We start from the raw sequence: 72,089 nt of genomic DNA, 5'->3' as shown, positions 1-72,089 counted from the left end.
CAGCTGTAGCATTGCTGTTGTTTTGATAACAGAGCTTCTCTCCTTTTGTCCAAGCTCAAGCTGACACGTCGGCAAGTGCACTGCGACTGGTCAGGTGTGTGAGACTATGAATCACGGTGATTGATCTCGGCACCTGGTGGCCATAGTTGGAACTGTAAGGTGGCGCTGTGACGAATGGAAATCATGCACCCCATACTCTGGACATTAATGCTACCAAGTATGGTAATCGCACGGTAAGTTAAATAGGGAAAATTCAGCTATAACCACCTGGTGTAAAGGAATTATTTGTTGCTTGTGAACAGCCTGTTTCAGTAAAGGCGTGACTTATCGCGTGGCCGGCCGGTGTGGCCGTGCGGTTCTAGGCGCTTCAGTCTGGAACCGCGTGACCGCTACGGTCGCAGGTTCGAATCCTGCCTCGGACATGGATGTGCGTCATATCCTTAGGTTAGTTAGGTTTAAGTAGTTCTAAGTTCTAGGGGACTGATGACCACAGATGTTAAGTCCCATAGTGCTCAGAGCCATTTGAACCATTTGAACTTATCGCGTGCTGACCCCGATACTGGAGTCCAAGGATACACAGAGTAAACAGACAGAATTACAAGGCGCCTTTCCTGTAACACACGAAACACAGATGAACAGTTTTAAAAAGTACTAAACCATACATATACACAACAGAATAACATCATTAAAAGAACCACTCGTACTCACAAGGTTCGATGAACAACCTTAAAAAAAATTTAACTACCACGCCACAGTAGTGACTTAATTAACATTTTTGAATGGCGCACTCAAGCAACACGGCAGGACTTTGCCTAGCGGCTCCAAGATCAGTTATAGACAATCGCTGGACACCACCTAGTAAACAACCTGACGTAGCTAGTGCACTGATTCTACTGTGCTTTTGACTAAATAGCACAGCTTACCTACAAAGGAGGCCGCGTATAAAACACATGTCCGATTCATTTCCAAGTATTGCTCGAGTGTTTAAGATGCTCATCATGTTGGATTACAGGAAGACATCGAAGCGATCCACCGGCGTGCTATTAGGTTTCTTACCGATAGGTGAACTCAAATGAGAATCCTTCATGGAAGGCGACGATGTTTCGAGGAACGCTATTGAAGAAATTTAGAGAACAGGCGTTCGCAGCTGACTGCAGAACGACACTACTGCTGCCAGTGTACATTGCGGGTAAGTACCGCAAAGATAAGAAACGACAAATTAGTGATCGTACGGAGGCACACAGACAGTCGTTTTTGTCTCGCTCCATTTCAAAGTGGAATACGAAAGGGAGTGACTGATCCTCCTTGGTACAAAAAACGGGTCAGTACACTGTTGCAGAAACAACGAAACAAACATGCCAAATTTAAACAGACGCAAAATCCCCAAGATTGGTGATCTTTTACAGAAGCTCGAAATTTAGCGCGGACTTCATGCTTATAACAGTATCCACAACGAAACTTTGTCTCGAAACCTGGCAGAAGACCCAAGGATATTGTGGTCGTATGTGAAGTATGTTAGCGGCAAGACACAATCAGTGTCTTCTCTGTGCGATAGCAATGGAGATACCATCGAAGACAGTGCTGCCAAAGCAGAGTTGCTAAACACAGCCTTCCGAAATGCCTTCACAAAAGAAGACGAAGTAAATATTCCAGAATTCGAATCGAGAACAGCTGCCAACATGAGTAACGTAGAAGTAAATATCCTAGGAGTAGTGAAGCAACTCAAATCACTTAATAAAAACAAGTCTTCTGGTCCATACTGTATACCAATTACGTTCCTTTCGGAGTATGCTGATGCATTAACTCCATACTTAACAATCATATACAACCGTTCGGTCGACGAAAGATCCGTACCCAAAGACTGAAAAGTTGCACAGGTCACACCAATATTCAAGAAACGTAAAGGTAGTAGGAGTAATCCACTAAATTACACACCCATATCGTTACCGTCGATATGCAGCAGGATTTTGGAACATATATTGTGTTCGAACATTATCAGTTACTTCTAATAAAACGGTCTATTGACACACAGTCAACATGGCTTTAGAAAACATCGTTCCTGTGAAACACAACTCGCTCTTTATTCACTTGAAGTGTTGAATGCTATTGACAAGGGTTTTCAGATAGATTCCTTATTTCTGGATTTCCGCGGAAGGCTTTTGATACTGTACCACATAAGCGGCCCGTAGTGAAATTGCGTGCTTATGGAATATCGTCTCAGTTATGTGGCTGGATTTGTGATTTCCTGGTAGAGCGGTCACAGTTCTTAGTAATTGACTGAAAGTCATCGAGTAAGAGAGAAGTGACTTCTAGCGTTCCCCAAGGTAGTGTTATAGGTCCTTTGCTGTTCCTTATCTATATAAACGATTTAGGACACAATCTGAGCAGCCGTCTTCGGTTGTTTGCAGATGACGCTGCCGTTTATCAACTAATAAAGTCATCAGAAGATCAGAACAAATTACAAAACGATTTAGGAAAGATATCTGAAAGGTGCGCAAAGTGGCAGTTAACGCTAAATAACAAAATGTGTGAGATCATCCACATGAGGACTAAAAGGAACTCGTTAAACTTTGGTTACACGATAAATTCAACTAAATACCTAGGTGTTACAATAACGAACAACTTAAATTGGAAGGAACACATAGAAAATGTTGTGGGGAAGCCTACCTAGGTGTTACAATAACGAACAACTTAAATTGGAAGGAACACATAGAAAATGTTGTGGGGAAGCCTAACCAAAGACTGCGTTTTATTGGCAGGAAACTTAGAAAATGTAACAGACCTACTGAGGAGGCTGCCTACACTACGCTTGTCCGTCCTCTTTTAGAATACCGCTAGGCGGTGTGGGATCCATGCCAGATAGGACTGACGGAGTACATCGAAAAAGTTCAAAGAAAGGCAGCACGTTTTGTATTATTGGGAAATATGGGAGAGAGTGTAACAGAAATGATACAGGTTTTGGGCTGGACATCATTAAAAGAAAGGCGTTTTTCGTTGCGACGGAAACTTCTCACGTAATTCCAATCACCAACTTTCTCCTCCGAATGCGAAAATATTTTGTTGACTCCGACCTACGTAGGGAGGAACGATCACCACGATAAAATAAGGGAAATCAGATCTCGTACGGAAAGATATAGGTGTTCATTCTTTCCGCGCGCTATAGAGATTGGAATAATAGAGAATTGTGAAGGTGGTTCAATGAACCCTCTGCCGGGCACTTAAATGTGATTTGCAGAGTATCCATGTAGATGTAGATATAGATGTAGTGGTACAAGTACCTCACTGTGGCTTGTAGCGTTCATATCAGATGTACGTTGATGCAGATGTAGAGGAAAAAGAATCGAATTAATATGAGAGTTGTCCGCAGTCATAGAGTGCTCTTTCTTTGGCTCTTAGGTGTGGGTGGCAATACGGGAATACAACCACAAACGCCAGTTTTAGTCGGCCTACTGGATACGAAGAATAAAGAATAAGAGACATGGAAACTACCGAGACAGCATACCTGCTGCTGTGGTTTCAAATTTAATCGCGTACCGTTAGTGTAAATGTAAACGGAGTTCTGTACACCGGTTTTGAGGGATCAGAGACGTCATTTTCCGGGTACTGCTTTACCAGCACCTTTGCCGGGAAGGAAAAGCGTGTCCCAAAATAGTGACGCAAAATTATCACATTTTAATGCCTTCTCTCCCCCCCCCCCCCCGCCCCCGCCCCCTACAAGTGAACAAGTCATCACAGAAGACGACTTCTAAGCAAGTCTTGCTGATGTGAATATGTATGTTATCTCGTCTCAACTCGCCGCGGCTGAATTCGTTTTCGGAAACAAGTGAGGCAGATTATTTTTCCGATATTATGCATACATGAGCTCGTCCGAGCAGACCTACTGCGACCTCATTCTAATTTCTCTAAACGGTCTCACTTTTTCGCACTAGAGACGTAACGGGTCTTCACAAACACAACTATTTCAAATAACTTCACACGCTATACGATATATTTATATTCGTCCAAATTAATAGTAGACACATAATATTCAGCCGCGGGATCGACCATAAATGAAGGGTAAATTGTTGACAATGCCAGCCAGTTGCTCAGGCTAAACGTCAGAAAGAATCACATATAAAAGTCGTCCAAAGATCCCGAGAATATAGTCAACATGCGATACACAATGCGTCCCACGTCCTTTAGGACTGTGGTTATAAAAACGGATCATGAATTGAATTCTCAAAATCACTGTATTTATTCAAAAAAAACTCTCTCCTGAATCAGTACACAGCCGAAATCGTTTTAAAAGCGTATTTAAACAGTCACTGTAGCCTTTTTTGGGACTGCATTTAGTACCGCAGTACAATTTTCTTGGATGTCTTTAATTGCGTCGTAACGGTGTCCTTTCATTGGCAACTGCAATTTGCGAGACAACCAGATGTCGGCTATGGCAAAATCCGGCGAAAACGTTGGGTGAACCAGTACTATGATCTGTTTGCTATCCAAAATCTCGTGTGCAATCCTCACTGCATGAGCTAGAACGTCCAGGAAACTACCTCTCAGCACTGGGGTAGAATTCTACGAATTCTCGACCACAAACACAAAACATTACATAATATTTGATGTTGCCTCGCTGCTACCCCGTAATTTTCCGACGAGTGTCAGGTACACACTGTTACGAGAGTCGTTCAACAAGTAATGCAATACATTTTCTTTCTCGGCGGAATTTGTTGTGGGACATCGTGGAATATTCCCGCTTCAGACTCAGTTGCTTCATGAAGTTCCACTGGGTTGCAGCGCAATACGTAGTCATCAAATGGCGTCTGTAACAGAGGTGCGTTCCAAGCAGAGAGCTGTCAAAGAGTTTCGTTTGGCGGAAAACCAGAGCATCGCAGATATTCATAGGCGATTGTAGAATACATACGGAGACCTAACAGTGAACAAAAGCACGGTGAGTGGTTGGGCAACAAAGTCGCGTAAACCTGTCGTATCTCCCGCATGCCAGCCGGGCGGACATAGCTGCGACTCCTACAGTGTTAAAACGTGCGGACACTCTCATTCGATTTGATCATCGGGTTACAATCAAAAATGATTCAAATGGCTCTGAGCACTATGGGACTTCAGAGGTCATCAGTCCCCTAGAACTTAGAACTACTTAAACCTAACTAACCTAAGGACATCACACACATCCATGCCCGAGGCAGGATTCGAACCTGCGACCGTAGCGGTCGTGCGGTTCCAGACTGTAGCGCCTTTAACCGCTCGGCCACTTCGGCCGGCCGGGTTACAATCGAACACCTCGCTGCACTGTTGGATGGCTCTATTCAAAGTGCTGACACACTTGTCCACCATTCAGAGTATTCAAAGGTGTGCGTCCGCTGGGATCCACCCTACAGCGCAGATCTCGCACCTTTCGACTTCCATCTGTATGGCCCGATGAAGGATTCACTCCGCGGGAAGTGGTACATGGATGATGGGAAGGTTATTGATGCAGCAGGAAGTTGGCTCTGACGTCGATCAACAGAGTGCCACCATGCAGGCATGTAGGTCCTCCCAGTAAGGTGGGGCATTAAACGGGGATTATGTAGAAAAATAGGATTTTTTGTAGTCAAAAAAGTAGATAATAATAAGGAGTACTGGAACTCTGTCCGCAGCTCGTGGTCTCGCGGTAGCGTTCTCGCTTCCCGAGCACGGTGTCCTGGGTTCGATTCCCGGCGGGAATTTCACCTGCCCCTAGATGACTGGGTGTTGTTGTGTCGTCTTCATCATCATGCATCCCCATTACGGTCGGAGGAAGACAACGGCAAACGATTAGGACCTTGCCTAGTACGGCAGTGCGGGTCTCCCGCATTGTTCCCCTACCCTCTGTGAAGAAGCATGGGACTTCATTTCCATTTCCACTGGAATTCTGAATGAAACCAATCTGTTCTGAGAAAAAAAAGGTATTGCATTACTTATCGGAAGCCCCTCGTACACTGGCAGCCGGGACGCCTCGCTTTGACTTTCTACACGGTTCTTGTTGAAACTTCAAGGATCGTAACTTGCGGCGAGATAGCATTGCGGCTTTTAATTTCAGACAACCGGTGTTAACGGCCCTAGTTGGTGTCATGAGTGGCAGCTAGCTCTAGTTGCAGAAAAATGTAAGTCAATGCGGCTAAGAAAAACAAACCCTTCATGTTCGTATACAGCATTAGTAGTGGCCTGCTTGACACAGTCATGCCTTTTAATGATCTGGGCGCAGCGTTGCCAAGCGATATGAAATGCAACGGACAAATGAGGATTGTGGTAGGGAAGATGAATGGTCGACTTCGGTTTATTGGGAGAATTTTAGGAAAGCGTGATTCATCTGGGTACAGGAGACCGCAAAAGGACGCCAGAGCGACCTACTCTCGAGCACTGCTCGATGCGTGGCATCCGTACCAGGTTGAAATGGAAATGCCTTGTGGCTAGGGCCTCCCGTCGGGTAGACAGTTCACCTGGGGCAAGTCTTTCAAACTGACGTCACTTAGGCGACTTGCGTGTCGATCTGGGTGAAATGATGATGATAAGGACAACACAACACCCAGTCCCTGAGCGGAGAAAATCTCCGACCCAGCCGGGAATCGAACCCGGGCAGTTAGGTAGGGCATTCCGTCGCGCTGAGCACTCAGCTACCAGGGCGGACCGTACCAAGTTGAATCGAAGGAAAACATAGAAGTAATTTAGGGACGGGCTGCTATATTTGTTACCGGTAGTTTCGAAGAACACGCAAGTGTTACGGAGACGCTTCAGGAACTCAAATGGGAATCCCTGAAGTTAAGGAGACTATTTTTTTTTTCGAGGAACACTATTTTGAAAATTTAAAGAATCGGCATTTAAAGCTGACCGCAGAACGATCCTACTGCCACCAACGTACACTTCGCGTAAGAACCACGAAGACAAGATACGAAAAATTAGGTCTCACACAGAGGCATATAGACAGTCGTTTTTATCTCGCTCTACCTGTGAGTGAAACCTGGAAACGACTCCAGAATGATATTTTCACTCTGCAGCGGAGTATGCGCTGATATGAAACTTCCTGGCAGATTAAAACTGTGTGCCCGACCGAGACTCGAACTCGGGACCTTTGCCTTTCGCGGGCAAGTGCTCTACCATCTGAGCTACCGAAGCACGACTCACGCCCGGCCTCACAGCTTTACTTCTGCTAGTATCTCGTCTCCTATCTTCCAAACTTTACAGAAGCTCTCCTGCTAAGCCATGTCTATGCAATATCCTTTCTTTCAGGAGTGCTAGTTCTGCAGGGTTCGCAGGAGAGCTTCTGTAAAGTTTGGAAGGTAGGAGACGAGATACTGGCAGAAGTAAAGCTGTGAGGCCGGGCGTGAGTCGTGCTTCGGTAGCTCAGATGGTAGAGCACTTGCCTGCGTAAGGCAAAGGTCCCGAGTTCGAGTCTCGGTCGGGCGCACAGTTTTAATCTGCCAGGAAGTTTCATATCAGCGCACACTCCGCTGCAGAGTGAAAATCTCATTCTGGAAACATCCCCCAGGCTGTGGCTAAGCCATGTCTCCGCAATATCCTTTCTTTCAGGAGTGCTAGTTCTGCAAGGTTCGCAGGAGAGCTTCTGTAAAGTTTGGAAGGTAGGAGACGAGATACTGGCAGAAGTAAAGCTGTGAGGCCGGACGTGAGTCGTGCTTCGGTAGCTCAGATGGTAGAGCACTTGCCCGCGAAAGGCAAAGGTCCCGAGTTCGAGTCTCGGTCGGGCACACAGTTTTAATCTGCCAGGAAGTTTCTGGAAACGACTGTTCGTGGTACAAGGTACACGGTGTCTTGCGGAGTTTATATATAGATGTAGGTGTCGGGAATATACCACACACCCTGCTAATGTGGAAAAGTCTATCTTAGAATCACTGGACGATCACTCAACACGAGAATTAACGAATATAAATAGCACTACAGGTTGGGACAAATGGAGAAATCATCCGTGGCGGAGCACGTGCTCTGTGAGACCGACCACGTAACAAAATTCGCTGACAAAGAAGTCTTGGCTGTGGAGAACAGCTACCACACCTGCTTGTTCAGGAAAGTCTTAGAAATCCGCAAACGTCACAACAGCTTCAACAAGAAAGAGCAGAGGGTGAAGGGGAACGGATCGTGAATTGCCGTGCTGCAGCGAACGACCATTGCAAGTAACATAGGGAGAACCACCATGGTAATCGACCAGGGGAAAAGCCCTCGGACGGCGGAGCGACGGGTAGATACACTAATCAGTCACATTAATGTGATCACCTATCAAAGTACCGCTGCGATACGTGCGGGATATGACTTAGTGAGATTCTGGAAGGTACGGACAGGTACATGGAGCCATGCCTACTCAAGTGCAGCAGCCAGCTGCAGTAGGTTTCTCAGCTGAGGGTAAATTTGGGAACAGCCCGATCGAGATGGTCCCACAGGTTCTCCATTGGAGTTTGGTGGCCAAAGGACTAGGGTAAAGTCATCGTGGTGCTCTTCGAAGCACACACGTACACTACGAGCTGTGTGAGACATTGCTTTCTACTGTTGGTAGGTGCCATCATGCCGAGGAAAAGCAAACTGCCTGTAGGGTTGGACATGTTCCCCAAGGATAGATGGTGACCCGTTGTGCCTTCTAGAGTGACGAGATCACTCAGAGAGTGCTCACCGGCCTGGACACTTGGGTGGTTGGTTGGTTTGGGGGGAGGGGAGCAACCAGCGAGGCCATCGGTTCCATCGAATTAGAGAAGGATGGAGAAGGAAGCCGGTGTGCCCTTTCAAAGGAACAATCCCAGAATTTGTCTGAAGCGATTTAGGGAAATCACGGAAAACCTGGATCTAGATAGCCGGACGCGGGTTTGAACCGTCGTCCTCCCCAATGCGAGTCCAGTGTGCTAGCCACTGCGCCACCTCGCTCGGTCCTGGATCCTCCAGACGATTGTTGCAGAGTGTTTGCTTCCAGACGATCCAGGCCGTACATGTCAACGGGCATTTGTCTGATAATCCGTAAAACGCGCTTCACCTGAAAAGGCCACCTTTCGCCATGCAGTGGACCTCCAGTTGAGGTACTGGCGTGCAAATTCCACCCTCCGTCATTGAAGACCAGCAGTCAGCATGTGTGCATCAACCAGGCACCTTCTGTGGAGGACCTTAAGCAGCAACATTCGCTGAACAGTCGTTGACGAGACGCTGTTGGTATTCCCTTGATTCATCTGAGCAATCAGTCGCTCAGCAATGCACATCTATTCACCTGTACACATTTCCACAAACTGTCATTGACTCCTGTCATCTGCCGGCCGGTGTGGCCGAGCGGTTCTAGGCGCTACAGTCTGGAACCGCGTGAGCGCTACGGTCGCAGGTTCGAATCCTGTCCCAACCTGCAGTGCCATTTACATTCGCTAATTCTCGTGTTGACTGATCGTCCAGTGATTCCAAGATAGACTTTTCCACATTAGCAGGGTGTGTGGTATACTCTCAGCTGAGAAAGCTACTGTAGCTGGCTACTGCAATGGAGACGGCATGGCCCCATATCCCTGTCCGTATCTTCCAGAATCTCATTGAATCATATCCCGCACGTCTACTTTGATAGGCGATCACATTAATCTGACTGATAAGTATATCTACCTGATGACCTCAGCAGTTAAGTCCCATAGTGCTCAGAGCCACTCCTGTCATCTACTGGCCATAGTGCACCACTGTTGCCTTGGCACCAGTGTACGATAATGCCATTTTGCCACGCATGGTATACTTCTTATAGACCTTTCTCGACGTCTTTAGCTGTCTCCCTTTCCGTCTCCTGGACTTAAAGTGTAGTCGTTTTTAATTCCTCTCTTTGTTTTCGTGTTCTGCTGTTGTGACATGGGCGCGTATGACCCTAGTTGTTTTTGCGCCCTGGAACAAAACATACTCTGAGTCATCGACCAGCGACATTCGTCTTTCCTTGAACTGCCTGTGCCACGCCTTGACCCTTGCAACAAACCTGCAGTGCTGTCCGCACGCTTGGACAATTTGTCGATGAATTTCCGTTCCCCACACTCATTCCACTGTGAGGAAACGCGCTACTTCCCTTTGCACTTCTTTTGAAGCCTCAATTACGCCGTTCTGAGCACGACTGTGTGCAGTCGGCGGTCGACGCGTGCACGTGCTCTTCCTGTTGTCACGTGAATGTGCGCACGTGTCCCTTCAGCGGCGCGTCTGTGGCCTCAGACGCTCTTACAATACCTACACGTCCTTCTGTAAGCAATGACATTACGGTCCCTCAGCGTTTTACAACGCCCGATCCGTTTCTTTTTGAATCACTCTAATATATGAAATTTCCTACACACCGGATTTCAGCTCTGTTTTCATCCATCGTAACTCCAAGTCGATGGAGAGATGCCTAGGCAGTCGTTCAACATTTACCCCTGCACATAGCGGGAATTTACTAAGTGCTTTCCCTGTAACGATGCCTTCATTGACGGATATTAATGAACGGCGCAGAGTGGAGTTTCGCAAACGCTTCGCGTTGCTGATTCGAGTATCGATATTAGCATCCAGCTACTTTTACTGGAAGGCTCCATTACTTTAAGATATGTCAGAAATGTCAGCTGCTCTGGAACAGAGGCTATTAACGTAAGTTTTGAAATATGCAAGGTGTGTAATTTATTTCACAAGCATTTAATATGCTCTCTTCTTAAAGGCCACCTGAAACGGAAGTAATTTGCTTATAGGAGACTTTTCATGAGATGTTTTAAGTCTTTTCCTGTCGCGAAATACTTTGCTTTCATCTAAAAATTCTTCGCAAGATGCAGCGCAAGAAGCAGTGAGAGGCTGAAACTCATCTTCTGAGCAGATGCCAACTTAGCTTGTCATTCTCAGTTCCAGGACAGAAAATCAGTGCTCAATTTGAATATTTTCGAAGAATTATTAAATTCTTACATGTTTTATAAATATTAACGTGGTACCATTTATTATTAAATTTTTGTTAAAATAGTCTATAATGTAATGAAAAGAGTCCTTCGAAGAGTGAGTAAAGAGAGTATTTAATTTATTATTGCGTAATACAATGTGTAACTCTTTAAGCCATATGTAGCAGAATGTAAGAAGCAATATTACATGCACTTATTTGATTACAAATTTGTATTAATAATACCATTGCTTTTCGAGTTTCAAACCATGACTTTTAGTGTCAAATTAGAAATTCCTTTTCTACAGGCTATTGTGTGGGTTGACAAGAACGCAATTCATCGCCGTCCTTAAGCTGGCTGTAAAATTCCTTTGTCAGAATAATTTTTAGACTGCCTTGATCCGGTTCTGTTTCTCTTGCAATTTCATGCTTATCTTTTCTTATCTGCATGTCTAATACAGCCAGAATTCTCTTCTAATTTTTATTATCTTATTGTTTGTTCCTAAAAACTAGCTCACTTGTTTCGACCGTTTGCACAGTCACTCTCCACAGCTATATTACTGATTTTATTTCCATCATTCTTCATCACTTTTGTCTTATGTTAGCTTTTCCACACTTGTCTCACATTCTAAGTATGCTGACATTCCATTCAACAGTTCTCCTAGGACAAATTCTGCCCAGGGTGGCTATTTCGTCTGTGAACTATAACACTGACAGTAGTTCCCTATTCGCTGTTATTCCACTTCCAAATTTTACACACTCTACCTGCAATGCCGCTTCGATTCGCAAGTTAAAGAGCAGTGGTGGCAAACTACAGACCAACTAACTCCCTAACACAAACTTAACTCTTGATTTTTCTTTTGTGTGTGTGCGTATGTGTGTAGTGTGTGTGTGTGTGTGTGTGTGTGTGTGTGTGTGTGTGTGTGTGCGCGCGCGCGCGTTTGTATACGTGTGTAAAGCCTACTCGCCTCCTTCTGTATTTCAGTCCCACGCTTCTCAGGATTCCCAGGCTAGTATTCCACCTGACATTGTCCAATTATTTTTTTCTACCTCGACAAATGACACTAAAGTGCTACGGATTTTCTCTCCTCTTCATTCCAATTGTAAGCAGTAGGTGAGAAATGCATTGTACTCGTAGTACCACTACCTTAAACACGCCCACATTGGATGCTGCCTGGTGGCACTGGTTGCACTTGACATGGTAACAAAAGTATGTAAGCGGAGCAGCCACGGACGGATGGGTGATCACGCTAGCTGCAAATGGGGAAGTTCATTCAGATAAGCGACTTTGACAAAGGGCAGATTATTATTATGGAGAGCCTGTGAACGAGTATCTCGAAAACTGCGAAGCTGGTCGAATGTTCACGCGCTACTGTCGTCAGTATGTACGGAAAGAGGTAGTAGGACAGTGCAACTATCACTAGGCCCTAAATGGTTGGACGCCTACGGCTCTTCGAAGAACGTGGGGTTCTGAGGCTTGTCTGCTCTATAAATTAGGATAGATGGTGATCTGTGACAACTCTGCCGAAAGAGCACGATGCTGGTGCATGCAAAAGTGTTTTGGAGCACACCATCCATCGTACGAGGGTAAGTCAATTATTATACACATAGTAATTATAAAATGTTATTGGAATCAAATAGAATCTTACAAGAACATTATTTTTCGACACAATCTCCTTGTGTTTCAACGCACTTGGTCCACCGTTGTACAAGCTTCCTGATGCGCTCATGAAGGAAAGTTGAGCTGCGACCCAGGAATGCACCGCTTCTTTCACGGCTTCGTCCGAAGCAAATCGACAGCCTCTTAATGCCAGTTTGAGTGGACCAAACAAGTGATAGTCAGAAGGGGCTAGACCGGGACTATATGGAGGATGATCCAGTACTACGAATCTGAGTTTCTGGAGCGTTTTAGCAGTCTGGGCAGCAGTATGCGGACGGGCATTGTCGTGCAACAACACACCACCTTTTGACAGCAATCCTCGGCGTTTGCTTCGAATTGCAGGCTTTAGCCTGGCAGTATGCATCTCACTGTAACGTACACTGTTTATTGTTGTACACCTTTCCCCATAATGTTCCAGTACGGGACCTTGGGCGTCCCAAAAAGCCGTAAGCATCAGTTTTCCTGCGGACGGTTGGGTCTTGAACTTTTTCTTGCACGGCGAATTTGGATGTTTCCATTCCATACTCTGCCGTTTACAGTCCGGCTCGTAATGATGGATCCATGTTTCGTCAAAAATAATAATCCTGTCCATGAAGTTGTCTCCTTCGTTACCATAGCGATCAAAATGTTTTTTTGCATATGTTAAAGCGCGTTTGTTTATGCAACTGTGTGAGTTGTTTCGGGACGCATCTTGCACAAACTTTATGAAACCCAAGTCTGTTGTGGATGATTTCGTAGGCAGAACTGTGACTAATTTGCAGACGATGTGTCACTTCGTCAATTGTTAATCGTCTGTCTAAGAGAATAATTTCACGTGAATGCTCAATGGTTTCTTCATTTGTGGCGGTAAACGGTCGTCCGGCGCCTTCATCGTGCGTAACACTTGTGCGACCATTTTGCGATTTTTCAATCCATTCGTGGGCACTCGGTTGCGGCAAAACACTGTTCCGGTACTGTAGCGAAAGTCTTCGATGAATTTCGGCCCCTGATACGCCTTCCGACCACAAAAAAACGGATCACTGAACATTGCTCTTCTTTGGTGCAAATAGACAGCGGAGCAGCCATGATTAACAGCACGGCAGCGATAACGAAACTAACCTAGCAGCTTGAAAATTGCAAAGACATAACAACAAGTAAAGAAAGCATGCGTTTTCAACGTGAAACGACGGTACTACCAAAATAAAGAAATATATAACTAAATTGCGGATAGTAATGACTTACCCTCGTACATTGTTGCACATGGAGCTCCGCAGCAGACCATCCCTACGTGTTCACAAGTTGACCCAACGTCATTGTCAGTTACCATTGCAGTGGGCACGGGACATCTACATCTACATCTACTTCTACATCTATACTCCGCAAGCCACCCAACGGTGTGTGGCGGAGGGCACTTTACGTGCCACTGTCATTACCTCCCTTTCCTGTTCCAGTCGCGTATGGTTCGCGGGAAGAACGACTGTCTGAAAGCCTCCGTGCGCGCTCTAATCTCTCTAATTTTACATTCGTGATCTCCTCGGGAGGTATAAGTAGGGGGAAGCAATATATTCGATACCTCATCCAGAAACGCACCCTCTCGAAACCTGGCGAGCAAGCTACACCGCGATGCAGAGCGCCTCTCTTGCAGAGTCTGCCACTTGAGTGTATTAAACATCTCCGTAACGCTATCACCGTTACCAAATAACCCTGTGACGAAACGCGCCGCTCTTCTTTGGATCTTCTCTACCTCCTCCGTCAACCCGATCTGGTACGGATCCCACACTGATGAGCAATGCTCAAGTATAGGTCGAACGAGTGTTTTGTAAGCCACCTCCTTTGTTGATGGACTACATTTTCTAAGCACTCTCCCAATGAATCTCAACCTGGTACCCGCCTTACCAACAATTAATTTTATATGATCATTCCACTTCAAATCGTTCCGCACGCATACTCCCAGATATTTTACAGAAGTAACTGCTACCAGTGTTTGTTCCGCTATCATATAATCATACAATAAAGGATCCTTCTTTCTATGTATTCGCAATACATTACATTTGTCTATGTTAAGGGACAGTTGCCACTCCCCGTACCAAGTGCCTATCCGCTGCAGATCTTCCTGCATTTCGCTACAATTTTCTAACGCTGCAACTTCTCTGTATACTACAGCATCATCCGCGAAAAGCCGCATGGAACTTCCGACACTATCTACTAGGTCATTTATATATATTGTGAAAAGCAATGGTCCCATAACACTCCCCTGTGGCACGCCAGAGGTTACTTTAACGTCTGTAAACGTCTCTCCATTGATAACAACATGCTGTGTTCTGTTTGCTAAAAACTCTTCAATCCAGCCACACAGCTGGTCTGATATTCCGTAGGCTCTTACTTTGTTTATAAGGCGACAGTGCGGAACTGTATCGAACGCCTTCCGGAAGTCAAGAAAAATAGCATCTACCTGGGAGCCGGTATCTAATATTTTCTGGGTCTCGTGAACAAATAAAGCGAGTTGGGTCTCACACGATCGCATCAGAACTTCTCGAACGTTTCTTGTATCGTATACTTACCAGTCTAGTCAGAAATCTTCAGGTTCGAAAGTTGAGGCATATCTAGAGGCAGTTATCCCGTCGCGAACCCTGATACCGTAAGAGGTAAGGAAAAGATTTCAACCTTAGAAATTATTCCGAAACCGTAGTCAGTAGCTGGCAGCGAGAAGCAGCCGGAGCGCTGAGACATCGTTTGAACAACCATCGGGATTCTACTGTCGATCAATGGAAATGCGTCGGGTCTTCGGGAGAATCACGTTTATGCTGCACTAGATCGCTGTTGGTCTCCTCAAACGCCATCATCCAGACGAGCAGTGGCTCGGAACGTGCAGCGCAGCACGGCTGCAGGCTAGTGGGAGCAATATTCCCCTGCGCTTGCATGGGGGCTCTGGTAGTAATCGGAGATACCCTGTCAGCTGCGAATTACCTGCGTCACTTCATGCCTGATGTCTTCCGCGACGGCGATGTCATCTTTCAGTCTGATAACTGTCCGTGTCTTTGAGCCAAAACCGGGCTACGGTCGTTTGAGGAGCATTATAGTGAACTCAAGTTGATATCTTGGCCGACAAATTTGTCTGATGTAAATCCTAAAGGACCCATCTGGGTCGTTGTGGGCGCCATCACAGCATACGCAAATCAACGGCCCATTATTTACGCCAAGTGCTTTACTTGTGCTACACATCTAATGCCACATACCTCCACAAAACTACAATTAAACTGTCGGATCTCTGATACGCAGAATCAGTAATGTATTTCGTTCCAAAGACGGACAAACAACCTATTAAAAAATGGTTCAAATGGCTCTGAGCACTATGGGACTCAACATCTTAGGTCATAAGTCCCCTAGAACTTAGAACTACTTAAACCTAACTAACCTGAGGACATCACACACACCCATGCCCGAGGCAGGATTCGAACCTGCGACCGTAGCAGTCCCGCGGTTCCGGACTGCAGCGCCAGAAGCGCACGGCCACCGCGGCCGGCAACAACCTATTAAGCAGGTGGTCGTAACGTTTCGGCTCGTCAGTGTATGAAGCAATCTTCGCCCAGAACTTCTCGAACGTTTCTTGTATCGTATACTTATCAGTCTAGTCAGAAATCTTCAGGTTCGAAAGTTGGGGCATATCTAGAGGCAGTTATCCCGTCGCGAACCCTGATACCGTAAGAGGTAAAGAAAAGATTTCAACCTCAGAAATTATTCCGGAACCGTAGTTAGTAGCTGGCAGCGAGAAGCAGCCGGAGCGCTGAGACATCGTTTGAACAACAAGCATGTTCAAGCTGACAACACCTCGGCGCTGGAAGTGAAACCGGGACTCGTATTCACAAATGAATGGAGGCTTGGGTTGTGTACCTGACTCTAGCCACACCGCACACAGACAGACATCAGAAGAGACCTTGTAGAAGACTTCATAGTACAGGGTGATTCAAAAAGAATACCACAACTTTAAAAATGTGTATTTAATGAAAGAAACATAATATAACCTTCTGTTATACATCATTACAAAGAGTATTTAAAAAGGTATTTTTTCACTCAAAAACAAGTTCAGAGATGTTCAATATGGCCCCCTCCAGACACTCGAGCAATATCAACCCGATACTCCAACTCGTTCCACACTCTCTGTAGCATATCAGGCGTAACAGTTTGGATAGCTGCTGTTATTTCTCGTTTCAAATCATCAATGGTGGCTGGGAGAGGTGGCCGAAACACCATATCCTTGACATACCCCCATAAGAAAAAATCGCAGGGGGTAAGATCAGGGCTTCTTGGAGGCCAGTGATGAAGTGCTCTGTCACGGGCTGCCTGGCGGCCGATCCATCGCCTCGGATAGTTGACGTTCAGGTAGTTACGGACAGATAAGTGCCAATGTGGTGGCGCTCCATCCTGCTGAAATATGAATTGTTGTGCTTCTTGTTCTAGCTGAGGGAACAGCCAATTCTCTAACATCTCCAGATACTGTAGTCCAGTTACAGTAGCACCTTCGAAGAAAAAGGGACCAAAAACTTTATTGGCTGAAATGGCACAGAAAACGTTCACCCATTCTCTGTAAGCTGTTTATACCAACGTTTAATACACCACCTATCAGGAGGTTTAACACCATACTTCGTTCGAAATGCACGCTGAGCAACTGTCGTCGATTCACTTCTGCCGTACTCAATAACACAAAAAGCTTTCTGTTGAGCGGTCGCCATCTTAGCATCAACTGACGCTGACGCCTAGTCAACAGCGCCTCAAGCGAACAAATGTACAACTAAATGAAACTTTATAGCTCCCTTAATTCGCCGACAGATAGTGCTTAGCTCTGCCTTTTGTCGTTGCAGAGTTTTAAATTCCGAAAGTTGTGGTATTCTTTTTGAATCACCCTGTATAGTACGGTCCAGGACAGCGACCTGTGTGAAAAATACAAATACGGGTCCGTCTGCGATCCACAGGAGAACAGGTCTGCAGAGGTAAGGAGACAACACCGCTGTTTCGCTAATCGCCCAGTCTCGGACATAGAGCAGATGTTATCCGCGGCAGGCTGCCGCTGATAGCGACATAGATTCGGAGGAATAATTAGCCGACTTACACAGGCACGAGTTGAGACTTAGCTGAGGAGATCAAGCCTGGAGCAGAGTTCCATTGTCATGAATCCATTGTGACTTTGATTTCTATCTTGTTCCTTTGAGATTTACATCGAGTTGCGTACTTTGAAATTATTTCAGTTTGAAGCAGAGCTGCTGTCACAGTACTACAAGCAGCCCACGCAACTTTCTCTCGTCCATTGTGTCGAATGAGGTAAGATCGCCTGTCTTCTGTAAGGCGACCTATGTCCCTCTAGCGACACGACGCGATAATTCGCATGAGTTTGTAGCGTAAATGATTGTTTGATCACTTATCTTCGGCGTACTTTCCGACAAAAGATTCACCTACCTCAGTAGGGCGTCAGATCACCAGCCCGTTTCTCTGCATATGTAGATACAGTTCAGACGATGTTAAAAGCAACATTGAAGAAAAACACCGTCAATACTTGCGTTTGCAAAGTCTGCGTGAACTCTGGTAGCAAGCTATCTGTAATACACTCCTGGAAATGGAAAAAAGAACACATTGACACCGGTGTGTCAGACCCACCATACTTGCTCCGGACACTGCGAGAGGGCTGTACAAGCAATGATCACACGCACGGCACAGCGGACACACCAGGAACCGCGGTGTTGGCCGTCGAATGGCGCTAGCTGCGCAGCATTTGTGCACCGCCGCCGTCAGTGTCAGCCAGTTTGCCGTGGCATACGGAGCTCCATCGCAGTCTTTAACACTGGTAGCATGCCGCGACAGCGTGGACGTGAACCGTATGTGCAGTTGACGGACTTTGAGCGAGGGCGTATAGTGGGCATGCGGGAGGCCGGGTGGACGTACCGCTGAATTGCTCAACACGTGGGGCGTGAGGTCTCCACAGTACATCGATGTTGTCGCCAGTGGTCGGCGGAAGGTGCACGTGCCCGGCGACCTGGGACCGGACCGCAGCGACGCACGGATGCACGCCAAGACCGTAGGATCCTACGCAGTGCCGTAGGGGACCGCACCGCCACTTCCCAGCAAATTAGGGACACTGTTGCTCCTGGGGTATCGGCGAGGACCATTCGCAACCGTCTCCATGAAGCTGGGCTACGGTCCCGCACACCGTTAGGCTGTCTTCCGCTCACGCCCCAACATCGTGCAGCCCGCCTCCAGTGGTGTCGCGACAGGCGTGAATGGAGGGACGAATGGAGACGTGTCGTCTTCAGCGATGAGAGTCGCTTCTGCCTTGGTGCCAATGATGGTCGTATGCGTGTTTGGCGCCGTGCAGGTGAGCGCCACAATCAGGACTGCATACGACCGAGGCACACAGGGCCAACACCCGGCATCATGGTGTGGGGAGCGATCTCCTACACTGGCCGTACACCACTGGTGATCGTCGAGGGGACACTGAATAGTGCACGGTACATCCAAACCGTCATCGAACCCATCGTTCTACCATTCCTAGACCGGCAAGGGAACTTGCTGTTCCAACAGGACAATGCACGTCCGCATGTATCCCGTGCCACCCAACGTGCTCTAGAAGGTGTAAGTCAACTACCCTGGCCAGCAAGATCTCCGGATCTGTCCCCCATTGAGCATGTTTGGGACTGGATGAAGCGTCGTCTCACGCGGTCTGCACGTCCAGCACGAACGCTGGTCCAACTGAGGCGCCAGGTGGAAATGGCATGGCAAGCCGTTCCACAGGACTACATCCAGCATCTCTACGATCGTCTCCATGGGAGAATAGCAGCCTGCATTGCTGCGAAAGGTGAATATACACTGTACTAGTGCCGACATTGTGCATGCTCTGTTGCCTGTGTCTATGTGCCTGTGGTTCTGTCAGTGTGATCATGTGATGTATCTGACCCCAGGAATGTGTCAATAAAGTTTCCACTTCCTGGGACAATGAATTCACGGTGTTCTTATTTCAATTTCCAGGAGTGTATAACAAATTTCGGGTGGAGGGCGATTGCTTCATCTCTTTAGAAAAATGTCAAAATTCTGCAACGAGTTCTTTTATTTCTTTAGGTTCGAAATTAAACACTTGCCATCAGCCTGTATTTAATTAACGAATAACGTCAGTATACTCAGCTCACAGTTCATACAACCCAGTATACACACAAGACAGCCAGAAATGTACTTAAGTCCGATCCGAATTATAATGCGATTTACAGTCATTACTCTGCTACAGTATATGAGTTTCACATTCGGTCCTTTTCAGTGGATTTCTAATAAAGAAATTGCTCGCCAAATATTCCATAGACGAATATGAAACATGCCACGCGGAATTTTACAAAGGCCTAAACTTCACACGCGTCTATCTCTCTAACAAATCACTTCACCAAGCTCAGATTTTCACAATCTGTCCGTAAATGCAACTGGTTTCACGGCAATACAATCCGGACGCGAGGAACCAATAACTTCTTCATTTTACTCATAATTTAGACGTTCACGTCCAATATGATCTGCACGTCTGATAGCTAGCCAGCGACTGACTCACTGCCGTTCCTTCAGGGCCTATAACTACTTGCAATGTGCGGGAAATGCTTAACTCTGATTTGTTGTTCAAAATGACCAGCCAATCAAAACGATCCTTCGAGTGCATTTTCGCGTAAATTTGTCTTACGCCAAGCAACATTCACAGATGCATTTACGTCACTTCATCATGCAAATATTAATAAAATGTTTAACAAAACCAAACGAAAAGAAAACTAATCTTGAAATAACTTTAGAAAACTATTATTATTCTCGATGCCTTCTTACAAAAGCAAGTACCCTTGGACATACGTCGTTAGCAAGGTGGGGGAATTACATTTTTCATTGCAACTTGCTTGCTTTACACTTTCCCATGACATAGTTACATAATGTTTAACATGAGATAATATTGAATTTTTTCGTATGTACCACATACACACTTTCACTCAATCTCATTTACTCACATAACAACACATTAAAGAAATACTGATGTTTTCGGAATTTTACGAAAAATGCCAAATAGTTTACGTTTTTAATTATGAAACTCTAAACAAATTGACCTAACGTACTGTGAGCTTCAGTAATGAGTCCACATGATACTAAAAGACAAACTGTTATGAATCCTAACTGACTTCAATCTTACAAGTGGGGTTTTGGGGTGTTTTACGTCATTTTCTATAACTCTGAAAGTATGCCAGCTAGAAAGCTGAGAGTTTTATACAATCTTCTTTTTAATAACAAAGAGCAGTATATTGAGTAATATTTAATACAGTTTATTTAGATTCTTAGGGGCTTGAATATTCTGTCGCTCGAATTAACACAGATACCGCTTCGTATGGCTAGGCTAGCGACAGGTGCGAATGAGTCACGCTAAGATACAAGCGCCGGCCGGTGTCTCCGTGCGGTTCTAGGCGCGTCAGTCTGGAACCGCGTGACCGCTACGGTCGCAGGTTCGAATCCTGCCTCGGGCATGGATGTGTGTGATGGCCTTAGGTTAGTTAAGTTTAAGTAGTTCTAAGTTCTAGGGGACTGATGACTATAGATGTTAAGTCCCATAGTGCTCAGAGCCATTTGAACCAATTTTTAAGATACAAGCAGCTGTTTTTGTCACCGCCAACGGCTCCAAAGGTACGAACCATACTGCAAAGTAGTGCAATAAATGCTTTTGCGCATTAACTCGCGACATTACATTTTCTTCATTTGTATGACGGCAATGTTTATATCAAAATATAATGGTTCAAGTGGCTCTGAGCACTATGGGACTTAACATTTCAGGTCATCAGTCCCCTAGAACTTAGAACTACTTAAACCTAACTAACCTAAGGACATCACACACATCCATACCCGAGACAGGATTCGAACCTGCTACCGTAGCGGTCGCGCGGTTCCCGACTGGAGCGCCTAGAACTGCTCGGCCACCAGCGGCCGGCTCAAAATATAATGCCAAACCTCGTTACCGTAGGTTTCGGAGATAAGTCTGAAATCGGATAACTCCCAATTACTTTACTACAATGACAGGAAAAAATCGCAACATCGAGAAGGAGTTGTGCGACATAAACAAAAGTTGGTGGGCAAGCATCTGAAAGATGGTGGCTATTCATATTTCACGCTAGTCGAATTATACAGCCGCTAGTAGCGCCACGAGGATAAATTAGGTTTGCTTTAAACACAGATTGTAACTGTCATGAGCCTTAGTAAACTTTGAGATAGGACGTACGGAGTTGACGTTCGCTTAAGAATGCCTTTAAGGCGACAAAGGCTCGATTATGAACACCTCACTGAGTTTGAACGAGATCCTGCAACAGTGCTCTGAGAATGAGATTTTCACTCTGCAGCGGAGTGTACGCTCATATGAATCTTCCTGGCAGATTAAAACTGTGTGCCGGACTGAGGCTCGAACTCAGGACCTTTGCCTTTCGCGGGCAAGTGTTCTAACATCTAAGCTCACGCCCCGCCCCACAGCTTTACTTCCCCCAGTACCTCGTCTCCTACCTTCCAAACTTCACAGAAGCTCTCCTGCGAATCTTGCGAGACTAGCACTCCTGAAAGAAAGAATATTGATGAGACATGGCTTAGCCACAGCCTGGGGGATGTTTCCAGAATAAGATTTTCACTCTGCAGCGGAGTGTGCGTTGATATGAAACTTCCTGGCAGATTAAACTGTGTGCCAGACTGAGACTCGAACGCGGGACCTTTGCCTTTCGCGGGCAAGTGCTCTACCATCGCCGCGCAGGATTAGCCGAGCGGTCTGAGGCGCTGAAGTCATCGACTGTGCGGCTGGTTCCGGCGGAGGTTCGAGTCCCCTCACGGGCATGGGTGTGTGTGTTTGTCCTTAGGATAATTTAGGCTAAGTAGTGTGTAAGCTTAGGGGCTGATGACCTTATCAGTTAAGTCCCATAAGATGTCACACACATTTGAACATTTTTTTTTTTTTGCTCTACCATCTGAGCTACCCAAACACGACTCACGCCCCGTCACCACAGCTTTACTTCCGCCAGTACCTCGTCTCCCACCTTCCAGACTTTACAGAAGCTCTCCTGCGAACCTTGCAAGACTAGCACTCCTGAAAGAAAGGATGTTGCGGAGACATGGCTTAGCCACAGCCTGGGGGATGTTTCCAGAATGAGATTTTCACTCTGCAATGGACTGTACGCTGATATGAGCACTTACCGGCAAAAGGTAAAGGTCCAGAGTTCGAGTCTCAGTCCGGCACACAGTTTTAATCTGTCAGGAAGTTTCAGTACTACGAGAAGCTGGATGTTCCTTCTGCGATACTGCAGAAAGACTTGGCATTGCTGGCAGCGGTGGTCACGATAATGTACGGTCGCAAGAAGGCAGGGTTCCGTGCGGTCACATGGCACTCACCCAGAGGGATGACCGTCGTTTTCGGCAAGTGGCTCTGGTGCGTCGTACTGCATCTGCAGCTGCAATTTGAGCAGCATTTGGCACCACAGTGACACAACGAACTGATACAAATCAGTTACTTCAAGGACAGCTCCAAGTCAGACGCTCTGTAGTGTGCATTCTACTGACACCAAACCATCGCCGTTTGTGACTTGGGTGGTGTCAAGCGAGAGCTCATTGGAGGGCAGGGTGGAGGTCTGTTGTGTTCTCTGATGAAAGCTGGTGCTGCCTCAGTGCCTGTGATGGCCCCGTGTGTTGGTTAGAAGGAGGTCAGTTGAGGGCCTGCAACTAACCTGACTTGTTGCTAGATACACTGGACCTCCACCTGGAATTATGGTGCAATTTCGTATGACAGCAGGAGCACTCTCGTGGTTATCTTGACTGCAAAATTGTACGTCAGACTGGTGATTCGATCTGATGTGCTGCCATTCATGAACAGCATTTCAGGGGGTGTTTTCCAACAGGATAACGCTCGCTCATATATAACAGTTGTAACCCAACGTGCTATACAGAGTGTTGACACGATGCCTTGGGCTGCTCGATCACCAAATCTGTATCCAATTGAGCACATATGGGACATCATCTAACAGTGATTCAAGCGACATCCACAAGTAGCATTAACCTTCCCTGTACTAACTGACCAAGCGCACAGTCTTGGAACTCCATCCCCCAAACTGACATCGGTCACCTGTACACCACAATGCACGCACGTTTGCAGGCTTGCACTCGACAGTCTGGTGGATTATTAACGTATCAGCATTTCACATTTGTAATGGCTTTTCTAGTGCGTGACCTTGTAATGTTGATCACTTAAATATGTTACCTACACAAACGTATTTCAGAAATTTCGTTACTCTACATTACTTTTTTTTGTTTTTTCCGTCAGTGTTGCTACGGAAGGTATTTGGTACAGTTTCTTACTGTGGCCTAGTGACCAAAATACGAGATTAGAGAATGTGGAACCAGCTTCGTGACTGGAATCGAGACCTTCTGACTGTAGACCTCAATACGGTCTTAACAAAGGCGAAATCGTCAGATATAAAAATAAGCTAAGGCATACCACAGGGTTGTGTTATAGAACAGTTACTGATAGAGAAGCACATTGTATATAAATCACCTCGTATATAATGTCTGTGGTTCCATACGTCTGTACGCTGATGGTTCTTTCATATATCGGAAACTCACAACACCAGAAAATTGATCGCGAAGTCCAGGGAAGAGCTGTAGTGTGTCGATCCGTCGCGTCGTACTGAGACTGACAGTTGACAAAGTAATCAAAGGTACGTTCTGCGCATCGGTAGGCAGAATGAACGATTATTGTTCGATTACATGATAGGTTATCCATCACTGGGGACAGTAACAGCCGTAAAGTGTACAGCAGAGACAACAAAATTAATGGGAAACATAAAAAGTACTCCAAAATTTTTAGTAACGGAAGAAAGGGTTAAGAACCGAAACTGGAAAGTAGGCCCTAGAAAGCCTTAGTGGAACATAAAGAAGAAGAATAAGACAGCAGTGACCTCAAGTGGCGTACCAGTTAGAAAATTAGTTCTCCAGTGAAATTCAAATAATAGAGCAACAAGCTGTTTGTTGCTGATTGTTTGGTTCTTAGGAAGTGATAAAATTCTGAAATACGAATGGGCGTTCAATAAGTAATGCAGCACCTTTTTCTCAGCCAGTGTCGCTTGAAAAAATGTGGAATTTCTTGAGGGGCACCGTGGAATATACCCCTCTCATCCTCTACAATTTCATTAAGTTCCCGTTGGTGGAGGCGTTATACGTAGCCTTCGAAATGGCGTCTCTAACGCAGATGTGTTGCAAGCACTGAGTTTCTTTTGCCAGAAAACCAGAGCATGGGAAATATTCATAGCCGCTTGCAGAATGTCTACGAACACTTGGCAGGGAACAATTGGAAATTTGTGGTAAGGTCTTATGGGACCAATCTGCTGAGGTCATCGGTCCCTAAGCCTACACAATACTTAATCTAACTTTTACTTACACCATGGACAACACACACACCCATGTCCGAGGGAGGATTCGAGCCTCCGACAGGGAAAGCCGCGTGGACCGTAACAAGGCGCCTGAGACCACACGGCTACCCGGTGCGGCGGCAGGGAAACAAAAGCACGATGAGTCGTTGGGCGAGCCGTCTGTTATCAGTGCACAACAAGGTCTTGCGAACCTATCCTATTTCCCACATGCTGGCCGGGCGCCAAATCTGTGACTTCTGCAATGTTGGGACGTGCGGACACTCTCATTCAAAGTGATCTACGGATCACTGTCAAACACCTCGCTCCTCAACTGGTGGTCTCTGTTGGTATTGCTGACACATTCGTCCACCAGTTGCGGTAATCAGAGGTGTGTGTTCGCTGGTTTTCCTTGCTTTCTAACAAAAGACCATAAAGAGCAACGAAGGACCATCTGTGTGGAATTGCTTGCGCATTAGGACGCTAACCGAAACAATTTTTTGTCAACGATCGAAAAAGTGATGAAACGGGGGTTCATCAGTTCGAACCGAAAAAAGCCAATCCATGAAGCTTCGCCACACCACCTCTCCTCCGAAGAAAAAGTTCAAAGCCGCACCCTTAACCGGTTAAGTCGTGGCGACGGTCTTCAGTGATTCTGAAGCGTTACTCTCTTTGATGTCCTCCTCATGGTTCAAGGATCAACTCTGAAGTGTGTTGTGCTACCGCCAGGAAATTGAAGAAACGACTTCATTGTATGCGTCACAAAAATTGAAAAGGACGTCTCCTACTTAACATCGCAAAGCCTCACAAAGGTCTGCACACCCGACAGGAGCTCACAAAACTTTCTTGGGCCGTTCTTCCTCATCCACCCTTCAGCCTGCATCTCGCACCTTGCATCAGTTTTGCCCAATGAAGGATGAGCTCTGCGGAAAGCAATACGTCGAGGATGGCGATGTTGTTGATGCAGCAAGATGTTGGTTGCAGCGTCAACCAGTAGAGTCATACAATCCCTGCGAAAAAGGTGGCATTAAGCCGTAACATTGAACGGAGTTTATGTTTAAAAATAGGGTTTTGACGCTAAAAGATTGGTAAATAATATGGTTTATTATAATCCTGAATAAATCCAAATTCTTTTCAGAAATGAGAAATGTGTTGCATTACTTACATGACACCAGTCGTATAATACAGTGGTTCAATCACAAAATACAGCAAGTAAAGGTTGGAACGTAGAAACTGAAATTTCACAATAAATAAGATGTAGCCCACTATCACAACAACAACAACAACAACAACAACAGTGGACGTCACTTTCTCTCCTTTCCCCACTCCCCCTCCCCCCTTCCCCCAGCGCCACACGCGCACACAATTTTCTCAAAAGGAACGAATCTTTCATTTTCGATTATATCACTAACCTTTGCTCTCATGTTTCTGCAAATTTATTACATTAAAAAGTAAATAAATGATGCATCTGGTAACAGTCCACAACAGCGGCACCACTACTTAGCCACTATGGTAACATCCAAAGAAAACGCCCTACAGGAATTCAGTGGGAGAAGCCTAAGCAGATGGGATTCTTGTAGAAAGAAAAAGCTCGCAAAATGATCTTTCGGCCGGTTCTAGAGTACTGTTCGACACACTGAGACACGTGCCAGGTGAGAGGTGTTATGAATCACGGTTTTAGGACTGACTTCCACGTTTTTTGCTAAATATTCCTACTTTTTTTTCTGAAAACGAGACTGCTTTCAGTGCGTCACTAATTATAGACAGATTTAGTGTTAGATTACATACTTCTTCCTGCCAGTTATCGCGAAATGATCGAGAGGGAAAAACCAGAAAATTCGAGCTCACTCGTAGGCTTACGGATATCATTTAGCACGCCACTTTGAAATGAAGCAGAAATGGCGAAGTAGAACAATGGTGCTTTATCGATTGGTGCTGACTTTTTTTCATGGTATTTTCATTGTTTTGTAATGGGAAATAAAAGTATGAAGTGTAAATGCAGAACTGTTATTACTGCGTAATATCCTGCACATTTGTTTGGATTTAAATATTTCGGCACCTTGTTGTTGTTGTTGTTGTTGTTGTTGTGGGAAGAGACCAAACTGCGAGGACATCGGTCTCGTCGGATAAGGGAAGGACGGGGAAGGAAGTCGGCCGTGCCCTTTCAAAGGAACCATCCCGGCATTTGCCTGGAGAGATTTAGGGAAATCACGGAAAACCTAAATCAGGATGGCAGGACGCGGGATTGAACCGTCGTCCTCCCGAATGCGAGTCCAGTGTGCTAACCACTGCGCCACCTCGCTCGGTTTTCGGCACCTTAACAGAGTGCTATCTTGTTGCTGGACCCCATATTTCCTCGGTATCAACATAGTCATCACCATCTTCAGTCATGCTTAGCGACGTCACTTGTATAGTTCTACAGTCATCTTACTTTAAAATGTTGATTCACCACTTCCGCAAAATTACTTTTCATGTTTAATTTTTACCATTTTACTTCATTTTCCTTACAAGTTCCGTTAATGATCCGTATTTTCCCTTGAACATGCTCTATAATGTTAATATTGTTCCATCGCTATTAAATAATGTGTGGCAATAAGACTACATACAGTAATTCTCTAGCGAGGAAACATTGTAGCCCAATAACGTGTATCCTTTTTTTTTTCTACTTTAATATTTGAATTGTCAAAAACATTAGCCACTGTTAAGCACCAGCGGAAAAAGCTATAGAAACATGAGTGTTTTATGATTTCAGAGCATGAGAGCTACAACAATTAGGCTAACAACCAGTCACGATAATGAAAGAACAAATTCAGGAAACGGCAACAGATGAGTCGAGGAAAACACGGCTCTCTAGAGGAGACGCGGAACGGCGCTGTGCAAACTAACCTGCTCGTCTGCTCAGATTAGGAGGACGTTCTTGTGAAAGTTGTTGGACCGCTAGTTAAGCTGGAAGCTGCTTCCGCAACCCCAGGAAGTGCTCAGTAAATTTAAACTTCTCCTGGAACGCAACAGTTCCTCGTGGAGTCAAACATTACACAGTCTCTGTTCAGAACAAAACATTGCCGCGAGCTGCTACATTTGGAAATAGTAATTCGGAGGACACAATCGCACATCGTTTTGAGTGTCCGAATTGTCGATATATGGCACACTGGAAGGGATATGATTCTACTGATCAATACAACGGACATACGCAATATACAGGTTCCCAGTGCTGTGATAACCGAATGGATACCGGTTCCCAAAGCAAAGCGATACGCAACAACGTGGATCGTGGTGCACGCAATTCACATAATTTTTGGAGTTAAAAATTAACGGACAACTCACAATATCTGGCATACATATGGGATGAACATAAGGAAGTAACTCGTCATCCTAAACACAGGCTTACGTACCTGAATTCTCTCCGGAATCCGGTATTTAAAGCTGGTGATAGTATTTTGACATGAAAGCTCACAAAAAAGGAAAAAAAAATGAAAAGAAAAAATTACATGAAATGCGAATCTAAGAAATAACTCCGTAGATAGTATCTGAAATGTGAAAGTTTTGTACTGTATATTTTTATTTCTCATATGAGTTCGTTTTCTATTATTATTTGAAACTGTTCAATGCTTAATAAATACATTAAAAAGCGCTGTGACGCATGTAGTCTCGTGTAGTAGTTCGCGTCTCGGTCACCACTTCAGACTCGACCATCCACAGTTATTTGTTGGTCAGTATTCATCACTTCTGGCAGGTTCTTCAAAAACAACTGAAGCGCCAAAGAATCTGGTATAGGCATGCGTATTCAAATACAGGTATATGTAAACAGGCAGAATACGGCGCTGCAGTGGGCAACACCTATATAAGGCAACAACTGTCTGGCGCAGTTGTTATATCGGTTACTGCTGCTACAATGGCAGGTTATCAACATTTAAGTGAGTTTGAACGTGGTGTTATAGTCGGCCCACGAGCAAAGAATCTCAGAGGTAGCGATGAAGTGGGAATTTTCCCGTACGACCATTTCACGAGTGTACCGTGAATATCAGGAATCAGGTACAACATCAAATCTCTGACTTCGCTACGGCCGGAAAAGGATCCTGCAAAAGAGCGGGACCAACGACTACCGAAGAGAATCGTACAACCTGACAGAAGTACAACTCTTCCGCAAATTGCTGCAGATTTCAATGCTGGGCCATCAACATGTGTCATCGTGCGAAGAATTCAACGAAACATCATCGACATGGGCTTTCGAAGCCGAAGGTCCACTCGTGTACCCTTGATGACTGCACGACACAAAGCTTTCTGCCTCGCCTGAGTGCTTCAACACCGACGTTGGACTGTTGATGACTGGAAACATGTCGTCTGATCGGACGAGTCTCGTTTCAAATTGTATTGAGGAGATGGACGTGTACGAGTATGGAGACAACCTCATGAGTCCATGGACCTTGCATATCAGCAGAGGATTGTTCAAGCTGGTGGAGACTCTGTAATGATGCGGGGTGTGTGTAGTTGGAGTGATATGGGACCCCTGATACACCTAGACACTGCTCTGGCAGGTGACACGTACGCAAGTGTTCTGCCTGATCACCTGCATCCACTCACGTCCTTTGTGCATTCCGACGGATTTGGCCAATACAATAGCTCCACCCTTAACAGTCATTCGCTCAACGAAAGATCCGTACACAAAGACTGAAAGACTGGTGACTTGCACAGGTCACACCATTATTTAAGACAGGTAGTAGGAGAATATACTACATTACAGAGCCTATATCATTAACGTCGATATGCAGCACGATTTTGGAACTTATATTGTGTTAGAACATTATGAATTCAAATGTTCAAATGTGTGTGAATTTCTAAGGGACCAAACTGCGGTCATCGGTCCCTGGACTTACACACTATTTAAACTAACTTACGCTAAGAACAAAACACATGCCCATGCCCGAGGGAGGACTCGAACATCCTACGGGAGTGGCCACGCAGTGACATGGGGTCTCTAACTGCGCGGCCATTATGAATTACCTCGAAGAGAATGGTCTATTGACAGATAATCAGCACGAATTTAGGAAACATCGTTGCCGGCCGGTGTGGCCGAGCGGGTCTAGGCGCTTCAGTCTGCAACCGCGCGACCGCTACAGTCGCAGGTTCGAATTCTGCCTCGGGCATAGATGTGTGTTATGTCCTCAGGTTAGTTAGGTTTAAGTAGTTCTAAGTTCTAGGGGACTGATGACCTCAGATGTTAAGTCCCATAGTGCTCAGAGCCATTTGAACCATTTGAAACCATCGTTCTTGTGGAACACAACTAGCTCTTTACTCGCACGAAGTGTTGAATGCTATTAACAAGGGATTTCAAATTGAATCTCTATTTCTAGATTTCCGGAAGGTTTTCCAAACTGTACCACAGAAGCGGCTTGTAGTGAAATTGCGTGCTTGTGGAATATCGTCTCAGTTATGTGACTGGATTCGTGATTTCCTGTCAGAGAGGTCACAGTTCGTAGAAATTGACGGGAACTCATCTAGAAAAACAGAAATGATTTCTGGAGCTACCCAAGCTAGTGTTATAGACTCTGTGCTTTTGCCTATCTATATATACGATTTAGGAGACAATCTCAGCAGCCGTCTTAGGTTGTCTGCAGATGATTCTGTCTTTTATCATCTAGTAAATTCATCAGAAGATCGAAATAAATTACAAAACGATTTAGAAAAGATATGTGAACGGTCTATACGGTCTATACAAGGGCGATGTACTTGAGGACAATATTATGGAAATGGAAGAGGATGTAGATGAAGATGAAATGGGAGATACGATACTGCGTGAAGAGTTTGACAGAGCACTGAAAGACCTGAGTCTAAACAAGGCCCCCGGAGTAGACAACATTCCATTGGAACTACTGACGGCCTTGGGAGAGCCAGTCCTGACAAAATTCTACCATCTGGTGAGCAAGATGTATGAAACAGGCGAAATACCCTCAGACTTCAAGAAGAATATAATAATTCCAATCCCAAAGAAAGCAGGTGTTGACAGATGTGAGAATTACCGAACAATCAGTTTAATAAGCCACAGCTGCAAAATACTAACACGAATTATTTACAGACGAATGGAAAAACTAGTAGAAGCCGACCTCGGGGAAGATCAGTTTGGATTCCGTAGAAATACTGGAACACGTGAGGCAATACTGACCTTACGACTTATCTTAGAAGAAAGATTAAGGTAAGGCAAACCTACGTTTCTAGCATTTGTAGATTTAGAGATAGCTTTTGACAATGTGGACTGGAATACTCTCTTTCAAATTCTAAAGGTGGCAGGGGTAAAATACAGGGAGCGAAAGGCTATTTACAATTTGTACAGAAACCAGATGGCAGTTATAAGAGTCGAGGGACGTGAAAGGGAAGCAGTGGTTGGGAAGGGAGTAAGACAGGGTTGTAGCCTCTCCCCGATGTTATTCAATCTGTCTATTGAGCAAGCAGTAAAGGAAACAAAAGAAAAATTCGGAATAGGTATTAAAATCCATGGAGAAGAAGTAAAAACCTTGAGGTTCGCCGATGACATTGTAATTCTGTCAGAGACAGCAAAGGACTTGGAAGAGCAGTTGAACGGAATGGATGGTGTCTTGAAGGGAGGATATAAGATGAACATCAACAAAAGCAAAACGAGGATAATGGAATGTAGTCGGATTAAGTCGGGTGATGTTGAGGGTATTAGATTAGGAAATGAGACACTTAAAGTAGTAAAGGAGTTTTGCTATTTGGGGAGCAAAATAACTGATGATGGTAGAAGTAGAGAGGATATAAAATGTAGACTGGCAATGGCAAGGAAAGCGTTTCTGAAGAAGAGAAATTTGTTAACATCGAATATAGATTTAAGTGTCAGGAAGTCATTTCTGAAAGTATTTGTATGGAGTGTAGCCATGTATGGAAGTGAAACATGGACGGTAAATAGTTTGGACAAGAAGAGAATAGAAGCTTTCGAAATGTGGTGCTACAGAAGAATGCTGAAGATTAGATGGGTAGATCACATAACTAATGAGGAGGTACTGAATAGGATTGGGGAGAAGAGGAGTTTGTGGCACAACTTGACCAGAAGAAGGGATCGGTTGGTAGGACATGTTCTGAGGCATCAAGGGATCACCAATTTAGTATTGGAGGGCAGCGTGGAGGGTAAAAATCGTAGAGGGAGACCAAGAGATGAATACACTAAGCAGATTCAGAAGGATGTAGGTTGCAGTAGGTACTGGGAGATGAAGAAGCTTGCACAGGATAGAGTAGCATGGAGAGCTGCATCAAACCAGTCTCAGGTTTGAAGACCACAACAACAACAACATGTGAACGGTGCTATAGTTGGCAATTAATCCTCAATAATGAGAAGTGTGAGGTCATTCATACGAGTGCTAAGAGGAAATAGTTTAACATAGGTTACACGGTAAATGAATCAAATACAAAGTCCGTAAATTCAATTAAATTCCTAGGAATTACAATTACGAACAACTTAAATTAGAAGGAACACATAGAAAATGTTGTGGGGAAAGCTAACCGAAGACTGCGTTTTATTGGACACGTAGAAAATGTAACAGATCTACTAAATAGACTGCCTACACTACGCTTGCCTGTCCTCTTTTAGAATACGGCCGCACCGTGTGGAATCCTTACCACATAGGACTGACGGAGTACATCGAGCAAGTTCGAAGAAGGCCTGCACGTTTGGTGTTATCGCGAAATAGAGGAGAGAGTGTAACTGAAATGATACAGGATTTGGGATGGACATAATTAAAACAAAGGCGTTTTTCGTTGCTTCTCACGAAATTCAATCACCAACTTTCTTCTACAAATGCGAAAATGTTTTGTTGGTGCCGACCTACATCGGGGGAAACGACCATCATAATGAAATAAGGGAAATCAGAGTTCACACGGGGATATAGATGTTCGTTTTTTCAGTGCGCTGTACGAGATTGGAATAATAGAGAATTATTGTGAAGGTGGTTCGATGAACCCTTTGCGAGGCACTTAAATGTGATTTGCAGAGTATCGATGTAGATGTAGATGTAAGACGATGCAGTGTTTCCCAACCAAATCGTTGAAGCAGACCACTCGTCCCATTGGCAGTGTGGTAGCGGGCGTTATGGTGGAAAATGATGATTCTATCCGACAGCATTCTTGAGCGTTTTGACCTTTTGTCGCGTCTCAGCTTCTGCGAAGTTTCTTCGTAGTACTGTGGACTGGTTTCACGCTCGGGGAAACGGACTAGCAAAGAGACCCTGCAGTGGGAGAACAAGGTCGTCATGACCTTACGGGAAATTGTGTGAACAGCTTTGGATTTCTTACGTGGGGGAGATTTGGGATGTTTCCACTGTTGGCTTTTCCATTTGCCCTCGGGCTGTCGGAATGCTATCGGACGAATCATGTGGTTGCACGTTATACCCACGTCCATATTGCCCGTCGGTCAAAGGCTAGGCGTCAGTGATTTGGTTAGGAAACACTGCAACATCCCACGTGCAGTCCGGTTAAAAAAAAAAAAAAAATTCAAATGGCTCTGAGCACTATGGGACTTAGCATCTGAGGCCATCAGTCCCCTAGAACTTAGAACTACTTAAACCTAACTAACTTAAGGACATCACACACATCCATGCCCGAGGCAGGATTCGAACCTGCGACCGTAGCAGTCGCGCGGTTTCGAACTAAAGTGCCTAGAACCGCTCGGCCAAAGTCCGGTTCTTTCACCGTGAGATTTTCACATGTTTGGCGACCTGAAGAGAGACATGCGTAGACGTCGGTTTCGGTCAGACAAGGGTGTGCAAGAGGGGATGCGATCCTGGATCCATCAGCGGCCGATCTCGTTCTGCCGAACAGCAACTGATCGCCTCGTTTACTAGTGGGATAAATGTCTTAACGGGCATTGTAATTACTTTTGAATGGAACCATTCTGTGGCTTCAGCTTAGGAATACGTCCTTACTGCGCGCACGAGTTTGTGTGTGTGTGTGTGTGTGTGTGTGTGTGTGTGTGTGCGTGTGCGTGCGCGCCTGTGTATGTGTGTCAGTTCCTGCGAGTTGCTGACAATTTTTCATAACATACATCACATGTTTCCACAAAGCATGAAGCACACTCCACATCACATCCCTTTTTCCACGTTACTCACAATTTCCAAAACCAAAGTTTAGCCACATTGTTTCTCGACCCTTACGAATTATGAATTTGTTTTCCTGGCCGCTGTTACAGGTGAAATTCTTTGCGTCTTTTTATAGACACAAGCAACGGACACGATGCGGTGTGTATTGCTCCGCAAAGCGCATTTGTTAACTGGTTGGAGTGGCAGAAATTTGGTGTTCACACCCGGGAACCGGGGGCAAGAGGGAGGCATCACTTACAGGTCATAATGGAGTAAATTGGAGTTTGAGCTTCTGTACGTGTGGAGTGGTGTCACACGGTAGATGTCTGCGCTCGCCACTGAATAATCAAGTGCCCGTTTAGAATACGTACATGTGTACTACATTCAGTGCATTTCACCTTGTTTGTTCATGACGCTTCACTGGCAGAATCTGTAAACTACCTAGCCGGTGAGAAGAAGAGAAATGAAGATCTGTATAGAAACATAGAAACAATCGCAGACACAATAAGAGAAAGGAGATTAAAATTTTATGGTCATATATACAGAATGAATGACAATAGGCTAACGAAGAAAATTTTTAACTTCATTTCCAAATTAAGAAACACCACGGGATGGCTGGAAAAGACAAGGAAGGACTTGAGAAAACTTAACGTCGCAGAAAAGATCGTACAGAACGGAAAGTTTCGGACCACTCATCACTACACCAAAGTTCCATGTCCAAAAACGAAATTCACAACATAGGAGGGTGATGCCAAATGAATGGAGGCAGGCCATCAGCCAATGCATGAAAAAGTTGTGGCAACATAAAAAGAAAAAGATTGTACCTCTGTCTGCACTTCTAAGCGATCTACAATTGGCCAAATTCTGTAGTGAAATTATATATATAATCTTCTGGCCACATGCTGTGAATGTCCTGAATTTTCACGTTTTGCATTACAAATATTATTAAAATCGAAGTAACACTTCAGGCTTTCCCGGCGAGATCTTGACATGTGGAACAATCGGGTCTACTGCCGGATGTTTGTGTCGCTCTGGCACAATATTTCGGCCACGTAACTCGTTGCCTTCTTCAGGTGCTACTTGAGACTGCCGTGTTGTAGGATCTTGTCCAGTATTTATGCCCAGAGGACGCTGGGTGCTCCCTTTGCCGTCCGCCCCGCCTGGCGCTGCTTGCAATGTGGCGTTCCGTTCGCGGTCCGCGCCCGCCAGGTGCTGCTCCTGAGGTTTTTACCCCTCCCTGGTGCTCCCACGGACGTCCGCGCCCGGCTCGTCCACCATCTGTGGTCGTGGCAGTTGTCTGGGGCCGGACCCGCATGTGGCGTTCCGTTCGCGGTCCGCGCCCGCCAGGTGCTGCTCCTGAGGTTTAGTACCCCTCCCTGGTGCTCCCACAGACGTCCGCGACCAGCTCGTCCACCATCTGTGGTCGTGGCAGTTGTCTGGGGCCGGACCCGCATGTGGCGTTCCGTTCGCGGTCCGCGCCCGCCAGGTGCTGCTCCTGAGGTTTTTACCCCTCCCTGGTGCTCCCACGGACGTCCGCGCCCGGCTCGTCCACCATCTGTGGTCGTGGCAGTTGTCTGGGGCCGGACCCGCATGTGGCGTTCCGTTCGCGGTCCGCGCCCGCTTGGTGCTGCTTGTAAGGTGTTGTTTCTTCCCCGGTGCTCCCTCGGACGTCCGCGCCCGCCTTGGTTATGAAAATCCTTACCAGACGAAAGTACACTACTGGCCGTTAAAATTGCTACACCATGAAGATGACGTCCTACAGGCGCGAAATTTAACCGAGAGGAAGAAGATGCTGTGATATGCAAATGATTAGCTTTTCAGAGCATTCACACAAGGTTGGCGACACCTACAACATACTGACATGAGGACAGTTTCCAAACGATTTTTCGTACATAAACAGCCATTGACCAGCGTTGTCTGATGAAACGTTGTTGTGATGCCTCGTGTAAGGAGGAGAAATGCATACCATCACGTTTCCGACTTTGATAAAGGTATGATTGTAGCCTATCGAGATTGCGGTTTCTCGTATCGCGACATTGCTGCTCGCTTTGGTCTAGATCCAATGACTGTTAGCAGAATATGGAATCGGTGCATTCAGGAGGGTAATACGGAACGCCGTGCTGGATCCCAACGGTCTCGTATCACTAGCAGTCGAGATGACAGGCATCTTATCACCATGCCTGTAAAGGATCGTGCAGCCACGTCTCGATCCCTGAGTCAACAGATAGGGACGTTTGCAAAACAACAACCATCTGCATGAACAGTTGGACGAAGTTTGCAGCAGCATGGACTATCAGCTCGGAGACAATGGCTGCGGTTACCCTTACGCTGCATCACAGACAGGAGCACCTGCGATGGTTTACTCAGTGACGAACCTGGGTGCACGAATGGCAAAACGTCATTTTTTCGGATGAATCCAGGTTGTGTTTAGAGCATTGTGATGCTCGCATCCGTCTTTGGCGATATCTCGGTGAACGTAGATTGGAAGCGTGTATTCGTCATCGCCATACTGGCTTATCACCCATCGTAATGGTATGAGGTGCTACTGGTTACACGTTTCGGTCACCTCTTGTTCGCATTGACGGCACTTTGAACAGTGGACGTTACATTTCAGATGTGTTACGACCCGTGGCTCTACACTTCATTCGATCCCTGCGAAACTCTACATTTGAGCAGGATAATGCACAACCGCATGATGCAGGTCCTGTACGGGCCTTTCTGGATACAGAAAATGTTCGACTGCTACCCTGGCCAGCACATTCTCCAGATGTCTCACCAACTGATAACGTCTGGTCAATGGTGATCGAGCAACTGGCTCGTCACAATACACCAGTCACTACTCTTCATAAACTGTGGTATCGTGTTGAAGCTGCACGGGCAGCTGTACCCGTACGCGCCATCCAAGCTCTGTTTGACTCAATGCCCAGGCGTATGAAGGTCGTTATTACGACCAGAGGTGGTTGTTCTGGGTACTGATTTCCCCTGGGAAATTGCGTGAAAACGTAATTACATGTCAGTTCTAGTATAATATACTTGTCCAATGAATACCCGTTTATCATCTGCATTACTTCCTGGTGTAGAAATTTTAATGGCCAGTAGTGTATTTTCCACCGCTCTCGTCATCTGCTGTTTCAATAGTAAAGGAAAGAGGGATTGAAAGTAAAATGACTGAAGTTTCAAAATCTGCCAGTGACCCACTGTAGCATTTTTTCTTGCCGCTGTAGCAAGCAACGAAAAGCACGCCACCTACAGGTCAACAATTCATTAGAGGTAAAAATATTTGAAGTGATTTCGCAAACTGAGGAGTCTCTCCTAGGAATTCACAATCCTCCAGCTCAAGAATCCATTGCGTCTCGGAATTATAATGCAGCAAATGCTTCATTCATATTCATCGTAATCGTCGGAAGCCAACAATACGTGTTTAACATTTTTTCAGAACTCAGTGGATGTGCCTTCAAGAACAGCTGATGGATCTTACCCTTAACTTATGAATAGTAACAACAATTTCACTAACTAATTTTCCGAAGTAACTTGCATAACTCTTGCTTATCTTTATTTTCTAATAAATTTCCATAAAACTTACGTCAAGAACACGGCGAGTTTTTCTTCGCTTCCAACTGATTTTTGGGTATTATGTCCTTCAGAAATCATAGATTTCCGTACAAGATCGTGAGCCACGTGTAACGTAGCAAGTTATTACAAGATAACATTCATTGCAGTAAAGCATGCAGCCGTGTAGCCCGGTGGCTGTAGGATTATGTCTTCGCTATGATTCACAGCGCAGCTGATGCTACTAGCCGTGAGAACGGTCTCAAGTAACATCTAGTAGGACCGTAAATTCATACCCCCTACGAATCTAAATAAACTATAGTAATTATCATTCGATTTTGCTCGAACTTGGTATACCATCGTTTTTTTGTTAAGTAAAGGATCCTGTAAGATTATCTCTCATAGTTCCGGAGATTGAGAAAATTACTTAAATGCCCAAAAACCGACACTTATGTTTCAAAACTCAGTTAGGAACAATAGCAGTTTGTCTTTTATTATCATCTCAAGTCATAAACAGAGTTCTCCGTGTATAAAATCACTTAATTGGAATTGTATTTTCAAAACTTTAATTACTCTGCATTTCTTAGTGTAAAAGAATCATTCAAAATTATTATCTGCTTATTATTTTGTTGTGTGTATACATGGGAGTGAATGAGAGAATGTCTGTGGGACATATGAAAAAAAACTTAATACTATTTTATGTAAAAACCTATGAAAATGAAACGTGGGAAAATAGTGTTGTAACCACGAAGCTGATGACGTTTGTCGATGTGTGCTTGCTTTTTTAAGAGAGCAGCCAGAATTGAAGTTGGAAGTGGAATAAGTTTCTAAGTTAATTTAAAGATTATTTTATTAAATATTATATTAGAAATTGACATTGGAATGACATAAATGATTTTTTGATTAGTGATTGGCTCAGGCAAGTTTTGCCGCGAGAACAATCAAGAAGGATCATTCTGATTGGTCATTCAAACCATTATCCAATCAGAATTAAGCTGTTCCCGTGCGCAGAAAGTTAGATAGGCATAGATTGGGTGGCATCGAGAGAGTCGCCCACCACCTTCGTACGTGTAACATCATGCTAAATGTCGCCGAGATAATAACTTGTAAAATGAAGTGTCGTGACTTAGGCGGTTTAAGTTACGAACATTTTGAGGACAATTTTATTAATTAATTAATGTGTTATCAGTGTGTGATATTTCAATATTAGTGAAATTCCACGTGGAATATTCCGAATACTTTACAGAATACTTTGGCGAGCACTTATAACTTTTAAGACCACTGATACGACCAAAGTTTCAACACGCAATAGTAGTGGGTCAGTGACTGTCAGATCGAACATTAATCGGGTCGGATTGGTAGATATTCTGTTTTTTTTTTTTTTTTTGTGAGAACATTTTGTACAGACTGTGAGATGGGAATAGTAGAGCAGTTAAAATAGTAAATTCGGACTTAATAGCAAATTTATGTGATTGCTTAAGAATAAAAACCAGTTTGCTAAAATTTCTGAAACCTTACTGCAGGTAAACTGCATTTACCCACGACCTGAAAGTTGTTAAAATGAACTTACAAGAACTGATTCGCAACTCGAGTTACGCGGCTTCTGTGTGGTAGGTATTAGGTCGTGGTTTCATAACGCTGCTTTACACGGCCTAGTGAGTATCTACAACTGAAGAGTGAAGGGACGTCGTAAGGAAGCCGTACTGAGGTAGGTGGACAGTTAATGAGAGAGAATGTACGATCAAGTAATCGACGAAAGACCCCGCCCAACCGCACACGGTAGTTAGTGACCTGCTTATCAGAAAACTCTTGACGTCAAAGAGAATTCGTCATGAGTATTTCTCTTGTTCATGTATGCTATCGGCTTTTCCATTCTTATTTGTTCCATTTAGGTAATACGATCGCATGTACTTTTTCTCTTGAAAATCCGATTCTGAACTAAGATTGATGGGTTCAGCCACACCTTCACGGGGAAAGATTGTGCACTGGATCAACAGGAAAAGATTGTGTGACAATAGCTAAACTGCCTCACAATAATCGCATATACATGCTGTGTCGCGCTGCCTTGTCCTGCCTTCGTCGGCTGCGTCCCAGTGTTCTTTTGGCCTTAGGCTTACGAGGCCAACTGAAAAGCTGCTTGAATACTGTCTCGCGTTGAGGGCCGGCTCGATTTTCCCCGACATCAGAGAGTCTTTTAGAGCTGAGTGTCGCGCTCGTACCGCAGGAGGGAGGATGGTGTGGGCACATGATGGACGCTAGCACCGCCATGGCCAGGATGTGGATGGGAGGTAATCACTCAGTTGGAGCGACTGAAACCAGGAACATCTACATCTACATGGCTACTCTGCGCACTGAAATGCCTGGCAGATTGTTCATCGAACCATTTTCACACTATTTCGCTACCGTTCCACACTCGAACAACGCCCGTGCAAAGGAACACTTAAATCTTCCATTGCGAGCTGTGATTTCTCTTATTTTACTGCAATGGTTATTTCTCCCAATAAAGGTGGGTGTTTCCCATTCTGAGAAGAATGTTGGAAATTTAAATTTCGTGAAAAGTTCTCGCCGCAATAAAAAAACGCCCTTGTGTTAGTGATAGCCACACCTGCACGAATATCATATCCGTGACACCGTCTCCTGCATTTCACGATAATAAAAAGCGAGCTCCCCTTGTTTTAACTTTTTCGATGTCCTCCATCAATCCTATCTGGTAAGGATCTCATACTGTAAAGCAATATTCTAGCAGATAGCAGATAATGGACCAACGCAGAGTTGGCAGTCTGTTTAGTAGGCCTGTTCGGTCTTCTAAGTGCCTTGCCAATATAACTCAGTCTTTGGTTTGCCTTCCCCACGTGAGCTGTCCAATTTACGTTTATCGTAGTTGCAATTTATAGGTATCTAGCTGAATTTCCGACCTTTAGATTATTGTGATTTATCGCGTAACCGAAATTTAACAATTTATCATTATTTAGCATCAACTATAACTTTTCGCGGCATACACATGCCCTGTCTAAATCATTTTGCGACTAGTTTTGCTCTTCTGGTGACTTAACTAGACAGTAAATGTCAGAATCATCTCCAATCTAGCACGGATGCTCAGATTGCTTCCTAAATCGTTTATATACACATATCAAAAAAGTTTTGCATCACCTCGGTTCCGAAAGTTCCGGAAGCTGTATATAAAATTGGAATAGCGATCAACATAAACATCATTTCCGCCCTTTTAATTGCTCATGAAAACCACACATTGCACGTTTTACCACCATACAGCGAGACCTTCAGAGATGGTGGTCCAGATTGCTGTACACACCTGCACCTCCAATACCCAGTAGCACGTTTTCTTCCATTGAAGCGTGCCTGTATTCGTCGTGGCATACTGCCCACAAGTGCATCAAGGCACTATTGGTCCAGATTGTCCCACTCCTCAATGGCGATTCGGCATAGATCCCTCAGAGTGGTTCAAATGGTTCAAATGGCTCTGAGCACTATGGGACTTAACTTCTGAGGTCATCAATCCCCTAGAACTTAGAACTACTTAAACCTAACTAACCTAAGAACATCACATTCATCCACGCCCGAGGCAGGATTCGAACCTCAGAGTGGTTGGTGGGTCACGTCGTCCATAAACAGCCCTTTTCAATCTATCCCAGGCATGTTCGATAGGGTTCATGTCTGGAGAACAGGCTGGCCACTCTAGTCGAGCGATGTCGTTGTCCTGAAGGAAGTCATTCACAAGATGCGCACGATGGGAGCGCGAATTGTCGTCCATGAAGACGAATGCCTCGCCAATATGCTGCTGATATGGTTGCACTATCGGTAGGAGGAGGCCTTCACGTATCGTACAGCCGTTACGGTCCCTTCCATGTCAACCAGCGGCGTACGTCGGCCCCACATAATGTCACCCTAAAACAGCAGGCAACCTCCACCTTGCTGCACTCTCTGGACAGTGTGTCTAAGGCGTTCAGCTTGACCGGGTTGCCTCCAAACACGTCTCCAGCGATTGTCTGGTTGAAGGCACATGCGACACTCAACGGTGAAGAGAACGTGATGCCAATCCTGAGCCGTCCATTCGGCATGTTGTTGGGCACATCTGTACCATGCTGCATGGTGTCGTGGTTGCAAAGATGGACCTCGCCATGGACGTCGGGAGTCAAGTTGCGTATCATGCACCCTATTGCGCACGGTAACACGACGTCCTGTGGCTCCACGAAAAGCAGTATTCAACATGACGGCGTTGCTGTCAGGGTTCCTCCGAGCGATAATTCCTACGTAGCGATCATCCACTGCAGTAGTAGTTCTGGGCGGCCTAAGCGAAGAATGTCATCGACAGTTCCTGTCTCTATGTATCTCCTGCATGTCTGAACAACAACGCTTTGGTTCACTCCGAGACACCTGGACGCTTCCCTTGTTGAGAGCCGTTCCTGGCACAAAGTAAGAATGCGGACGCGATCGACCCGCCGTATTGACCGTCTAGGCATCTTTGAACTACAGACAACACGAGCCGTGTACCTCCTTCCTGCTGGGATGACTGGAACTGATCGGCTGTCGGACCCCCTCGGTCTAGTAGGCGCTGCTCATGCATGGTTGTTTACATGTTTGGGCGAGTTTAGTGACATCCCTGAACAGTCAAAGGGACTATGTCTCTTATACAATATCCACAGTCAACGTCTATCTTCAGGAGTTCTGGAAATCGGGCTGATGCAAAACATTTTTTGATATGTGTAGATTACAAATAGCAGAGAGCCTGTGACCTTACCTTGGGTAATACCAGATATCGCTACTTTTAACAAAGATTTTCATGAATTGCTACAGACTGTGATCATTGTGACAGAAAGCCACGAATACAGTCACAAAGACGATACTCCACAGGCACACAATTTGATTAAAAGCGACTTTGGGGTACGGCATCAAAAGGCTTTTGGAAATCTAGAATTGCGCAATCAGTTTGACAACCTAATTTTCGATAACACAGATTAATTTGTAAGTGTAAAGAGCTAGTTCTGTTTCACAAGAACGATATTTTCTGAATCACTACGCAGTGTGTCAGTACACCGTACCTTTGAGGTAATGCATAATGTTCCAACATTATATACAAGGGGAGTTCTATAAGTAATTCAACATTTTTTTTAAATTAGATTGGTTTAATTGAGGATCCAATACATATTATTCCACTCTCTTTTTGTCTAAAAAAACCTATTTTTCAACACAACCTCCGGTGAGTGTGATGGGCTCAACTGCATGGTACCAGTGTACTGGTCGACGTCGGAGCCAACGTCTTACTGCATCAGTAACCTCCCCATCATCCAAGTACTGCTTCCTGCTCAGTGCATCTTCCATTGGACCAAAGAGATAGAAGATGCTAGACCCGAGCTGTAGGGTGGATAAGGAAGAACTGTCCAGTGAAGATGTGTGAGCTCGTCTCAGGTGCTTAGACTTGTGCGAGGCTTTGCGTTGTCGCGCAAGATGGTAGATATCGAAATAGACGACAGAGGGATAGAAAAACAATTAAAATCGCTCAAAAGAGGAAAGGCCGCTGGACCTGATGGGATACCAGTTCGATTTTACACAGAGTACAACAAGGAACTTGCCCCCCTTCTCGCAGCGGTGTACCGTAGGTCTCTAGAAGAGCGTAGCGTTCCAAAAGATTGGAAAAGGGCACAGGTCGTCCCCGTTTTCAAGAAGGGACGTCGAACAGAACGCAGCATGTCATTCTCAATGGAGAGAAGTCTTCCGAAGTAAGAGTGATTTCAGGTGCGCCGCAGGGGAGTGTCGTAGGACCGTTGCTATTCACAATATACATAAATGACCTTGTGGATGACATCGGAAGTTCACTGAGGCTTTTTGCGGATGATGCTGTGGTATATCGAGAGGTTGTAACAATGGAAAATTGTACTGAAATGCAGGAGGATCTGCAGCGAATTGACGCATGGTGCAGGGAATGGCAATTGAATCTCAATGTAGACAAGTGTAATGTGCTGCGAATACATAGAAAGATAGATCCCTTATCATTTAGCTACAAAATAGCAGGTCAGCAACTGGAAGCAGTTAATTCCATAAGGAGTGATTTAAAATGGAATGATCATATAAAGTTGATCGTCGGTAAAGCAGATGCCAGAATGAGATTCATTGGAAGAGTCCTAAGGAAATGCAATCCGAAAACAAAGGAAGTAGGTTACAGTACGCATGTTCGCCCATTGCTTGAATACTGCTCAGCAGTGTGGGATCCGTACCAGATAGGGTTGATAGAAGAAATAGAGAAGATCCAACGGAGAGCAGCGCGCTTCGTTACAGGATCATTTAGTAATCGCGAAAGCGTTACGGAGATGACAGATAAACTGCAGTGGAAGACTCTGCAGGAGAGACGCTCAGTAGCTCGGTACGGGCTTTTGTTGAAGTTTCGAGAACATACCTTCACCGAAGAGTCAAGCAGTATATTGCTCCCTCCTACGTATATCTCGCGAAGAGACCATGAGGATAAAATCAGAGAGATTAGAGCCCGCACAGAGGCATACCGCCAATCCTTCTTTCCACGAACAATACGAGACTGGAATAGAAGGGAGAACCGATAAGGGTACTCAAGGTACCCTCCGCCACACACCGTTAGGTGGCTTGCGGAGTATGGATGTAAATGTAATGTAGAAGAGAAGAAGTTCTTTTGAATTTTTGTGGCGACGAACAAGCTTAAATCATTTCCTCAGTTTCCTGGAAGTACCACTACACCCTCCAGAGTTGACCGTAGCAGCATGAGGGGGGACATGAAACAGAGTAACTCCTTCAGAGGCCCAGAAGACAGTCACCATGACCTTCCCGGTTGATTGTGAGGCTTTGAACTTTTTTTCGGAGGGCAAATGGTGTGTCTCGGATTGCCGTTTTGTTTCCAGTTCGAAATGATGTATCCATGGCCGGCTGGGGTGGCCGTGCGGTTCAAGGCGCTTCAGTCTGGAACCGCGTGACAGCTACGGTCGCAGGTTCGAATCCTGCCTCGGGCATGGATGTGTGTGATGTCCTTAGGTTAGTTGGGTTTAAGTGGTTCTAAGTTCTAGGGGACTGACGACCACAGATGTTAAGTCCCATAGTGCTCAGAGCCATTTGAACCTTTCTTTTATGAACTCATGTTTTGTCAAGATCAGCCTTGTTATGCACGTGCAGCTCCGTACTAGCGTTCCTTCGTTGCTCTTTGCGCTCTTCGGTCAGGTGGCGTGGAACCCAGTGGTCACACACCCATTGAGTATTACAACTGGTGGACGACTGTGTCAGCACCACCAACAGCGACGTCCAGTTGTGCAGCGAGGTGTTTGATTGTAATCCGTCGATCACCTCGAATGGCAGTGTCCGCACGTTCCAACACTGCAGGAGTCACCACTGTGTGCGGCCACCCGGCACACAGGAGAACGGACAGGTTCCTGTGATGACAGACGCGTCGCCCAGTGACTCAACGTGCTTTTGTTCAGTGCCAGGTCTGTATAGACTTTTTGCAAGCGCTTACGCATATCTACGACGCTTTGGTTTTCCGCCAAAATAAACTCAATGACAGCTCTCTGCTGGGAATGCACCTCCGTTACAGACGCCATTTTGAAAGCTACATACAGCGTCGCCATCTGTCTAAACTACATGAAACTTTAGGTGCTGAAGTGGGAATATTTCACGGCGTCCCACAGCAAATTCCGCATGTTTTCAACAGAAGCTGTCAGACAAAAAAAATGTGTTCCATTATTTATTGAAAGGCCTTCGTATGTTCCAAAATCCTACTGCAAATCGACGTATTGAGATGGGCCTGTGGTTCGTCGAGTTACTCCTACTACCTTTCTTGACTACTTGCGTGACGTGTGTTGGTGCTGAAGCCGTCGCCGCGGTGAGAGCGTCGGACAGCCCAGCGGACTCGTTTTCTGGGATTGGTTTAGGACAGCGGCCAGAGCGTTAGTAATAGTGGGTTGATCCTGAATCCGTTGGAGCTGGTCAGTTGCTGGAGAGATACAAAGAAGTTATTCCTAGCCGGAGATAACTGCAAAGGCCTCAGGAAGCTGGTGTGCGGGACGGTTACCAGACTAGACGACGTTCAGCACGGGCGGGCCTGCCGAGTGGACAACAACCAGGTGGAGCGGTTGCTGATTTATCCGGCCAGAGGCACTATAATTCCAGTGGGGGTGAAGGAATGGCTTTTACTTGTCGTAGCACCATCTGGGTGCCTTCGCGGCTAACGTTGGCATCCTGCTGGCATTGTGAATAAGGCAGTGCACCGTGTTATGAGAGAACCGTGCAATAAGTGTGGCCACTTCTAATTAGCTTCCTGCACGGAAGCTTTGGTTGCTATATGACTAGTAGCTCGTTGTTTATGGCACGCGAAGCGTACTGTCATGCAGAGCAAGTGAATTGTGTAGTTACCCGCTGTGGGTGCGATTAGCTGTTTTAAGCAGAGACTGCTTGTTTATCGCTGTAAGAGTAAATCAGCTGGTTAGTCCAAAGGTTTTAAGAGTTTATCAGGTTATTGGTTTTATGTGATTGAGTATGTGGCTGTCTGGTTCCAGTAAGATTTTGTCGTTATTGCTTTTTTGTGACACAGCTACATGATTATGTTATTGTATAACACATTATTCAGACGTCAGCATGGGCAGCTTGATAGCACTGTGGGTTGCTGGTCTTTTAGCAGTTTGGTGACGATAGTAAAACTACATCAACGTGTTGTTAGAGATGGAAATGGAAATGGTCGTATGGCGTCAGTGGCCGGGAGTTCCCAGGTGGGAAGATCGTTCGCCAAGTGCAAGTCTTATTGAGTGCGTCGCCACATTGGGCGACTTGCGCGTCGGCAATGGGGATGAAATGATGATGAGGGCAGCACAACACCCAGTCCCTGAGGGGAGAAAAATCTCCCACCCCAGCCGGGAATCGAATCTGGGCCCCCATGCTTGGCACTCCAACGCGCTGAGCGTTCAGCTATTGGGGCGGACACGTAGTTAGAGATGATACAGGGCGTTACGGGTGTAATTACAGATACTGTGATCTTTGGTACCTTAATATGTACTCACCGTAGTGTGTCAGTTGTTTTTTCTCTTCATCTAGTAGTCTTACACATAATTTACTACCTGTTGTTTTCTGCACGGACTTACTGCACTGCTAAGTAGACTATGCCTGTCAGTGTAGCCGGCCGATGTGACCGAGCGGTTCTAGGCGCTTCAGTCTGGAACCGCGCGACCGCTACGGTCGCAGGTTCGAATCCTGCCTCGGGCATGGATGTGTATGATGTCCTTAGGTTAGTTAGGTTTAAGTGGTTCTAAGTTCTAGGGGACTGATGACCTCAGATGTTCGTCCCATAGTGCTCACAGCCATTTGAACCAACCGGTCAGTATAGACTAACCGTCTAGCGTCCATATCTCCACATTTCTACACCAGACCTGCTGCCCAGAGGAAAACAAGCAATAATGGCTTGTTACCACCATATGTACTTCCAGGTACTACCCAACCTAAAAATTTTCTTTTCCCAATAGTTACAATTATCAGTCTGATGTAATCTTGTCCAGAACACCTGTAAAAATAAGTGCACTTATATCCATAACATCTTGTATTTAGCGATCGTAGGTGGGGTTTAATATTCTTTAGCATCATAAGCCTTTGAGTTATTTTTTCTATTTATGACTGATTGCCAGACACTGTAAATTATCATGTTGTTGCCAAGTTGCCAATCATAGGGCTACATTCAAGTTATTTTGCGTTGGAATTTGATCCATTTTTCTACATCTACATCTACATCTACATCCATACTCCGCAAGCCACCTGCCGGTGTGTGGCGGAGGGTACCCTGAGTACCTCTATCGGTTCTCCCTTCTATTCCAGTCTCGTATTGTTCGTGGAGAGAAGGATTGTCGGTATGCTTCTGTGTGGGCTCTAATCTCTCTGATTTTATCCTCATGGTCTCTTCGCGAGATATACGTAGGAGGGAGCAATATACTGCTTGACTCTTCGGTGAAGGTATGTTCTCGAAACTTCAACAAAAGCCCGTACCGAGCTACTGAGCGTCTCTCCTGCAGAGTCTTCCACTGCAGTTTATCTGTCATCTCCGTAACGCTTTCGCGATTACTAAATGATCCTGTAACGAAGCGCGCTGCTCTCCGTTGGATCTTCTCTATTTCTTCTATCAACCCTATCTGGTACGGATCCCACACTGCTGAGCAGTATTCAAGCAGTGGGCGAACAAGCGTACTGTGACCTACTTACTTTGTTTTCGGATTGCATTTCCTTAGGATTCTTCCAATGAATCTCAGTCTGGCATCTGCTTTACCGACGATCAACTTTATATGATCATTCCATTTTAAATCACGCCTAATGCGTACTCCCAGATAATTTATGGAATTAACTGCTTCCAGTTGCAGACCTGCTATTTTGTAGCTAAATGATAAGGGATCTATCTTTCTATGTATTCGCAGCACATTACCCTTGTCTACATTGAGATTCAATTGCCATTCCCTGCACCATGCGACAATTCGCTGCAGATCCTCCTGCATTTCAGTACAATCCTCCATCGTTACAACCCCTCGACACACCACAGCATCATCCACAAAAAGCCTCAGTGAACTTCCGATATCATGCACCAGGTCATTTATGTATATTGTGAATAGCAACGGTTCTATGACACTCCCCTGCGGCACACCTGAAATCACTCTTACCTCGGAAGACTTCTCTCCATTAAGAATGACATGCTGAGTTCTGTTATCTAGGAACTCCTCAATCCAATCACACAATCGGTCTGATAGTCCATATGCTCTTACTTTGTTCATTAAACGACTGTGGGGATCTGTATCGAACGCCTTGCGGAAGTAAAGAAACACGGCATCTACCTGGGAACCCGTGTCTATGGCCCTCTGAGTCTCGTGGACGAATAGCGCGAGATGGGTTTCACACGACCGTCTTTTTCGAAACCCATGCTGATTCCTACAGAGTAGATTTCTAGTCTCCAGGCCGGCCGCTGGTGGCCGAGCGGTTCCGGCGCTACAGTCTGGAACCGCGCGACCGCTACGGTCGCAGGTTCGAATCCTGCCCCGGGCATGGATGTGTGTGTTGTCCTTAGGTTAGTTAGGTTTAAGTAGTTCTCAGTTCTAGGGGACTTATGACCTCAGTAGTTGAGTCCCATAGTGCTCAGAGCCATTTGAACTAGTCTCCAGAAAAGTCATTATACTCGAACATAATACGTGTTCCAAAATTCTACAACTGATCGACGTTAGAGATGTAGGTCTATAGTTCTGCACATCTGTTCGACGTCCCTTCTTGAAAACGGGGATGACCTGTCCCCTTTTCCAATCTTTTGGAACGCTACGCTCTTCTAGAGACCTACGGTACATCGCTGCAAGAAGGGGGGCAAGTTCCTTCTTGTACTCTGTGTAAAATCGAACTGGTATCCCATCAGGTCCAGCGGCCTTTCCTCTTTTGAGCGATTTTAATTGTTTCTCTATCCCTCTGTCGTCTACTTCGATATCTACCATTTTGTCATCTGTGCGACAATCTAGAGAAGGAACTACAGTGCAGTCTTCCTCTGTGAAACAGCTTTGGAAAAAGACATTTAGTATTTCGGCCTTTAGTCTGTCATCCTCTGTTTCAGTACCATTTTGGTCACAGAGTGTCTGGACATTTTGTTTTGATCCACCTACCGGTTTGACATAAGACCAAAATTTCTTAGGATTCTCTGCCATGTCAGTACATAAAACTTTACTTTCGAATCATTGAACGCCTCTCGCATAGTCCTCCTCACACTACATTTCGCTTCACGTAATTTTTGTTTGTCTGCAAGGCTTTGGCTATGTTTATGTTTGCTGTGAAGTTCCCTATGCTTCCGCAGCAGTTTTCTAACTCGGTTGTTGTACCACGGTGGCTCTTTTCCATCTCTTACGATCTTGCTTGGCACATACTCATCTAACGCATATTGTACGATTGTTTTGAACTTTGTCCACTGATCCTCAACACTATCTGTACTTGAGACAAAACTTTTGTGTTGAGCCGTCAGGTACTCTGTAATCTGCTTTTGTCACTTTTCCTAAACAGAAACATCTTCCTATCTTTTTTAATATTTCTATTTACGGCTGAAATCATCGATGCCGTAACCGCTTTGTGATCACTGACTCCCTGTTCTGCGTTAACTGTTTCAAATAGTTCGGGTCTGTTTGTCACGAGAAGGTCTAATATGTTATCGCCACGAGTCGGTTCTCTGTTTAACTTCTCAAGGTAGTTTTCAGATAAAGCACTTAAAAAAATTTCACTGGTTTCTTTGTCCCTGCCACCCGTTATGAACGTTTGAGTCTCCCATTCTATATCCGGCAAATTAAAATCTCCACCAAGAACTATAACATGGTGGGGAAATCTACTCGAAATATTTTCCAAATTATGCTTCAGGTGCTCAGCCACAACAGCTGCTGAGCCCGGGGTCTATAGAGACATCCAATTACCATGACTGGGCCTGCTTTAACCGTGACCTTCACCCAAATCATTTCACATTTCGGATCTCCGTCAATTTCCTTCGATACTATTGCACTTCTTATCGCTATAAACACGCCTCCCCCTTCACTGTCCAGCCTGTCTATGCGGTATACATTTTGTTGTACGAATAATTGAAGTGTTTATTTTTATATATTCGAACTCAGAATATATTTAAGAATTTTGCAGTAAACCATGCTAAGGATACTGATCTGTAGTTATGATGGTCCGTTTTTGTACCCTTATTATATACAGTAGTCACTTGTGTATCGCACCGAGCGAGGTGGCGCAGTGGTTAGCACACTGGACTCGCATTCGGGAGGACGACGGTTCAATCCCGTCTCCAGCCATCCTGATTTAGGTTTTCCGTGATTTCCCTAAATCGTTTCAGGCAAATGCCGGGATGGTTCCTTTGAAAGGGTACGGCCGATTTCCTTCCCCATCCTTCCCTAACCCGAGCTTGCGCTCCGTCTCTAATGACCTCGTTGTCGACGGGACGTTAAACAACACTAACCTAACCTAACCTAAGTTGTGTATCTTTTCAGTCGCTGAGGACTCTGCGCTGTGCGAGACATTCACGATAAATGCAAGCAAAGTAAGGGGCCAACGCCGTACAATACTCTTTGTAAAACCGAACTGGGCTTCCATCTCGACCTGGTGACTTACATGTTTTCAGCTCTGTCAGTTGCTTCTCTACGCCAGGGATGCCTGTTACTACGTCCCCCATATGGGAGCCTGTGCAATAGTCAAACGACGGTATGTCTGTACGATCCTTCCGCATGAGTGATTCCTTAAAAGTAAAAGCTAAAACTTGAGTTCTCCTTTCCTGTCTTCTATTGCCACACCAGACTGGTCGACGAGTGACCGGATGGAAGCCTTCGTCACACCAAGCGATCTCATATTCGAATACTACCTCATCGCTTTCTATAATACTGCCTTTCAGTTCAGTGGATGACATCGGAAGTTCACTGAGGCTTTTTGCAGATGATGCTGTGGTGTATCGAGAGTTTGTAACAATGGAAAATTGTACTGAAATGCAGGAGGATCTGCAGCGAATTGACGCATGGTGCAGGGAATGGCAATTGAATCTCAATGTAGACAAGTGTAATGTGCTGCGAATACATAGAAAGATAGATCCCTTATCATTTAGCTACAAAATAGCGGGTCACTAACTGGAAGCAAAGAATTCCATAAATTATCTGGGAGTACACATTAGGAGTGATTTAAAATGGAATGATCATATAAAGTTGATAGTCGGTAAAGCAGATGCCATACTGAGATTCATTGGAAGAATCCTAAGGAAATGCAATCCGAAAACAAAGGAAGTAGGTTACAGTACGCTTGTTCGCCCACTGCTTGAATACTGCTCACCAGTGTGGGATCCGTACCAGATAGGGTTGATAGAAGAGATAGAGAAGATCCAACGGAGAGCAGCGCGCTTCGTTACAGGATCATTTAGTAATCGCGAAAGCGTTACGGAGATGATAGATAAACTGCAGTGGAAGACTCTGCAGGAGAGACGCTCAGTAGCTCGGTACGGGTTTTTGTTAAAGTTTCGAGAACATACCTTCACCGAAGAGTCAAGCAGTATATTGCTCCCTCCTACGTATATCTCGCGAAGAGACCATGAGGATAAAATCAGAGAGATTAGAGCCCACACAGAAGCATACCGACATAGATTTCCCTCGAATGGTTTCACGATATGAATTCCCATTTAATAAACAGAGGCCATAAATCTTTGGTCTGCAAATTTTTTCTGAGTCTGAACTGAGTACCACCAAAATGTTGTACGAGGGCTATTCCGAAAGTAAGGAACTATAGGTCGCGAAATGGAAACCACAGTGAAAATCAAAACTGTTTTGCAACAGTTAGCTACAACTTCCAGCTACGTATCACCATAGTCGCCGATCAGACTTAGACGTTTGTCGTAGCGTTGTACCAACTTTCCAATACCCTCGTTATAGAAGGCAGCCGCAGTGCTTTCCGCCAATTCTCTACGCTGGCCTACAGCTGGTTGTCTGTGCCAAAATGTTGTCTTCATAGCCAGCGGTTCATGTGAGCAGAGATCAAACTCAGAGGGAGGCAATTACGGGCTGTATTGTGGGTAATCAAACATTTCCAATTGAAAAAGATGCAGGAGCATCTTCATTGCCCCTGCAGAATGCGGCTGAGAATTGTCTTGAAGAAGAAAACGCACGACAGTTATGTAATGTTGGCTGCATAGATTCAGGCGAAATTTCTCACTAGGTCCTCGTGCTTGGCGGGAGATGCTATTGTTCTAGGTATCTTTATGCGCTCCCTATGTGCTCAGAACTAAAAAGAACGACGTAACGTGATCGACAGGCATACTAGAGACACTGCCCAACACACCTGTGCAAAACTTCATCGGATTTTCACTGTGGTTTCCATTTCGCGAACGATCGTTCCTTATTTTCTGAATAACCCTGTTATATGACAATGAAGTGTACGGTATTGTACTCTGACCCCGCTTCAGTGCACCATTGTTTCATTGTATGCAATATTACAACAGTAAAGTTGGCTGCATGCAACTTTTACACAGGAGAGAGCAGCATGACCTCCAGTCTGTTAGTTTAGTCAACGAATGTAATAACGTTTGAGAAGCCCCTTTTTTTTGGTCGGGTCTACATTCAGCGAATCCAATCGCAACCCTTTGTATCAGAGCTAGTAGCGCCCTCATCGGGAAGCAAGCGATCCCATTAGTGGAAACGAGAAAATTCAGCAACTGTGTTAGCGGAAATTGGCGCTTCGGTGCGCCAATGTAGCGCAAACCCGTTACCCCCTAAATGCGTAAGCCTGGTAGCTGCACGAGAAAAACATTCAGGCAGGACTGTTCCGTCGCTACTACATACAGTAATGTCATACTTATGAACGAAAACTAGAGACCGAATGTTTTATTCTTCTTGTAGACCAGTTTTCGACTTACAAGGTCAGTGCCAGAAAACAGTGAATGTCTCCTTAAAGTACGTTGGTGAAAAACTTTGGTGAAACAGATATTTCATTCAAGTTATCGAAACAAAGGTCTTGCAGGTGTGACTCCTTTAAAACGGTTGATATGAATGCTGGGGTGATTCCTTCGACAGCACACGGCCAATTTCCTTCCCCCTCCTTTGCCACTCCGAGCCTGTGCTCCTCCTCCTTTTACGAAGTTATAGAAGGACTTTAAACCCTAATCTACCTTCCTTTTCGTTTGCAGTCGGTAACTTTCATTGTCACTACTAACATTATACGACGAAAACAGAAAACATAAATATGCAGTAAACGTAGCAGAGAAAAGATAATACGACCATCTAAAAATGAGAGCTTTAAGCCTCACTTGGGCCCATCAACATCGACATTGGACTGTCGATGACTGGAAACATGTTTCCTGGCCGGTCGAGTCTCGTTTCAAATTGTATCGACAGGATGGACGTGTACGGGTATGGTGACAACCTGATGAATCCATGGGCCCTGCATGTCTGCAGAGGACTGTCCAAGCTGGAGGAGGCTCTGTAATGGTGTGTGGCGTGTGGAGTTGGAATGATATTGGACCCTGATACGTCTAGATACGACTCTTACTGGCGATACATACGTAACCCTATCTGATCACCTGCATCCATTCATGTCCATTGTGCATTCAGAAGGACTTGGGCAATTCGAGCAAGACAATGTTACACCCCACATGCCCATAATTGCTGCAGAGTGGCTCCAGGAACACTGTTCTGAGTTTAAACACTTCCGCTGGCCACCCAACTCACCAGATATGAACATTATTCATCGTATCTGGCATACCTTGCAACGTGCTGTTCAGAGGGATCTCCACCTCCTCGTACTCTTACGGATTTATGGACAGCTCTGCAGGATTTATGGTGTCAGTTTCCTCCAGCACTACTTCAGACATTAATCGAGCCCATGGCACTTCGAGCTGCGGCACTTGTACGTGCTCACAGGGGCTCTACACGATATTAGGCAGGTGTACCAGTTTTTTTGCTCTTCAGCGTATATACAAAAATCTGAAAAACCTGAGATACATGGAAACATTTACGTATATTTTTTTACTATCATTCATAAATCAGCATTACAAATATAATCTCAGGTCCGATTTGAGTGGACAGAGACATCAGTCAATAAGTAGACAGTCAGGAAAAATAAGGGTTGGGGAGGGGGTGTTTATAGCTGCCGGGAGCTCCAGTGTTAGGTTATCACCCTGGACTCGAATTCGGAAGAAGTGCTTGGCCGAAAAACTCACGTGATTTTAATCACCTGAGCTCTCTGGAAATCCGAGAACTTTTTTATTCACCACCTATCGCTAATGCCTCTCAGATATTATAGCGAATTCTTCGCCCGAATTAGACCCTATCTTAATCACGATATATCGTAGACGCGCCGGGCCAAAAACTATTTCCAGTCGTTAGCAGAAAGCACAGCTTTCACCTTTGAAGGGTAGCAGAAGTGATCCAGGCAACTTCAATATCCATGATATCCATTTGTTGTAGAATCTTAGAACATGTTCTGAGCTTAAACATAGTGAGGTATCTCGAAAAGAATGACCTTTTTCAGCATGGATTCCGGAAACATCGATAATGTGAAAACCGACTAATAGTTTTCTCACACAATATGCTGAAAGCCATGGATCGAGACAGTCAGGTAGACTCAGTATCGCTCGATTTCCGAAAAACATTTGAGTTAGTACCACTCCTGCGCTTATTATCAAACGTGCGGTTGCATGTGATGTCAAGAAAAATTTGTGAATGTGTTGGTGACTTCTTGGTAGGTAGAATGCAGCATATTAACTGGGGGGGGGGGGGGGGAGAGTCATCGAGAGATGTAGAAATAACTTCGCACGTGATCCAGGGAAATATGTTGAAACACTCACTGTTCATGTTATATGTTAAAGATTTTGCAAACAATTTTATTAACATACACAAAAAATAATTATTTACAGAAGTTTTTTTTACCATACACAAAAAAAGGAAAGAAGATGAATACACACAATTAGAAATCAATATGCACACGTTGGTAAGAAAATTTTCAGTTATGTCCTTACAGTAGCAAATGACTCTCAGAAACTATTATTATTTATTTAATATGAATCAAAAATTACGATTAAAGACCTGTGATAAAATCTATCGGTTATCTACTATTTACAATGTTTATGAAGCTGCTCTTTAAATCTGTTTGGTGGATAGTTCCAAAACCATTGTCAGCATGCAAAGGTTATTTTTTACTGGTGGACGCAATTTAACCAGCTGTTACTGCATAACAATCGATACTCAGTAGTAGCCCAACTAAAAAATTAAGTTTAAAATGCCAAATTTAAATAAAATGTGATGTGTGGATATAGGATCTCCGCAACTTCATTACACATCTTCGTAAATCGATGTGTTTCAATTCCGCAAAATGCGAGTTCTCTACGTGCCCCATATGTCACTGTGTATTGTCAGTTGTATTCGTAACATTTGGTGGACTTACGAAGATTTATCTGTTTCTACTCCAACGAGTAACCAGATGCTTATTCCGGCTCTCTTAAGCATCGAAATCAGTACACTGGCGTAAGTTCACCAAATACAATTTCAGTCTAGTACTCCAGTGCGACAACGCCAAATTTCGTTGTGTTTATGGCTGCCAAATGAGGTTGTCATCAAAGCGGACATTGTCAGACGCCATCACAAAGGATGTACCTTGGTGTGCTACCTGCCGTAGCTCTTACGGACAGGTGTTGTAGTCATTTGATTAGTCAATGTGTCTTGTCATCATAAAATATCAAGTTGTATCACATACACCTTCTTCATTTTCAAATTCTGTATTTTTTGTGAATGTAAGTAGAAGCAAAAAGAACAAGAAACCTTTATGAGTGCGGCTGGTGCTGATACACATGAAAACACTCGCTTCTAAGTAGTGAGGACTTCTACTGATCTTTTTGGTTGTCTACTTGTCCGTAACACTGCAGAAAGAAGCGGGTACCCGCATACAACGCAGTGGGTCGATCCTGTAGTGAGAACAGTCTGCCCCAGTTTTACCCACTAGCACTTTTTTTCTGGGAAAAGACGTATATTTTGTCGTTTCTATATTATCTGTGGCTATAATTAGAATAACAATGAAAATTAATCTCGCTGAGTTGATGGAAATTCTGGGAAGCTTCTGGTTACTTTCCCTTAACATTTCTGTCCCTTTAGCGCCTCAAAACGTAGTCTACACGAAGCTGCAGCCATTGTGTGGCAACTATTTTGTAATACAAGTTATTCAACACGGTTTTGATAGCTTTTCAAAGTCAAAAGGAAGGTTTAATATATGTCCAAGATGCAGACTGGAAAAGAAGACAGTTTCCAGAAAATCGTTTTAGTTAATCTCTTGTTCTTATTGTTCAAGGTTTAACTGTGTGTGTGTTTCGACCTCTCACCATTTTCGGCCAAATATTTTTCTCTTTTCGCAAATCTCTTCTCTCACTAGGTTAATAACAACAAGTTGTTTCTTAGTTTCTAGTGTCTTCGTCATTCCGTCCTCAACATTCGTACTTACGAGATGAACTTTCAGTTCTGCTCTTACATTCTTGATGGCACCGCTTTGTCATGTGACACGTGTAGAGGCATCTCCTGCTTTTCCTTAACAGTAGTAGTCGATACCAGAGATACTTTTCAGATTTTGGACAGGTCGATATTATGTCAGTTGTTTTTCTGAAAAATTTCATGTCATTTTATACACAATATGTCGTATTTCAATCTAAAGTTAATGAAAAGGAATTACTTTGTTTTCGTTATACAATAAAAATATTTTAGAAACATCTGAAATTACGAAATATTTGGCACGCTTAAAATTTGTATTATTAATTATGCAATCTAGTGGTGATTGTTATGTTTATTTCTGGATTCATTTATAAAATAATAATCTAAACTACTAGAAAATCATTTGTCAAGAAAAACTGTAAACCCTTTGGAATATTGTTATTACCGCAGAGTGACGTAGTAGGAAGCATGCTTCGGATGTGATCGAACGTATTTTTGTATTTTGCACGAACAATGTAATTTCGCATTTTTAATGTGAAAATTCAATAGACAATGTGATATAGTAAAATGCGACACAATAAATTGTCGTGGAAATAAACATTATGCAAAGACATTCTTCAAAATTATTTAGATCAATTGAACCAAGATAACCTAAAATGTGATAATTTCCGGTTCAAGAATCAGACCCCTAGACATGAAGAACTGGAGCCAACTGTGTGAGAAAAGACAAGTAAAAAGTTTATTGTAAATCTTACTCCTCTCGAATCCTCTGAAAAGACTTCACCATCGTGGCCAGTAGCAGCAACAGGGAGGGAGGGGTAGATTACACACGCCAAGCCATATTACTTTCCACTGCTACAGGAGAGCTCTCTTTGCAACACTCATCTCTAATTGCTCGTGATTTCCATACGAAATAGAAGCGAGCCGGAATATAGAAATTTGATTATCACTGATCTCTCTCTATACGATACGATCATCATGATCTTCTCGGGGTAGTTACGTTTGCAGGAAACTGATTCATGCAGCAAGAACGCTTTCATAGACTGACACCCTCACTGATCAACTGCGACACCTGGAATGCAGTTGAACGCTGCCTCAGTCTTCAAGAAAACAGGACTGATGTTTAGAAAATATTTTCTAAAGTGTATCGATCTCTCCAACAAATTTTCTCGACTCAAAATTGAGACTCACTCAGTTACTTGTGTTTATTGAGACCGACAGCAATAAAACAACTTTCGCCACCAGCTATGGTAGGACCTCCGCTGCCTGCCCACGTAGAATCGTGGCCACCACAGACACTGCGGGTTGGCTTAAGGGAAAGATTTAGTACCTCTGCCGCAAGTCGATATTCCCTGCGGCCCAGGCTGTATCGATATATTACAGGTAGTGGGCGCCTCCTCTAAGCCCTGCAAGACTCAGCCACTGGGATGGACAGTGGCTGCTAACACAGCCTTTGCCCAGATTCTTCCGAGTTAACTTTTTTTTTTTGACATCACTCTTCTCATTGTTTCAGACGACCTGCCATGATATCCTTTCTAAATTTCGAAATTGCACCTATAGCCAAGCTCCTCAATTATTTTCTGTATATACTCAATCTTCTATCACAACGTATGTCCTCTACACCTGCCTGTACTACCGTGGAAGGTATTCCTTGTCCTTTCAACCTGTCCCTTCAGTTTTCGACATGTTTCTTTCGTCTCAGATTCTGTGGAGTACTTGTAACCATCTCCCTCTTTAATTGGTTATGCAAAAGTAATCGTGACGGTTTTGCCTTAAAAGAAAATTGAGGCAGTCGTTTCCAAAATAATAACTAATTAATGGTGGGAAGTTTATTACAAGGCATTTTTACAAGTGACTTACTGCATTCTCTTCTTACGTAAATTTTGAATAAACGTTATGAGGTACTGCGAATGCAACGAAACGGTTCCACAAAGTTCTGAGCAGCCCACAGCAAATCACTCTGGTTATTTCTAAACAGAGTCGTCAGTCCAAATAGACAAACTTTATTCACTGAGCAGTCGGTTATCAGAACAGTAAATTAAAACTTCGCTAATGTATACAAATGTGTGCAATCGAAATATCTGACATACGTGACCAACAGCACACTTTAGGACATAATACAGAGAAATATGATGTATGATTTTAAATTACTAAAGAAAATCAAATTTAATGATTTGGAAAAAATGTGCAAATCATCATTTAAGAATGGTAAAATGTTTCCTCTATCAGCATTTACAACTATAGCATTGTTCGTTGCCAATTTTTCATTAAACACAATTTGACCCCATCCATTAAACACGCAAATATCAAACATTTAATACTTTATGTCAGGGTTGACACGAAGTTGGCTATATGGAATATATCTGAAACTTGTAAGATAGACCTTAAAGTCAATGATCTTATTATAAATGAGAAAAAACAAAAGTAAACATAAAATAAACCATGAACTTGAAATAGTTAAAGGGATTAATGAACAATAGGCAATGAACATTGCTACAGTTGTAAAGGCTGACAAAGGAAAACGTTGATTACAATAGATGAACAGACTTATATTTCGAAAACTTTAAAAACATTTAGCATTAATTACACTACAGAAGTCAAAATAGAGCCAAAGCCTAATTTCAAACAACTCTGAAAAAGTTAATTAACGATGATAAACTTATTTTCCAGCCAAATGAGACAAGTTCTCTCAAGGTCAAGAATCCACAGTTACCTACATTAAGGTCTCAGATAAAGTTACACAAAGAAAACTTGAATGTTATTTTAAAAAACTTTTAGGTCTATGAAGAAAATTTCAGTGTTAAGAGCGGATTTCATTTATCTGAGCAAATTTTCAATGTCAGTATCCCTGACGGTGCAAGTTTTGCATCTTTGGGTATTACCAGCCTCCACACAAGCATTCCTGTTGCAGCAACTATTGCTATCATAAAACATAATCTTATCAAACACAAATTCATAAACCTCGAGGAAATATCTGAACTAATTTAATTTTTCGAGAATAGTCTTACCTTCAACTGTTTTTCATTTAATGGTAAAAATTACTTACAGAAAGATGGCATTGCCATGGCCAACTTCCTTGCAGATACAATTGAGGATATTTTCGTTAATCACATAGAACCAGAATTTTTTAAAGCTAATTCTGTTATTAGCAGTAAAGTCATATATTAAAAAATATATGTAGATGATATGCTCATTCTTTTCAAAGGCTCTCAAGAAGAAACTGACTCTATGACAATTAAGATGAATAATATGCACTCTAATAAGGTTTTTACAGTTGAACATAGTTTGATAAAAGCATGACTTTTCTTGGTATGGTTATTAATGATTATGTCAAACATGAGTTCGCTATCCATAGAAAGCGAACATCTTGCTATGTTAATATTAATGCAACATCTTGCTTTACAAAAAGACATTTTTACTCAGTGATTCATAGCATTCTAAAGTTGCTACTAGGTGCAGATACAGTTCAGAAAGAAGTTGACATATTGAAACAGACAGAAACAGTCAACAGTTATGGCTTTAATCATTAAAATAAAAAATTCTTACCGAAATTCGAGTCAAGCCACAGGTCAAAAGTAATTATAACTTGCAAAAATGACCTATTTAATAAATATTTCTGATAAGATTTAAAAAATATTTAAAAATACAGAAGTGTCTTTTACTTTTTCAAGAAATAGCTGTTTGCAGAATAAAGTAAGACACGTTATTGGAAACTGAAATAGTAAATATCTAAACTCTCTGGTTTATAAAATACTGTGTAACACATGTGAAGATCATTATAAAGGCCAAACAGGACGGAATTTCCGAACGAGGTATCATGAGCATACTGTTGGAACGTCTAGTCTTTGGTCAACACATTATTCCGAGGTAAGCATCGAAAATAGCCCCAAAATACTGCATACTGCAATCCATGTGAATACAAAGGTATTCTGCTTATTACTTTAGAGGAATTTGAAATCTACACTTATCGAAAAAGAGATCAGGGTGCTCTTCTTAACGAACTATTGGATTTTATAGAAAAATTTTCCTCCCATTTATTCTAATGAGCTATCCTGAAATATCCCTAACTCTTACCATTCTTAGTGGCTCTCTTACAGTTTCTCTTATGCAGAGGGTTATTATCGTACTGAATCGAATACATGTTTAAATTTAAATGTAATTAATATTGCCTCTTTTTACACTTATTAATGTGCTGCGAATACGTAGAAAGAAAGATCCCTTATCATTTAGCTACAATATAGCAGGTCAGAAACTGGAAGCAGTTAATGCCATAAATTATCTGGCAGTACGCATTAGGAGTTATTTAAAATGGAATGATCATATAAAGTTGATCGTCGGTAAAGCAGATGCCAGACTGAGATTCATTGGAAGAATCCCAAGGAAATGCAATCCGAGAACAAAGGAAGTAGGTTACAGTACGCTTGTTCACCCGCTGCTTGAATACTGCTCAGCAGTGTGGGATCTGTACCAGATAGGGTTGATAGAAGAGATAGAGAAGATCCAACGGAGAGCAGCGCGCTTCGTTACACGCTCATTTAGTAATCGCGAAAGCTTTACGGAGATGATAGATAAATTCCAGTGGAAGACTCTGCAGGAGAGACGCTCAGTAGCTCGGTACGGGCTTTTTTTGAAGTTTCGAGAACATACCTTCACCGAAGAGTCAAGCAGACAACAATACTAGACTGGAATAGAAGGGAGAACCGATAGAGGTACTCAAGGTACCCTCCGCCACTCACCGTCAGGTGGCTTGCGGTGTATGGATGTAGATGTAGATCTTAGAAGTTACAGATTGCTTTGCAACTTCTTTCCTCCATGTCCATTACGAATTCTTTTATATACCTCTATTGCAGTGGTAATGCTTGTGTCTTTTTTACTCAGGTGAGTGTTGGCAAAGTAGTCTTTGAAATTCTAGGTATTTTACATCACTTGTTCTTAATGACACCTACAGCAACTATGAAAATTAAGCAGGCTGCATTTAAATAAGTATCTCGCGTTATGTATTTTCTTTTGCTACACTAGTACACTACGCAAATTTTTTCTCATCGTTTTCAAAGTCTACAGTAGAATAGATTTTAGGCAGCTATTTTGTTATTTTTTGATCATCATATAGCGACCTTTATGTAATAACTGACGTTAGTGTATTTCATTTGTATACGCATCTTTTTTTTTGTTGGCAATGCAGTCTGCATTTTTAATTTAATTTAATTTTTTATGTTTGTAATTTGCACATTTTATGACAGATCCGGTATATAATTTCATGCGTATAGGCGCATTTTCGCTGTATATTACAGCGTCATTTTTCAATTTCACAAATGATCGATGTATGATCTGTTAGTACATCTTGTCTCTGGTTACTGGATGGTGTCCTTTGCACCAGCCAGCCTTGGCAATATCTTTGTCCTACAGAGGAATCTATGTAAAATGTTGTTTCCATAGTTACCAAGCTGGCGTCCTACCACTTGTCTGTCACCTGCAGAGGGCGGCCAACGGCCTCAAGTTCAGTATCATGATTAACGAAGTTTTTATCCACATCGTAACTGTTATATAACCAGTCTTAGTTTAAAATGAATTGTGTTCTCGTTTTTTTCACTTTAATAGTCAAAATCAGTTTATTTTAGAAGCAGCTTTTATTATTTATACTGACGATTAATAGCGATTGACCAGTCTGACGCCATGCTGGAGGTAGGGGACTGTCACTATTTAACCAGGAGCAGCTGAGCCGCAGTCAGTAGTCGATAACATCTCTCTAGAGCAACCTGCTCGGTCTGCCCAGCATCTATCACGATCACGGGAATACTGTTCATAGTAATTATATTTTATAATTTTTTGGCTTTACTATTATGAGGATTTTGTTATCTCGAAACTGGTTTACTACTCTCTTTGCAGTGTACAAGGTCTTAAGATGATCGAAGAACAATATGTCGAAATCGGTCGCAAGTGTCAATAAACTATTCCTGCAATCAAGACTTCTTTTAGCAAAAATATTATTGATATTAGTGACATCTGTGATTTAATTAATGGGTTTTCGCCGGTTATCAGCGATCTGCAGATTTTTTCGGCTTTGTTAGAGTGTTACGCATCAACTTGAGCGCCACGTATTGCCGCCTCACTTTAAAATACTATTAATAGACACACGTATTCTAAAGGCTAATGCCTTGTCGACCACTGTCTTCTATCATTGACTGTTCCTATCACTTCCATGTAGTTGTAACGTTCTGTCTACCAAACACTTCATCCTAGCTCATCCTCTTCCCAGCACTGACCCTTCAAAAATACTCATGATGATGGTGTTGTGTCTGATAAAATCTGCAATAATTTTTTTTCTCTTTTCCATTTCCTTTAACAATTTACTCCCTCCGTTGATTTTCTTTAAGATTTTTATGTTGGCTATCCTTTCCGTCTAGTTCATTCCTGCCACTTTCCTCCGTATCTAGCTGCTCTGATTCCTTTGCAGTTCATCCAGAATCTAGCTTTCACTTCCATAGAGCAGGATACTCTACACAAATAATTTTTAAAGGATATTCTGAATGCAATATTCATATGTTTACTGGTTAAAATTTTTTTTCTTAGTCATGAATGTCAATAAAGACCTTCCCATCTCTTCAGTGAAGTAGCTGTAGTCCTCTCTGTTTATACTACCGATATAAAAAAAATTACCTGATTAATTCTGATGTCATCACTGGTTTTAATTTCTCCCACATTTTTCTATATTACCAGTACTTTTGTTTTCCATTTGTTCCCCTTCAGGTTCAATAGTTTAAGGGTATCTAGTAAGACTTGCAGCATTCTATTCATTTGTTTTTTGGAGTCCGCAACTATCACGAGGTCATCAGCAAATCTGATAGAGATTATCCTTTCACCATTGGTTTTTATCCCTTTTCTATTCTCCTTCATTATCTGAATATCTTGTTCAATCTTTTTCAGTGAACAGATTACATAAATATGGAGATAGGGGATATCCTTGTGAGCTAGATACTTAGCTAGTTAGTTAGTTACATGTTTCATAGATTATTTGAAGTATTCTTTCATAGAAATGACGTAAAACGAGTCAGTTTACTGAATATGTGCACATGATTAGTTACCTTTAATGAACATATTACTTCTTTAGTCCTGCTCAAGCCACTATACTTAAAAACTATTTATTTTCAAGCTACCATTGTTTAAATTGAGCTAGCGGCCTTGCTGTAGTGGTAACACCAGTGGCCGTTAGACTGCCGACGTTAAGAGCCGTCGGGCTTGTCTAGTACTTGGATGGGTGACCGTCCGTGTCTACCGAGCGTTGTTGGCAACCGGGTCACACTCAGCCCTTGTGAGACCAATAGAAGAGCTACTTGACTGAGAAGTTGTGAATCCAGTCACGAAAACCGACAATGGCCGGGAGAGCAGTGTGCTGACCACATGCCACTCCATATCCACATCCAGTGACGCCTGTTGGCTAAGGATGACAAGGCGCTCGGTCGGTACCGTTGGGCCTTGCGATGCTTGTTCGGATGGAGAGGTGGAAAAGTTTTTATATAGAAATTCGTTCATGGAATAGAAGAAGAAAGATTTTAGAGTAAATTTAAAACTTGCTTTCCTACCTTTCAAACATATTATGTTATTGAAAAAATGATCAAACATTTTTGCTGGTACATATTCAGCTCGTTTCTAGTCAGTGACAGCTTTAATAATCCAAAACTGAGGTCAATTTTTTCCTCTAGTGGAAATCAGTATACTTCTGAAATTGTGATGAATTGTTTATGAGGACTTTGCTTAGGGAATATGCGTATTGTTATGGCGCACTTAAAACGCCCATCACTTTGAAGAGATACCTACACGACGATTGCATGTGAACACCACACTTCTTCTCACTGCTCCCTTTGTGGTCAAAACTTTTTTTGAAAGTAATGCGTCACCCCGGAGAATTATTCCTTAAGACACTGCTAAGTGGAAACGTGCAAAATAACTAACTCCTGTTATCGTGGCCTCTTCCTCTAACTTACTGGTATTTCTTTTTTTGCTTTGATTGTCATACAGTTGAATGCTCATTCTTCTATCATTCCAGTCGCGTCCAATTTTTTTTCCCGTAGTTCTAAAAAGTAGCTGCCAGTTCATATTGTGAAGAGTTTTTTCTAAATCAATGAAGGTAAGATATTATCATCATCAGCAGCATCTTCACTTCAAGCATTAGGCAATTTTTTGATTAGCCTGTTACAGCACCATCGCTTTCTCTGTCTTCTTCTCCCAGTTGGCTTAAATCTTCTTATATTGAAAGATAGTTTTTCTCCATTCATTCTTTCGAGATGTTCATTCCAGTTTCTCCTATTTTCTTGTATTTGATTGAGCAGATTAAATATATTCAGCTCTTTCCTAATTTCCGAATTTCGAAATCTATCAGCTTTTGTGCATCCCCCTACTGTTCTTTGATATCTCGTCTCTGTTGCTTTTATGGTACTTTCTTGGCGTTCATGTACAACCCATGACACACTTCCATATATAAGTATTGACACTGCCATCGTATTACAGAATTTCAGCCATGTTTCTATCCTCGTTTTATTCTTTAGTCGTCTGTTTATTGTTCTACATATACTCCCAAACTTCGCTAATTTCTTCTCCGTGTCTTCGTCATACTCATGTGTGATGTTACAACCTAAGTAGTTAAAATGTTTGATCTGTTCTATTATTCGATAGTTAATTACAATGTTTGTCCTTAGAGGATGTTTTCCTCCAAAAACCATTGATTCGTCTTTCTTTCTGAAATCGTCAACTTGCTCTCTTCAGAAATCTCTTCCAATAAATGCATTCCCCTTTGTATGCCATCTTCATTTGCCTCCACCAATGTGGCATCCTCTGCGTACGTCGTATTTTGTCGACTATGAGACGCACTTTTTTCTTCGAAAAAGTGCCTACAAAATTCAGGCTCGTCGTATACTTGAAATTAAAATAAAAATGTCCAGTGTCTGATTTAAAATTCCCGCCAGTCTTAAAACGGGCCATACATTCGAAGCCGCGGGAAATCTATCTCTGTCTGATAACACTGGATTCAACTGGCAGTAGCAGTGCACCGATGCGACGAACATGAGGTTTCTCTTTATACTCCTGTGGTATTTTCCGAGATATTTTGGTTCCGGTTCGCACGTAAGTCCATGGTTGTTCATAAACCCGTAGCACTCTTTAAAGTGCATATGAGAGGAGAATGGAACAAATGGATGAGGGATGAAAATCAACATGAATTCACGCAGAAGGAAGCTTTAAAACGACCCACAATCAAACAAGTGAGGCAGTGGATAACACGGTGGTAGTGTAAAGTGAGAGAAGACATCATTGTTAAAACTTTCAAGAAGTGTGGCACAAGTGACGCTCTCGATTGCAATTAAGATCATCTTATATACGAAGAGGAAAACGATGACGACGAAGAGGAAGAAGAAATATCAGATGCGATTTTCAGGGATTTTGAAGGTCAGTCCGGTTTTATAAACGAAGACTCTTTTTAGTCTGGCATTGCAGTCTAATAACAAAAAAGATAAATATGTTATTTTAAAAAATGCTTAAGAATTAAAGTTTGTAGTGCCTTATAGTCCGTAAAATACGGTAAAGGGTAATTCTGGACGAAATTTCTGTTAATCGTAATTCGCCCATTAAAGTTCTTCTTCCATTTCCAGACTGCATTGTAAGATACACTCCTGGAAATGGAAAAAAGAACACATTGACACCGGTGTGTCAGACCCACCATACTTGCTCCGGACACTGCGAGAGGGCTGTACAAGCAATGATCACACGCACGGCACAGCGGACACACCAGGAACCGCGGTGTTGGCCGTCGAATGGCGCTAGCTGCGCAGCATTTGTGCACCGCCGCCGTCAGTGTCAGCCAGTTTGCCGTGGCATACGGAGCTCCATCGCAGTTTTTAACACTGGTAGCATGCCGCGACAGCGTGGACGTGAACCGTATGTGCAGTTGACGGACTTTGAGCGAGGGCGTATAGTGGGCATGCGGGAGGCCGGGTGGACGTACCGCCGAATTGCTCAACACGTGGGGCGTGAGGTCTCCACAGTACATCGATGTTGTCGCCAGTGGTCGGCGGAAGGTGCACGTGCCCGTCGACCTGGGACCGGACCGTAGCGACGCACGGATGCACGCCAAGACCGTAGGATCCTACGCAGTGCCGTAGGGGACCGCACCGCCACTTCCCAGCAAATTAGGGACACTGTTGCTCCTGGGGTATCGGCGAGGACCATTCGCAACCGTCTCCATGAAGCTGGGCTACGGTCCCGCACACCGTTAGGCCGTCTTCCGCTCACGCCCCAACATCGTGCAGCCCGCCTCCAGTGGTGTCGCGACAGGCGTGAATGGAGGGACGAATGGAGACGTGTCGTCTTCAGCGATGAGAGTCGCTTCTGCCTTGGTGCCAATGATGGTCGTATGCGTGTTTGGCGCCGTGCAGGTGAGCGCCACAATCAGGACTGCATACGGCCAAGGCACACAGGGCCAACACCCGGCATCATGGTGTGGGGAGCGATCTCCTACACTGGCCGTACACCACTGGTGATCGACGAGGGGACACTGAATAGTGCACGGTACATCCAAACCGTCATCGAACCCATCGTTCTACCATTCCTAGACCGGCAAGGGAACTTGCTGTTCCAACAGGACAATGCACGTCCGCATGTATCCCGTGCCACCCAACGTGCTCTAGAAGGTGTAAGTCAACTACCCTGGCCAGCAAGATCTCCGGATCTGTCCCCCATTGAGCATGTTTGGGACTGGATGAAGCGTCGTCTCACGCGGTCTGCACGTCCAGCACGAACGCTGGTCCAACTGAGGCGCCAGGTGGAAATGGCATGGCAAGCCGTTCCACAGGACTACATCCAGCATCTCTACGATCGTCTCCATGGGAGAATAGCAGCCTGCATTGCTGCGAAAGGTGGATATACACTGTACTAGTGCCGACATTGTGCATGCCCTGTTGCCTGTATCTATGTGCCTGTGGTTCAGTCAGTGTGATCATGTGATGTATCTGACCCCAGGAATGTGTCAATAAAGTTTCCCCTTCCTGGGACAATGAATTCACGGTGTTCTTATTTCAATTTCCAGGAGTGTATTAATACACGTAAATTAAATCACAATGGGCTCTGAAATAAATAATGAGTTTTAACCTTCCAGTAATTGCTGCGTAACACAACATGCATTTTATCTGTCCAGATATTTCCGTTACTTCATACAGTTTGCAATGTTTTACATTTCAGCGATTGTAATTTTCATTCTGCCTGCTACCACGTTGAATTATTCCGTTGCCGCGAAACACAGCACGAATGAAGGGCGCATTTTCCAATGTATGTGGAAGGCTGCGCTGGAAGGGACAAATAATCACGAGAACGCAGCCGTCAAAGAGACCACGAATATTAGAATTTTCGACCGGGTCCCGTGCGGGGTTCCATACTACTGCAAATTAATCGCGCGCGCTCTCTGCGCGGTACCGACTGTTCCGCCAGCACCGGCAGCGACACAAAACGTTAACCGTCTCCGCGTCCATTGCTCGTACGTTGCGGGCAGCCTGTATTCTGCATTGGAATGCGTTCCGCGCCAAACTCCCTCCCATCACCGTTTGCAGCTTTCAAATCCTCGCCCCGCCATTTGTTCAACTGACGAACGCAAGCAAAGCGAAACAAAACTAAATCTTTCTACCCGCTCTGCTGCTGTACCCCACCTCTTCCTGTTCTATTTAACCCTTTTAGTTCTACACGTCCACCAAAGTGCTGTCCTCGATAATCAGTCCTGTACATTCTGTGTGCCTGCCATTCAATTTGCCTCCTCTCCATCCGACTCTTATTTATGCACAGTGTTTTAGGAGAACTAGTAAATAAATTTAGGAGGTGGCGGGACAAACTAATTCCAATAAATCATTCCATAAAACTTGTGTCCACTTGTTATTGGTTACACAGATAGGCTACAGCCGGTTGCATACATACAATCAGATATTAGTACTTGTTCCATAGATCATGAATACGATATTTCGTTATGCTTTGGAACGTGTCACTTCAACGTAAGTTTTCTTTACACAAAATAACTGATTAATAAATTTCTTTACAGTTACTACTTCATATCTAAAAATTCATCTTTTGAGTAGAAGGAGTTGTCATTCAAAAATTCTTTTAATTTGACAATGTTGGTTGGCTGTCTGTAAGACTTTTAATGCTATTTGGCAAATGACCAAATATTTTTGTGACAGCATTATTCACCCCTTTCCGTGCCAAAGTAGGATTTAACCCAGAATTATTAAGATTATCCTTTCTTCTAGTGTTGTAGCTATGCACTTCGTTGTTATTTTTGAATTGGGATGTGTTATTTATAACAAATTTCTCATATTGCGAAGGTACTGTGAATATCCCGAATTCTTTAAATAAATGTCTACAAGGTGATCTTGGGTAGGCTCCAGCTATTATTCTGATTACACGTTTTTGTGCAATGAATACTTTTTCTCTTAATGATGAATTACCCCAAAATATGACGTCATATGAAAGCAGTGAATCAAAATGGGCGTAGTAGGCTAAATTACTTATATGTTAATCACCTTAATTTGCAGTAACTCTAATAGCATAAATAGCTGAACCTAACCGTTTCAGCAGATCATCGATGTGTTTCTTCCAATCCAATCTCTCATCAGTGCAAACACCCAGAAATTTTGAATATTCTGCCTTAGTAACAGATTTCTATTCATAGTCTATATTTACCAGTGGTGTTATGCCATTTACTGTACAGAATTGTATATACTGTGTTTTCTCAAAATTTAGTGAGAGTCCATTTGCAGAGAACCATTTAATAACTTTCTGAAAGATATTATTTGCAGTTTTCTCAGTTGATTCATGTCTGTTACGTGTGATTAATATACTTGCATCATCAGCAAAGACCTAGTTTTGCATCTTCATGAATGTAGAGTGGCAAGTCATTAATACATATTAAGAACAATAAGGGACCCAAGACTGAACCCTGCAGTACACCATCCTTGATACCTCCCCAGTTTGAGGACTCTGCTGATTTTTGAAGACTATAATTTCAATCTTCTGCATTCTTCCGGTTAAATATGAATTAAACCATTTGTGCACTATCCCATTTATACCACAATAAGCTTATGTGGAAGAATTTCATGATTCTCACAGTAAAAAGCCTTTGAGAGGTCACAAAATATACCAGTGGGTGATGTTTGGTTATTCAGTGCATTTAAGATTTGATCAGTTAAAGCATATATAATATTTTCTGTTGAAAATCCTTTCTGAAAAACAAATCGACGTTTTGTTTTTACTTCATTTATACAAATATTAAACATGCATAGAAAAGTTTTCATCTCGCATGTTGTTACTCTAGTTGCTATGGGTTTATTAATCTATTCACATTTTTGTTCTTGAAGTTCAAATTGTAAAACTGTGCTTGAGTTTACATAATTGAATTTTTTAACTGCGGTTGTGATTCTACGCTAGAGACTAAACATGTCACATGTACACTGGTGTGCAAAGATTAAGAACGAAAGCATCCTTTGCATAATGTGTCACTGCCAAGTTGGAGAGCTCGATAAATCTTGGACCATACATAGAAAGAGCAGCTAGAGAATAGTACAAATGGTAACAGAATGACACACACACACAATGTGAATAACAGAAATTACACTTTTATTCACAGGTAATAATTACACTGAAGTCATCGCAATTCATGAGGGTTCCTTGGACATTACAAACGTTGGGACGTACTTCTTAATAGGCTGTTTGATCACCACTGACAGCAGTGCGTGCTCTGTACCGTATTCTTATGCTCTGTAAAGCGTAACACCATGTTGCAGTTATCGAGCGTGGATCTGCGACAAATTGTAAAAACAAATTTCCAAGAGCCGTTACTTTTATAGCCTTTTATTTAGGCTACCAGTTTCGCCTGCTCAATATTCTCATCGACAGACCCGGCAGCACGAATGACAAAAAGCATCCAGCTGTACATACAGCGTGTAGTTATAATTAAACTTTCCCTATTTAACACTTTATAACACGGAAACTAATTACCATAGGAGTACCAATCTTGGTGACATTAATGCGTATGGTATGGGGTCCATGATTTCCATGCGGCGCAGCACCACCGTCCAGTTCCAGCTATGGCCAACAGGTGGCGTGATCAGTCATCGTGATTCAGTCTCACACACCTGGCCAGTCGCAGTGCACTTGCTGACGTGTCAACATGGGCTTGGAAAAGAGGAGCAGGGCATTACTGGTGAAGCTCTGTTATTAAAACAACAGTAATGCTGCAGCTTCACTTCCAGAATATCGCCGGCTGAAAGGATCACGGGAGGGTCCTCTTTCTCCATCTGCTGTATGGAGCTTGATGAAGTTCGAATCAACTGGAGAACTGGGTGTCGCTCCGGGATGAGGCCGACGACAGGTTGCACCAAAGGTGGTTGATGAAATCACTGTTGCCATGGCAGACAATGCTGCGCGCAATTCCAGATCGTCAGGCAGTGTCAGGCTGTGTCACCACAGTTGAACATCCCGTGATGGACTGTGTAGGAGGTGCTTCGAATGATTCTCAAATTGTACCCGTACAAGATCTATACCGTACAGGAGCTTACACCACAGGACGCACAACGATGCGTTGACTTCGCTCTCCACTTTCTCGCAAGGACTGAAGTTGATGAGAGTTGGTCCTGGACCATCCTATCGACAGACAAAGCTCATTTTTCAACTGTGGGTGAAGTGAACACACAGAACTGCCGAATGTGAGGATCTCCACCTCCCTCCCGTTACTGTGCATGAAGTTTCTCCGAATGGTCAACGTGTCACCGTAAGCTGTGACTTCACGGCTACATTCATCATTGGCCCGTTCCTTTTTTAACAGGTCGGCACTCATGGATCAAAGACGTGTAGTGTGACCGCCAAGCGTTACTACGATATGCTTCGCCAGCATGTCATACCCGCCCTACAGGAGAAAGAGGCATTGAACTCAACAGTTTTCATGGATGCACCGCACATCGCTCGTTAAGTTCACCAGCTTCTCCGAAACACATTTGGAAACGATCGAATTATCAGCCGATCGTTTCCAAATGCTTGGCCGTCACAATCACCTGATCTCACTCCCTGTTATTTCTGGTTGTACGCCTACCTGAAGGATAGGGTTTACCAGGGTAACATTCACACAAGTGCTGATCTGAAGGGCAGCATATCAAGAGAGGTACGGACATGCTTCGTTTTGCTGTGCAGAGTGCAATCCTAAGCTTTCAGACTCTTCCGGACACTGATGGGCGTCGTATTGAGACCCTTTTGTAGCAGTAATGGTACCAGTATTATGTACAGTAGCAGCACGTTAAAAGTGTTTCAGCTGAACTGATTCTACATTATTTCTCTTCCGCGTGACCTTGGCATTAGTGCTACCAACTTTGAAATTATTAACAGCCGACCAGTTGCAATGGATAAAGAATTCTTTACCTAGGTTTCAACAAATTTAAATTTGTCTTCTTCAGAAGGTGGCAATTTTACATTAGTATGGATTGATGTATCACCGCCGTTTTTTTTTTTTTTTTACAAATGTCGGCATAAATCCATTTGTCAAAATTAAAATATAGCCCTAGAAATAGGGTTTGT

The sequence above is a fragment of the Schistocerca nitens genome, chromosome 1, assembly GCF_023898315.1.
Source record: "Schistocerca nitens isolate TAMUIC-IGC-003100 chromosome 1, iqSchNite1.1, whole genome shotgun sequence".
NCBI classification, from domain to species: domain Eukaryota; kingdom Metazoa; phylum Arthropoda; class Insecta; order Orthoptera; family Acrididae; genus Schistocerca; species Schistocerca nitens.
The sequence above is the reverse complement of the archived record's forward strand: the minus strand, read 5'-3'. Positions refer to the sequence as shown.